We start from the raw sequence: 72,089 nt of genomic DNA, 5'->3' as shown, positions 1-72,089 counted from the left end.
TGGCAGCGTTTGATAAGAAATAAATGAAATAAATAATAATCCTTAGGCCACGTAAATTACAACCAGGTAGAACACAATTTTCTCAGATCAGGCCAGGGTTCACAGACATCTTGCTATCCATTGCCTGACGTCACTGAGATTTGCGTAGTGTATGTAAGGTGGAGGCGGAAAGAGGGAGGGGGAGGTCAAGGATGAGATGGAGGGATGGGGTGGAGAGGAATATGAGAGAGGGGTGTGTGAGCTGGGAGCAGGGCAGTGAAATGTCGGGGGACTGGGCGGCATGGAGGTGATTTGTTTGTGGCCACCCCTTAAGGAAGTAAGGCGTCTGGCAAAAGAAAGAAAAAAGGAGGGACATGAGGAGAAAAGTACTTTTATGTGTGTGTGTGATTCTTGTCTTTCCTACTAAAAACAATTCTAGGTTACAAATGAATCTTAGGACCGTTCTTTCGTTAGTCAAAGAAGTTCCCTAACACCTTTTCCTAGGCGACTGATTTTAAGGCACCTTACTGTCCTCCTCTTTATTACGTAAATCCTTCCAGAATCACCTTACTGTGTAAATAACGTACAAAAGGATATTAACCAACTATGTCAAAAAATAAAAAACTAAGGAAGAGGGAGGGGGTATCCAAAAATAAATCGCGAAGGAAGAGATGTCAGGGAGCTTCCTTAACCGACAAGATTGCCAGCCACCGTCTTAAGTATATGTATTTGGCCTCAAGATCTCAACCACTGTGCTGTCAAGGCGTCTGGCAGCAACAAGAAGGAGAAATAAAATACGAAGTGAAAAAGAAATAGCCCTGAAAATCAGTGGGTGGATCGCTGCTACTCCGTGTTCATCACAAAGAAGGGAAATACTTCGAGAAATTTACCGTGAATGAAAAGTGTAGCGGAACAGGTGCTGAGCAGCGTAGTTTCCGTGTGAGGCGTAGCGCTACCTGTGACCTTCACCCCGGAGTATACGAGCCTGGGGGAGAGAGAGAGAGAGAGAGAGAGAGAGAGAGAAAGAAAGAGAGAGAGAGAGAGAGAGAGAGAGAGAGAGAGAGAGAGAGATGCATAACACCCACCATCTTTCCTTAATATGTATCCCTGAGAGAGAGAGAGAGAGAGAGAGAGAGAGAGAGAGAAAGGGAGAGAGTTTGGCTGGTTTGTTGTCATATAAGGGAACTGGGCAAAACCTACTGTATAACTTCAACATAGAGCCATGATTGCATAAAACTCTCTAAGCTTTAGGTATGAAGTAGGGACAGTCGCCTTGGTTACTAGTTAAATCAACCTTCCAATCTGCCTACACCTGACCATCACCTGAGTTAAAAAGAGTTATGGATTTTTTTTCAATTAAAGACACTTCAGTAAAGTGGTAATAAACTTTACTTATATACAGTAAGGTCCTTGTCACAGTGAGGTTGGAGTCGAACTTACTGTCGTGTTCTAGATGGCACAAGAGGGTTCCTAACGTCTCTTCCTAGGTGATTTATTTTGCAGAGTGCACCTTAATTATCTCCTATATGTAGAGTAAGTGGCAGACAAAAGAATATTAAGGTTTATATCGTCTTAAGGTTTACATCGTCTTAATAACGACACCTGCGTTAATTATGTGCAAGAGGATACTGAGCTGTAGTGTCCAAAATAAATCGTTAAGGGAAAGTGTTACGTTCTATTCAAAGCCACTAAAATACGACTCTTTTCTTACGCAAATTTTCCGATTTCGTAAGTCAAGGCAAGAGCTGAACTATGAACGCCATTTTTAGTGACTCACACACTGGACTCATTTTTTTACTCACATACTGGACTCATTTTTTTACTCACATACTGGACTCATTTTTTTACTCACATACTGGACTCAGATATTAATTGACTCACATATCTGACACATATTTATTGACCCACATATCTGACTCACATTTTTAGTGACTCACATACCTGACTCATTTTTATTGACATATATCTGACTCATATTTACTGACTCACATATCTGACTCATATTTACTGACTCACATATCTGACTCATATTTACTGACTCACATATCCGCCTCATATTTACTGACTCACATATCTGACTCATATTTACTGACTCACATATCTGACTCATATTTACTGACTCACATATCTGACTCATATTTACTGACTCACATATCTGACTCATATTTACTGACTAACATATTTGACTCATATTTCTAGCGACTCACATATTGTCTCTTCCATTTCCCACTGTCACCTAAATTATATACGGAAGCGAGAGGCGATTTGTTTGTGGCCACCCTTTACAGGATTAAGGAGTCTGGCAATAGACAGATAGATAGATAGACAGAAGCCTTTTACCCAGAGCCTGGCCCAGTAAAAAGAGACGTATTTCTTTTTCCATTCTAAATTTTCACTGCCACGGTGGAAAAATTTGCGTCAGATTAGCGCCGTAATGCGATGCAGGAGACTCCGTAACAAATTTTTCCTAGCGATTTGTTATGAATATTACACCTGAATGTTCTCTCGTATTCTCTTTATGTCTCGTTTTCATGTCGACCTACTTTGTCTCATACTAAGGTGCAATAAGAAAATTAAGTCGCTGACGAGCAAGCATTACTAAGTCGCGAATGCCATCTAAAAATATCCAAAGTCAAGACAGATTGCAGTGTAAATGAGCTTTTTGGGTTTGGCTAAGTGGGGTCGTCTCGGGAAAGATGGCAGCAGCAAAGGTGAATTATCCTTCTCCCTGGAAAATTATTACTCAAATGGCTTATCCAGACATATCAAGCCAGACGAAAATAATGAAAATACTCTCCTCAACGTGATACATGTGTGTCTTTGTGATGGTGTGGTGTGTGGACGAGATGTGTGTTGGTATGGACGTTTCAGGGAGGTGTGGACAGGTGTGTGTTGGTATGGATGTGTAACGGAGGTGTGGACAGGTGCGTGTTGGTGTGACATTGGTGTGTCTGTGATGCGGAAGTTTTTGGAGAAATATCTATCAATACGAAGGTGTGGTTGTATGTGGAAATGGTTATCTAAGGCGTTTCGGTGGGGTTTGAGTTGATTTAACTGCGTGTCAGTGCCGTGGTGGACCTAGATATTATTATGTTGTTGTGACGGTAGTGTAGTAGTGTTTGGAGAGACGCCTAGTGTGTCGGTCTAACGGAGGTATGAGACAGCTGCCTATCGAGGTGGCAAAGGTGGGGTGATTGAAGTGTTGATGTTGCCGAGGTGTGGCGGTGTGGTGATGAGAGTGGCGAAGATAGGAGACAAGTGTGGTATAGTGGTGTATGTGAGTGATGTGGTGTGCGGCAGTAGTGTGATCTGACTGTGGCTGTGGTGCTAAGTGTGTGTTGTGTTGATGCTGTGATGGTGTATGAGGCTGTCTTATGCATGCGACGACTTCAGTCCTGCCCAGTCACGACTCCCCCTCCTCCCCCTACCACCACCACCCTCACAGCCAAGGTTACGACCCCCCCACACCGAGTTCACTGTCTTACCGTAACACAGGCAGCGAGGCCACACTGCGCCGCGCACCGTAACGCCTTGTTGTGCTCGCTAGGGTGATAGTTGTATTCATTTTTACTTTCCATTTTAAAATTCAGACGCACAGTTGTCTAGTGGTCAGAACACCCCAGTTGGAAAGATGATGGCTGCATTTTATATTCATTTATTTATTCATTTATCTATTTATTGTTATTCAGGTGGTTGATTATTTTGCGATTAGAACCCCTCGTTTAGGTTCGAACCCCAAGAGATGACTGGATGTTTCTCGATCTTATTATGTATTCAAGGATAACACACTAGCTCTCTACTCCTCAATATAAAAAATTACGAAAACCTAGCCACGGGTCTCTACGCCCGTACTGAGGGATAAGGTGCGTTCAGAGATACCTAACTGGTGCTTTGAGGGCTTCCTAACACCTCTTCCTTAACGATTTTCTTCCATATTAAACTTATATATTCTTCTCTATACTACCTATAGGTTTTAATACCAACATACATTAGTTTGCATTAATATCATACAAGATAATATTAACGTGCCATATGCAGAGAGAGAGAGAGAGAGAGAAGGAGAGAGAGAGATGGAAATACGAGGTGCTAGTAATACTCCTTGGCCTTTAAGACAATGGCGAATAGAATCACATGCTTGACCCTGAAATCGGAAAGTGGGATGCAGGCTCCAAAATTTTGACTACTATGATTTGTGAAGTACTAGACAATGCTGGACTGTATCTGGCCTTCCTGTATGGTTGCTAACTGCCTTCTGTGATATGGGATGCAGGCTAACCCTACCTAAAAACCACAGGGTCAAAAATTAGGGGTTTGAACTCCACTTTCTACTTTAATATCTAAGCATACGATCGCTTGAGACAGTGGCTTCTATGGACGGGCGCAGTTTGATGATTCTTGCTATAAAATTTACTGTAACATTCTAAAAATATATGTATCAGTAATTTAAGGATACTCAAGATGTTTTTAGCATTTCCGTAGCGATTTTTGTATGTCTTGGTAGGCAGCGGTATTCCAGCGTCTTGTGATTTACCTGTTGCTACGCTCCCTCGCTTCGACTGATACGGGCTTGGGAAGGAGGGGGCGTGTGTGGTGGTCTGTGTAATGATATAGTGGACGTCGTAACTCCTTCTCGCCTCCCCATCCGTCAGGCTAAGGGAAAGGTGAGTAGATACTGAGGAGGCGGTGGTTGCGTGGATTGAGTTGTTTTTCCAAAGTGTGTGTGTGTGTGTATGTGTGTGTTGAGAATCACTTATTCCTTATCCCAGTAGAGTTCAGAAAGCATAGGAGAGTGATAAGCACACGCGCACACACACACACACACACACACACACACACACACACACACACACACACACACACACACAACTGGAGAATTATGTACTATACCCTACTCATGGAAAGAAGTCTCTAAGGAGAAAAAAAAGACATTTTGATGATGATGATGATTGATGATGATGATGATGATGATGATGATTATAAATGTAAATGAGTGGACAGCGGACCCGGAACTGTGTACAGGAATGCGTTGTGATAAGTTAACAGCCGGGCGTGTTGGTGTGGCGTAAGAATGGCCAAGAAAACGGTGGTGGGGAGTGTGGAGAGGATGAAGAAGTGACGATGGGGAGGGGGAAGGAAGTGGAGGGGGACGGGGAGCTAGGGAGACGGGTAGAGGGGGACGTAGGGAAGGGGGTAGGTGAAACAGGGAGTGGGGAAGGGGGGAAGGTGGTGGAACATGGGCAAGGGAGGGATGATGGGAGGGGGCGTGGGGAAGGGGGATGGAGGGGGACATGGAGAGGGGGAAAGAGGGATATAGGGAGCGGCAGGACACTGGGGGATAAGGGAGAAGGGAGGGGTGCGAGGGGAGGTGTGAGGGTGAGGTATGAGGGAGGGTTGTCTCCTTGGTGTCGCTTGAGGGGCGTTCAGAAATACTCAGCCGTAACCAACATTTTTTTTTTACATAATAGATTACCTCACACTCACGAATTCTCAGCTATACTCACCATGCTCAGCCATACTCACCATGCTCAGCCATACTCACCATGCTCAGCCATACTCACCATGCTCAGCCATACTCACCATGCTCAGCCATACTCACCATGCTCAGCCATACTCACCATGCTCAGCCATACTCACCATGCTCAGCCATACTCACCATGCTCAGCCATACTCACCATGCTCAGCTATACTCACCATGCTCAGCCATACTCACCATGCTCAGCTGTACTCACCATGCTCAGCTATACTCACCATGCTCAGCCATACTCACCATGCTCAGCTATACTCACCATGCTCAGCCGTACTCACCATGCTCAACCGTACTCACCATGCTTAGCTATACTCACCATGCTCAGCCATACTCACCATGCTCAGCCATACTCACCATGCTCAGCCATACTCACCATGCTCAGCTATACTCACCATGCTCAGCTATACTCACCATGCTCAGCCATACTCACCATGCTCAGCCATACTCACCATGCTCAGCTATACTCACCATGCTCAGCCATACTCACCATGCTCAGCTATACTCACCATGCTCAGCTGTACTCACCATGCTCAGCTATACTCATCATGCTCAGCACATCTCAGTCATAACCAAAACACAATTTTTATATAACAAATAAAATACTCATCTTTCTTCTCACTCCTCCAGAACAACTGACATTTATCTATCTATCTATCCATCTATCTATCTATCTATCTATCGGGGGTTACAATAAATGGTCTTACCTCCATCTACACGGACTTGGCTTTAATTAATTGACCTTTTTCATTATAGATTGCCTCAACTAGCACCAAATGACTTTTCTTTAAGCATTGTCTTGCCCATCAAATTCTCTCTCTCTCTCTCTCTCTCTCTCTCTCTCTCTCTCTCTCTCTCTCTCTCTCTCTCTCTCTCTCTCTCTCTCATTCTTGCTTTCAACTCGCACCCTCTCTCTCTCTCGTGCCCCCTCGCTCTTATTCATTCACACTCTTATTAACTCACACTTTCACTCTTTCTTACTCACTTTCACATTTTCACACATTCCCCTGCTTATTCCATCACCCTCATTCCTTCACTCAGTCATACTTTCACTCTCTCTCGTCCTTCATTCGTCCGTCACACTCTCACTCTCTTCAACATACTATCACACGCACCCTTTTACTCTCACTCTCACTCTCTTTGCTTCACTTTTGAACTCACATTCTTATTTTCTAGGCCTTCATCTAAACCTTCTTCATCATCATCATCATCATCATCAACATCATCGTCATCAAGTTGCCCCTAAGGATGAGGTGAGGTACTGTAGGTTTCAGAAATCACGCAAACAGAAAACATGATTGAGGGAGAAGTAATCAAGAACATGGGCCACACACTCATTCACTCACCATTCAATCCCCTGGAATCCTCATTGTACACCTCACAGTCATTATCATCTGCACATAAATTTTCCCAGTTCCTCCCCCCCCTCCTCTCTCTCTCTCTCTCTCTCTCTCTCTCTCTCTCTCTCTCTCTCTCTCTCTCTCTGGAGGAGTGGGTATTTTTCTCTCGACTCAGTTCGACAACAATCAAGTAAAAAATTAAAAACGGAGTACCAGATTAATGTCACATATTCCTCCTAATATTATTCACCCAACCAACTCAATCCCCTGTCACTTCCCTTGCCTCATCTGCTGCTTGTCTCGCTTTCTCACAGTCACTAGACATCCAGAGACACAGAAATTGATATCTTTATTTTTTCTAACATTTCGGGATACACAGAACCCATCTTCAGAGAGACTGGTAGACGTAAGAGAAAATAAAGAAAGCTCTAACCTGTCTCTCTCTCTCTCACTCCACCTTTCCACATGTCACAGTGGTTCATCTGCATATCCACAGACCTGTTCCTTGGCCTACCTTACCTCCTCCTACCTTCAAACTCGCTTTACCTCACTTTATCTCACCTTATTAGTACTTCTATTCCCTCACCAAGCGTGGAGATTTGGTAGGGAAGTGGGTTGGGAAGTTGGATGGAATTGTTCTCATTTGCCTGCGTAGATGATGTGGTATTGTTAGCAGAAGAGGAGTGGCTGGCAGAGGAATTGGCTAGCGTGTGTGTGTGCGTGTGTGTGTGTGTGTGTGTGTGTGTGTGTGTGTGTGTGTGTGTGTGTGTGTGTGTGTGTGTGTGAAAGACGTAACTGAAAAGTGTGTGTAAGGAAGGGCAAATTGACAGTGTTTGAGTGTCACAAAGATGAACAGTTGGTCGTGAGTGAAATGAGGTTGAAAATGTGTGTGGGGAGAGAGAGAGAGAGAGAGAGAGAGAGAGACCAGAGTATGAGGTGAAACCTAAACTCATGAAAATGGTGTTGGGTTAACTAATAAAAAAAAAGACAAAAGAAAAAGAGAAGAGAAACTAAATCCAGGGTTGTATTCTACGTGTTTTTGTTATATTCCGTAACACCTCTTCCTTAGAGATTTATTCTACACACTACTTCAGCATTCTTTAGTATGTTATTGATGTTAAGTATGACGATAGTGTGTTCAGTTTCATACCTGACATTTTCTGATGCTTATATATATTTTAGGAGACATTTTTTGAGCTAGATGTGTGAGATGTCTTTTTTAACCACATTTCATTACCTGGGGGTTATCCTATTCTATCTATCTATCTGTCTATCTATCTGTTTATCTGTCTATCTATCTATCCATCTATATCTAACGACTGATAGGTGTCTTAATCCCATAAGGCGTGGCCACAGACAAATCGCCTCCACGTTGCCCTATCTCTGTCACTTGGCTGCCCTTCCTCCAACTTACATCCCTCTCTATTACATCTCTCCACTCCATACCTCCATCTCATCCCTGGTCTCCCTCTCCTTTTCTCTCCTCCACCTCACATACTCCTCTCTCATATGTCTCTCCACTGTATCCCTCCATCTCATCCTTGGCCTCCTCCTCCCTTTCTCCTCTCCACCTCAAACACATACACGTTTCTAGTCAGTCTCTCATTGTCCACCCTGTCCATATGACCAAAACATCTCAAAACCTTTCTCTTAACTCTTTCAGTCGCATCCACATCAGCACCACAACGCCTCTTGACTTCCTGTCTGTCAGCCTCTCCACCAAACTCCACATGCTCCTCTCCAGTAACTTCTTTCCGCTGCTCTCACTCCATCTTGTGTCCTTCTAGCAGGGTTTTCCTCAGCTGAGTAAAGTCGTCTGGCAGAAGAAAGAACAAAAATTACCCCCCTCCTCCCAGAAAAAAAAGTCACCGACCTGAAGAGGTAACGTGTGACCAGGTATGCTTATTTTTTGTGTAGTGAAGCATCTGAGTCTCGTGCTTTAAGAGGCTTTGGAGAATTCGTAACAAATTTTCCTGGCCAATCTATTCTGCACATTGTAATTTAGCATCCTCTTCTATGTTACTGATATTTTAATGATATAATAAACTACAAGATAATGCTGGGGTGTAAGATGGAAAATTAATCGGTAGGGAAGAACTGCTACGAAGCCTCCTATGGTACCTCGAACTCAGGATCCGAAGCTCCACTGATGACGTCACTTAGTCAGTGCTGGCCCTGCCGTCGAAGAGGAAGGGTGTGTGTGTTTTTCTCCTGTGTCTTTTCTTCAGTGGACTCACCCAGTAGCGGATCATCTATATTATGAAATCTGCCGTGTACGTGTGTGTCCGTCCGTCTGTCCGTCCGTCCGTGTTTGTGTGGGAAGTTTGTGAGTCATCGTCCTTCTGAGACGAACTACATGAGGTGAGGCTGTGGGTATGTGTGTGTGTGGGTGGATGGGTGAGTAATGTGAAAGCAGATCCATGGGGAGTAGGTGCACAGGTTCATGGTGGGATGGTCCATGGAGGAAATAGGCCCATGAGGATTATGCCCCCAGGGAGATGAGCCCAAGTTGGAAGAACGGTCCAGTGGGGAGAATAAGTTTATGGAAGAAATACATCCAAGGAAAAAGAAAATGGTCCACATGGAGATTTGGTGCTTCCCTGTGGTGAGAAAATTGTTCCATGAGGAAGATAGGTCCGTGAAAAGAAAAAAGGTCCGTGGTAGTATATAGGTCCATGGACTACATAGGTCCAAGGCCGACAATAGGTCCAAGGGGGAGTATAGGTCCAAGAGGAAAATACTCACAGGTCCACAGAGGAAATACGTCCAGGGAAGGAAAATATGTTGATGGGGGAAATCAGGACTATGGGGGGAAGTAGGTTCTTGGGGAAAATGGGTACATAGGGGAAAACAGATGCATGGGAGTGAGTAGGTCCAGGAGAGGAAAAGTTCATGGGAAAAACAGGTCCCTATGGAAATTATATTCATGAATGGCAATAGGTTAGTAAGGGAAAACAGGGCTATGGAGGATAATTTGTCAAAGCAGAAATATGTCCTTGGGAAAAAAAAAAAAAAAAAAAGACGGGAGGGGGATGGATACCCAGAAAGTGTATTTGGAGATGGGTTTGTGTGCGTGTATTAAAAGAAGACAAATGAAGGACCAATGAGTGACAGAGTTACATGTTGCCTGACACTGATTAACTACTTGATTTATGTAAATGATTGATAATAATAATAATAATAATAATAATAATAATAACAATAATAATAATGATAATTATAATAATAATAATAATAAAAATAATAATAATAATAATAATAATAATAATAATAAAAATAATCTATCTATCTATCTATTGCCAGACGCCTCAATCCCGTTTGGGGTGGCCACAAACAAATCGCCTCCAAGTCACCCTGTCCCCCGCCATTTCACTGCCCTGCTCCCAACTCACACACCCCTCTCTCATATACCTCTCCACCCGATCCCTCCATCTCATCCTCGGCCTTCCCCTCCCTCTTCCCCCCTCCACCTCACTCACATACACTCTCTTCGTCAGTCTTTCACCCTCCATCCTCTCCACATGGCCAAACCACCTCAGTGTGTTCCTCATAACGCTTCCTATCACATCCACATCAACACCACAACGCTCCTTTATATCCTCATTCGTCAGCCTGTCTCTCCACGTGACTCCACAGGCTCCTCTTAAATAACTCATTTCCACTGCTCTCACTCTTGACTTGAGTCCTTCCAACAACGTCCAAGCTTCACTTCCGTACGTTAGAGTTGGTATCACAATACTGTCATGTAGTAACTTTTTCACTTCCATGCTCACTTCCCTGTTTCTTATGACTGCTTTCAAAGAACCAGCAACCTTTCTTCCCTGCTGTACCCTTTCAAGCACTTAACCCTCCAAACCTCCATCCTTACTCATCACACGACCAAGTACTTAAATGTACTCACATTTTCCAATTCCTCACCATCCAACCTCGCTGTACATTCACTAACTTCACCTCTCTCAAAGACCATCACTTTACTCTTCCCTACATTCACCTTTAGGTTCCGTTTCTTACACATTCTCTCAAACTCATCCACCAAGCCTTGCAGCTCCCCTTCGTCTTCACTCAACAACACAGTATCATTTGCAAACAAAAGTACAGGGAGTTTCCAAACACTATCCTCTCTCACCAGGGCCACTCCAACATCCACTACCCTACCTTGTACCTCTTTTATTACCCCATCCATGTACAGATTGAACAACCATGGAGACATGACACATCCCTGTTTCAAACCAACTTTCAAAGAGAAAAATTCACTTAGTTCACCATCCACACGCACTGCAGCCTTCACACCATCGTACATACTCTTCACAGCAATCAACAACTTCCCATCTACTCCATATATTCTTAACACTTTCCACAATCCTTGTCTATCCACCCTGTCATATGCTTTCTCCAAATCCATGAAAGCCGCATACAACTTCTTTCCCTTCTCTAGAAACTTTTCCACTAAAGATCTAAGAGTGAATATCTGATCTACACAACCTCTTCCTTTCCTAAAGCCTCCCTGTTCTTCTCCAACTAATTTCTCTGTTCTCTCTCTAACTCTGTCTATAAGTATCCTACCATACACTTTTCCTATTATACTAAGAAGACAAATGCCCCTATGATTACCACACCTTCTTTTTCCCCTTTTCCTTTGTTCAAGGGAATAATTATACCTGACTTCCAATCCTCCGGGACTCTACCTTCCTCCCAGGCCAATCTGCACATCTTCCACATCCATTCTACTACTATCTCTCCCCCATGTTTCAGCATTTCACCACACACTCCATCAATTCCTGGGGCTTTCCCCGATTTAACTTTCTTCATTGCTTCCACAACTTCTATCCTACTGATTTCTTCCTGTCTTCTCACCTCCCTCCTTCTCCCAGCCATTCCCCAGCCACTTATACTCGCATTACTTCCATCCTCTACGTTCAACAATTCCTTAAAGTGTTCTCTCCATCTACACACTTTTTCTCCCTTCTCCACTAGTAATCTACCATTTTTTTCTTTCACTCCCCTGCTAACTTCACTTCCACCCTGTCTTACTCTTTTCACCTTTTTCCAGAACATTTTCTTACAGTCCCTCCACTTTACACTCAAATTCCTTCCAAATTCTTCATCCACTCTCTTCTTACTCTCTCTTACTAATCTTTTCACCTCTCTCTTTCTTTCCACATATAACTCTCTCTTCCGCCTCTCAACTTCTTCCACGCCCCTATTTCTCATCCATTCATTGTATGCTTTCTTCTTTTGTGCCACAGCCTGTTTCACCTCTTCAGTCCACCACGCTGTTCCTTGCATCCCCCTCCGTTTTCTCTTTCTTCCACACACCACATCACATGCTGCACATATTTCTTCGGTAAATATCTTACACACACCTTCCACGTCTCCCATCTGCTCCAATCCATATTTGCCCAATCGCTCCTCCACTTCTCTCTTATACTCTGCCTTTTTCTCATCCTCTTGTAACCTTTCCACTCTCTTTGCAACTACTCCTTCCTCTCGTCTTTCCCTTCTTCTATTCCTCCATCTTACTTGCAATCTAATTCTGGCCACCACCAAGTAGTGGTCAGAAAGTCCACTCCCCCAACCTCTATAAGCTCTTGCATCCATTACACATCTTCGCATCCTTTCATCCACACACACATAATCAATCATTGCCTTCCTTTCATTCAGTTCACCACCCACCCTTCTCATCACTCGCCATGTATACCTGTGGAATATTTTATGCCTGAAGAGGGTATTGGCTATCACCAACCCCCTCCCAGCACAAATGTCCACTAACGCACTGCCATTCTCATCTATCTCAGCAGGCACACCCCACTCACCAACTATTCCATCCACCTTCACATTCCCAACTTTACCATTCATATCACCAATCAAAAACACTCTCTCATTCCTTCCAAACTTTTCCATGCACACTTCTACATTTGTCCAGAACTCTTCTCTCACTCTTCTAGCACGATCTTGCGTTGGCGCATACACACACACAGTCGCCCACATTTGTATTCCAACTTTCAACTTTACCCACACAATCCTTGACCCAACTGATCCATACTGTCTTATGCTCTTCTTCCATCTTTTACTCACAACTATACATACTCCTTCCTTTGCCCTCTCATTCTCACCTACTCCTGCACATGTACCCCATCCATACTCCCATTCTCTCACACTTTCTCCTCTCCATTTTGTTTCAATTATTCCACATACATCCACTTTCGCACCCTCAAACACCTGGACAATCTCTCTCTCTTTCACCTCATCATTCGCTCCCCTTACATTCCACGTTCCAATTACAATGTCCTTTGTCCGGTCCTGGGTCGTCAACGTTTGGTCAGTCCTTGTCCGAGGCTTATTGTTTTTTTTTTTAGTTAGTTGTTTTCCAGGGAGGGGCACTAACCCTCCGCCAACCCTTTTAGTCGCCTTTTACGACAAGCAGGGATACTGGGGGAGTATTCTTGAAAAAAAACCCTACTTCCAGGGGGGGAAATAATAATAATAATAATAATAATAATAATAGTAATAATAATAATAGTAATAATAATAATAATAATAATAATAATAATAATAGTAATAATAATAATAATAATAACAATGATATCAATGACGATGATGATGATGATGATGATAATGATGATTTGTTTTGTCGACAGATAGGAGGACGGAACTGCAAGAAATCTTCCATCCATCCATCCATCCATCCTCTCCGTGATGTCAAGAGGTAAGTTATATTTCTCTCCGTAAGAATTATTATGCTTGTATCATATTTAGAAGGTTCACGAAAAAGATAGATAGATAGATAGACAGGTAGAAAGGTAAAAAATATTTGCTACAGTAAGAATATAAGAGAGAGAGAGAGAGAGAGAGAGAGCGGGGGGGAGGGGGAGAGGGATAGGGAGGAGGAAAAATAGGGATGAGGAAGAGAAAGGGACTGAGAAGAGAGAGAGAGAGAGAGAGAGAGAGAGAGAGAGAGAGAGGTGAAAAAACCTGGAAAATGGAAGGAAGGAGGAATGATAGAAGAATGAGAGAGGGAGAGGGATAGATAGATAGATAGACAGACAGATAGATAAATAGATAGACAGGCGGATAAGCAGAGAGAGAGGGAAGGAGGAAGAAGGGGGAAGAGTGTGTGGTTGCAGAAGAGAATGAGAGAGAGAGAGGTGATAGTGAGAGTGATGGAAGAGGGATGAAACTGAAGTTGAGAAGAGACTGAGTGAGAGAGAGAGAAGGAAAAAGAGAAAGAGAGAGCTGAAGAAAGATTTAGAAGAAGAAAGCGAGGAAAGGAAGAGGAATAAGGAAAAGACAGAAGAAATTAAAAATGAGTAATAATGAAGGTGAGGTAAAAGACGAAGGCTGAAAAGAATCTATGTGAAGACGTTGAGTGAAGAGGAAAAAAGATGCTTAGATTCTGGCTTCTGGTAGGTTAGAAGAACATCATAACTATCGCTCTGAGCTGAACTGACACACAATATACGCCAGTGATCTCAAAGGTTGTATAATTATGCCTTCGCCCACCTATGAAGGAAGAGGCATTAAGTGACTGGTCTGTCCGTCAGTGCGTGCATGGGTCCGTCCGTCCGTAACACTCTTTTAGGCTCGATATCTCCGGAAACTGTTGACGGATTTCCACCAAACTATTGTCACTGATGCTATATGAGGAGGTAATGAACTAAGTAGGTCAGCTAGGTCAAGAGGTCAAATGTCAAGGTCATACGGGGTCGACTAAGTTTAACCTTGTGGGTGCGATATCTCCTGAACCCCTTGATGGATTTAGACCAAACTTACTTCAATGATACAGTATGATGGGACGATGAACTAATAGGTCACCAAGGTGAGGGGGTCAAAGGTCAAGGTCAAATGAGTGTGGGCGCGATATCTCCTGAGCCCCTTGACGGATTTCGACCAAACTTAATGTCAGTGATGCAGTATGAAGGAACAATGAAGTGATTAGGTCACGAAGGTCAGGAGGTCAAAGGTCAAGGTCATACGGGATCGTCTTAGCTTATCTTTAATCTCATTTCAGCCCACAATGAACCCTGTCATGGAGGTTGTATGGCGAGTCTGGCCACAAGGCTTAGAGAAGGCATACCGAGCGACCCTTTAAGTCTATATAGCTCAGGGCCCAAGTTTTCGATTTTCATTTAGATGTTACTGTAAAAGATAAAGTCGATGGTCGAAAAACTCATTGGAATTAATCAGATTTTTGTGTGCAAGTTAAGCAAAGGGTATTTTAGTTTATTATTATTATCATTATTATTATTATACACTGTATATACAATGTATATGGCTAGTGAGGGAGTGATCGCCCTCTACCTACACAGATCAAAAGCCCTCGGGAGCAGGGGGCTGGTTGTTTCTCAGGCAGAGGAACTCCTTGAGAGTGAAATGGCTGGGAAGCATGCCGGCACGTGACTGGCTACAGCATAGCTGGGTCTTTCTGGTGTGGGCAATCAGGCAAGTTAGCTGCCTACTGCGACTGCAACACAATGGCGAGGTGTTCAGGAAGTTAGCCAAAGAAACCTTGATGGACTCTGAAAGAACAATAATGGCCCCCAGTCCCGTGCAGCCCTTAAATGGGCAGGGGGTGCTAAGAATCTCACGGTTGCCTCAATTACAATCTAATTCCTTTGTTAATGCAAAAAATACAATTAAAATTGGTAACTGGAATGTGAGAACGCTAAATCATGACGGTAAAATCGATGAGTTAGTGAAGGTTTTCCAAAATTACGGACTTGATATTTGTGATCTGACAGAAACTACTTTGTAGATTGACTGGAGTCGATAAGTTGGATTTGGAGGATGGTATACGTTTATTGATATCTGGCCGACAGGACGGAATGCATTATCAGGGAGTAGGATTGTTGCTGGGTTGTAAGGCAAATAAGGCTTTATGTGAGTGGGATCCTATAGATGAGCGATTGTTATACGCACGGTTTAAATCAAATCATGGCAACATCAGTCTGTTTGTGTGTTATGCACCTACTAATGATGCACTCGATGAAAGGAAAGACACGTTTTATGAAAAGTTGCAAGAAGGAGTAGGAAGGGTACCTAGACATGATGTTTTGATCTGCGTTGGAGACTTTAATGCAGTAATAGGCTGTTCAAATGAGGGATTTGAGGCATGTATGGGTAAGATGGGAGTTGGTAGTAGGATGAGTGAAAACGGAGTGAGGTTTGGAAGCTTCTGTTTAGCAAATGACTTAGTCATCGGGGGCACACTCTTTCAGCATTGCAATATACACAAGACAACTTGGGTGTCGCCGTGTGGAAAATATAAAAATCAGATTGATCACATCGCTATCAGTAGGAGGCATAGAAGTTCTCTGCTAGATGTTCATGTTAAACGGGGAGCGGATATTGGTAGTGACCATCAACTCAGCATTGCAAAAATAAGGTTTAAACTTAAAAATCAGAAGAAGGAAAAATCTGGTGTTGGTAGATACGATATTGTTAAGCTTAGAAGGGAAGGAGAAGAAAAGGAGGAATTCAGATTAGAATGCAGAAATAGGTTTTTGGTGTTGGAAACGTTGGAAGAGGGGGAGAGAAGTGTAGATGAGATGTGGGAGGATGTGAACAAAGTTTTGCATGAGACTGCTGAATGTACGATTGGAAGGAGACATAGATTCAGGAGAAAGAAATGGATATCAGAGGAAACGTGGGATATGATAAAAAAGAGAGGTGAGGCTAAATTGAGGAGTGAGATGCAATGCGTTGATGAACGAGAGATTGAATTAGCAAGAGCTGCGTACTGGAGTTTGAATTCAGAAGTAAGAAGGTTAGCTAGGAGAGATAAAAGAAGATGTGTGGATGAAAAGGTTGCAGAGACTGAAATCTTAATAAACAAAAATGATGGACAGAGTCAAAGAATAGCATATGAATCGATTAGAGAACTGAGTGGTAATGCAGGTAGACGCAAGGAAATACCAGTTAGAGACAGGGAAGGAAATTTATTGACCAAAGATGGAGATATTAAAAATAGATGGAAAGAGCATTTTGAGACAGTTCTTAATAGACCAATACCACCAGAAGAGGATATACCGTCTGCTCAGGAAGATTTAAATATAGAAACAGAAGAGTTGAGGCTTGCTGAAGTGGAGAAAGCAGTAAAACAGTTAAAGAATAATAAGGCACCAGGGGAGGATGGTTTATTTCCGGAAATGTTTAAAGTGGAGGGGGATAGATTAATAATGATCTTGACCAAGCTATTCAATAAGATATGGGTGACGGGGTTACTACCATCAGTTTGGAAGAATGGTGTAATTGTTAAAGTTCCGAAGAAGGGAGACCTGAGTGAATGTGGTAATTGGAGGGGAATCTCTTTGTCACCGATAGCTTTGAAAGTTTTCAGTAGAGTGTTGTTAAATAGGTTGGAGCCGGTGGTTGAGGGTATTCTGAGGGATGAACAGGCTGGTTTTAGAAAGGGACGTGGTTGCAATGATCAGATCTTTATAGTTAGGCATCTGATGCAGCAAGTTAATGAAATGAGAGTACCGTTAAGTCTTTGTTTTGTTGATTTTGAAAAGGCTTTTGATAGTGTTTCGAGAGGGACTATGGGGAAGATCATGAGACATTATGGAATACCAGAGAAGTGTGTGAGGGTCATTATGAACATGCATGAGGACACATTTTGTAAAGTGATGGTTGATGGTTGTCTGAGTGATTCGTTTGAAGTCAAGTCCGGAGTAATTCAAGGTGGTGTTCTATCGCCTTTACTATTTATATTGGTCATTGATTACCTTATGAAACGCGTTGGAACAGAAACCGGTGCAGGTATACTTTGGGGAGAGAACAGGAAACTTTTGGATTTAGATTAGGCAGATGATATAGTTCTGATTTGTGATGGGCCAGAAGAGATGCAGAGAGTGTTGGACTGTTTGGTGAGTGAAGGTCGCAAGGTGGGTTTGGTTATTCTATCTATCTATCTATTGCCAGACACCATAATCCCTTAAGGGGTGGCCATTTGACTTTGAGTTATTTGTTTTAAGGGGAGGGGCACCAACCCTCCACCAACCCACTTGTTCACACGTAGGGAGCACGTATGGTTTGGTTATATGGTTACCACCCATCGCAAGGTGGGTTTGGTTATTAATTGTGGAAAAACTGAAATAATCAATATGAATATGGAAAATGCGCAGGAATGTGTAATTGGAGGTATGGTTGTAAAGCAAGTTGATAGGTTTAAATATTTAGGTACTTATTTAGCCAAGGATGGTTCTTTGAACTTTGAATTCGAGGAAAGGTTAAAGAAGGCTAATCAGGCAATGGGAATGCTTAAAAATATTTGGAATAATAATTTTTCTGTGCATACAAAAATCAAACTTTATAAGGTAATGGTTAGGAGTATCTTAATTTATGGACACGAGTCTTGGTACAGCACAGTGACTATGGAAAATAAATTTTTGGTGTTTGAAAACAAAGCACTTAGAAGAATATTAGGAGTTAAGTGGTGGGAAAGGATACCAAATAGTAGAATTAGAGAAATAACGGGAGTGCAGCCGATCGATGAATATGTTAGATTCTCACGATGAAAGTGGCTAGGACATGTGTATAGGAGACAGGGAATAGTACGAGGTACACCAGGGTGGGTGGCACTTGGTAGAAGAGGTAGAGGAAGGCCAAAAGAGACGTGGGTGAGGACAATGAGACAGGAAGCTGGAGATGAGTGTTGGGGAGATCTTGAGGAGTTGGCACAAGATAGGATGTGGTGGTGTGAGTTCATCGAGGCCCTATGCATCCCCGAGGGTGCCACAGGAAATGATTGATTGATTGATTTTTATTATTATTATTATTATTATTATTATTATTGTTCACGGTGAAGCCTGTCCAGATTTTCACATTAAAGAAAATTCCTAGAGTCCCTTTTTTTTTTTTTTTTTTCGAGGGAAAAAAGACTTACAGGGTGATAAAAAGAAGCTGTATATGACCTGCGCGTTTAGTACTGGTACCTACACTCCAACCTAAATTTCCCCTACCTTACCTTACCCTACCCTACCCTACCCTACCTTACCTTACCTTACCTTACCTTACCCTACCCTACCCTACCTTACCTTACCTTACCTTACCCTACCCTACCCTACCCTACCTTACCTTACCTTACCTTACCTTACCTTACCCTACCCTACCCTACCCTACCCTACCTTACCTTACCTTACCTTACCTTACCTTACCCTACCCTACCCTACCTTACCTTACCTTACCTTACCTTACCCTACCCTACCCTACCCTACCCTACCTTACCTTACCTTACCTTACCCTACCCTACCCTACCCTACCTTACCTTACCTTACCTTACCTTACCCTACCCTACCCTACCTTACCTTACCTTACCTTACCTTACCCTACCCTACCCTACCCTACCTTACCTTACCTTACCTTACCTTACCCTACCCTACCCTACCCTACCTTACCTTACCTTGCCCTACCCTACCCTACCCCACCTTACCTTACCCTACCCTACCCTACCTTACCTTACCCTACCTTACCTTACCCTACCGTACCCTACCTTACCGTACCCTACCCTACCCTACCCTACCTTACTTTACTCAACCCTCCGCATAGCCCTGTTTGGCAATTACAGAGACAGACAAACAGACAGGCAGACAGACAAAACGACAAACAGACAGAACGACAGACAGAGAGACTATGTATTAATATAGCATAAGCAGCATACAAGACAGCGTTAAGATGTAAATAAACAAAATAAATGTCTACAGAAAAAGTGCTAAGGAACGTTCAGTCCGACTTAAGAAACAGCCTTTGACTCCCTGAATTCGGTGCTGATATTTTTGTAGTTATTCTTACTGTTTCTTGACGATATTTATTAACATAGGAACCATCTCTTGTCAGGAAGGGATTAATGAAGGATTTACCTCAATCCCCCAGTTTGAAAAGGCTCTCGCAGTCCGAATAAAATCCTCTGAAGGTAGGCGGGAAATATGAGAAACGAGGGGAAAATAACATGATGCGGAAACTTCAGGGCCCCGAATTTTGCTAGGAAAGTATGGTGATAAACAGCAGCTTCATTTTTCCAGACCTTTCGCTGACACAATCTCCATCATCAGTGATTACGCCTTTCAGAAAATTTGGTCCTTTTCCACCTTCTTGACCTAAAATGCCGTCTTCTCAATGCTCCTGTACGGTTTCAGTTCGGGTTGGCCATATCTTGTTCGTAAAATCTCCACAAATGTGCTAAAATACCCATAAAAGTGTACGCATACGAAATCACTTGTGTATTACCAGTACTTATTTATGTAACACTTCACACTACTAGTCTCACCAACAAAGCCAACGCTGCTGAAATCACGAAATAAGTGTGAGAATTTTGCACTCGGATGACGTTTGCTGTGGCGTTCCTGAGAATGTAGGTGTGGTGGGGTGTGGTGGAGTGAGGTGTGGTGGGATTGGGTGGGGTGAGATTGGGTTGTGTGGTGTTGGGTTAGGTGGGTTGGGGTAGGACGGAGTTAAGAAAGGTGGGTTGGGTGGTGTGTGGTTGGGTGGGGTTGGGTGGGTGGTGTGGAGTGGGGTGGGGTTGAGTGAATTGTGTGAGGTTGGATTAGGTGGAGTGGGATGGGGTGAGGTGGTGTGGGGTTGGGTGGGTAGTGTGGAGTGGGATGCGGTTGAGTGGGTGGCGTGGGGTTGGGTGGGGTGTGATGGGGTGGTGTGGTGTGGGGTGGTGTGGGGTTGAGTGGGTGGCGTGAGGTTGCGTTGGGTGGTGTGGGGTTCGGTGTATGGGGTGGGACAGGGTTAGGTAGGCCGGGTCGGGAATTTAACAATTAGATCCATCTCAAAACTTACATCCATCATTGGATAATGTTACTGTACAGATTTATCTCTGGTAATTATGGAGAGTAAGTATATTATTAACTACTGAGGCTGCAATAATCAGTCACTTTTTTATGCAGAGAAGAAGGAACCTAAGGCCAGAAGCTTGCAATGTTTTTCCCATAAGAAACAATTCAAGATTCGTTCATTATGCGATGCCTGGACACATTGCATTTCATGGACTAGAGGTCATAGGCAGAGGGAAATACAGGCTGAGGAGGAGAGTTCCAGAGGTGATCTGTTGCCACTACAGTTCTTAAAAGTTGAGGTATAATTAAGGCTGACTCGAAACATTGCCAAGAAGTAAATAAATATAGATATACAAATAGGGAGGTAGGTAAAGAAAGACAGACAGTTGATGGACAAAGAAAATGTCTCCTCTCTGTTCAGGATCTTTAGAAGAGAAAAGCTTTGCAAATTCTTAAGCTTAGGTTCCATTTTTATTTGCTTGAAAGTGTGTGTGTGTGTGTGTGTGTGTGTGTGTGTGTGTGTGAAAGAGAGAGAGAGAGAGAGAGAGAGAGAGAGAGAGAGAGAGAGAGAGAGTGAGTGACAGTGAGAGAAAGGATTCGCTTTATGGCCACAAATTCTCTAAGATTTGCCTGGTGACACATACCTAACTGTGTGTGTGACGTATTGCAATGCTTTCACCAATATTATGTGTTGCATAGCCCTGTTTGGCAATTGCAGAGACAGATAGGCAGACAGACAGAACGACAAAACAACAAACAGACAGACAGAACGACAGACAGACAGGCATGCAGACAAACAGACAGAGAATGGGCAGTCACCACACTCATTAGCCAACACAGACACTGGACCAGCAAAATGTCAGCCGCCATAATCAGCTTTTGGCATTACCGTCAGCCGGGATAATCGTCAGCCAGAAAAACCGTCACATGGAGTAACCATCAACCAGAAAAATCGTCAACTTAGGAGGTTGTCTAGCGCCTGATCCTAAGCGATTTATGCAAATTAACTTTAACATTCTCTGCGTTGCTTACATCGTTTGAGTATCGACTTACTTTCCAGCAATAATGTGCAAGAGGATACTGAGGTGTAATGTACGGGATAAATCGCTAAGGAAGAGGTGTTAGGAAATCCTCGAAGTAAAATATACATGCTTCATTTCACAACGCCGTGGTAGTAGTTACAGATCCACGCCCATCCGAAATGTGAACCCAGTGGACTGCAGGATGAAGTTACTCTCATCCTGCAGCCCACCATCCTCCTTTTGAGAGATAGGGAAGTGTCTGAAGGATGTTTGTTAGCCAGGTAGTTCAACCGACCAGTTATATCTGTGCCATCACGTGAAGGCGTCCCTCTCAGCTCCCATAATGCCTATATTTAGAAGCTGAAGACTTAAGCTCACAGACCTACATAACAGAAATTTCTTTATCTTCACAGTAACCTCTACTTTAGGATATGGAGGAGTGGTGATTAAGTGGTCAGAGGAGTGACCTGCTGTCTGAAAGGATGCAGGTTCGATCCTAGGCAGTGACAGGGTTCAATTCGACGATTTGAGGTTCGTTAAAACAGACACAACTGATCTACAAGACCCATCGACCTGTTATAAAAGTATCCATGCCAATACCATCACACCAGCCGAAAATGAGACAGCCCTGGCATATTCATTATAAACAGTGGGTATTAGCGCAGGAGTGGTGACATGTGAAGGTGTGTGATACGTAGGAGGGCTTCTGAGTCTCAACTGTACCCTGTGTTTAAAGTCGGATGCATAAATTAAAAAAAAAATCATAAACGAGATGTATTTTCTGTAATGCTGCCGTCCCTCCATCTTGAGTGCCGAACTGGACCAATAGATTATTCTTAAAATATAGTGCTAGTCGCGAAGAAGTGTTATGGAAAGAATAGAGAGCCAGAGTATATGCCTTCTTGTACCACTGAATTTCAAGGAACAAGGTGCAAAAGGAGGAAAATCTCCGCCTAGTTAAAATGAGTGCACGCTGGTTTGCAATGAAGGAAGTAAGCTGAGTGGCGGGGCGTGAGTGAGGGTGGGAACACTTGCACCGGATAACAAGGTCGCGTCCTCTACAGCGAGCATATATATTACCAAAGACATATTTTTCCCCGGCGTGGTGGCTCTGTCTTATATTCGATGGTGACTCTGCAGACTAAGAGAATATAGTCCATCAGGCTGGACACACAAGGCCGTATAAGAAATCCCAAGACCTAGATAGACGCAATGAAATCTAGGATGAATTCTATTAGTTTTACACCTCTCTCGATCAATCAGCCTCCTCACTTCGGCGATGACACTCAGGGACTTCATGCTTGTTGATGCCAAACACATTAATCCCCTGAAGAATAAACTTATGACCCAGAGGATTTAATATTTGTGTTTTTGTCTGTTCCAGGAGTTTGAATCGTGAATGAATGAGTGTGTGGCCCACTTCATAAGGCATTTTGTTGATTAGTTTCTCCCGGCATATTATTCTTTGCTTTTCCAGGCATTTTTGTTCCCTACCTCATCCCACTTCCAGGTAATAAAAAGAGACTGGATGATGATGATGACTGATTGATTGATTGATGACTGATGATATGATGGTGATCGATGATGACTGATGGTGACTGATGATGATGATGAACTTTATCCGTGTCGTGAGATGCTAGGCTTACAAGACCGCTGCATACGTTCTCATTCTTGTAGCTCTCCTCTAAGAAACTTTTGATCTAAGCCACCTCCACGTCTATACTTGCCAATCTCTTACGTTTATTATCAGAGTGTGTGTGTTAATCCCTCCTGACCCACCATATACTTCCAGCTTCGTGTTTTCGTCCTTCCTACCCACCTTTTTTCATTTTTTTCCATTGTTTTCTTCTCACCTTTGACTTGCACCTTACCAACCCACCTACGGCACACACCTCCACAGCCCACATTTCCCCTGATCTACTCCACTTCTCACCCAAATCCCAGCCCATCCTGCTCACTCATCTTCCTACACTTCCCCTGATATACCCCACTTCTCATCCATATCCCAGCCCATCTTGCACACTCCCCTGCCTGCACTTCCCCCGAGATGCTGTACTCCACTTCTCACCCCCAACCCAGCCCATCCTGCTCACTCCTTTGCCTACACTTCTCCTGATATACCCCACTTCTCACTCCCATCCCAGCCCATCCCACTCACTCCTTTCCTCACTCCACTCATCACGATTCTAATGGGGTGAATATCCTCAAAATTACTGCCTTGACTACTGGCAGATCAACACACGCACTCCACGGTATGCTTCCTTCGTCATGGCGTGCCACCAACCAATTATCCCTGCCTATCCTGCCCACCTTACTGAAGCCAGAAATACCTGAATCGACACGGGGGCGATTTGTTTGTGGCCACCCCTTACTGGATTAAGGCGTCTGGCAATAGATAGATAGATAGATAGATAGACAGACACATAGATAGAGACATTTCTAAACTATATAATTGATAAACTTTTTTGTTCTTTCTCGTTTCTTTTTTATTCTTTTTCTCACACGCTGCATGACCTGCCTTTTTTATTTTCTTATTTTTTTTTTCATCGCTTACATGGGCGTGTCCTGCCTGAAATGATCTGTATTACCCTGAAGGGGAGCTGAAGGGACCTGAAGGAACCTGAAAGACTCATATCCTGAAACTTACTGTATCGATAAGACTGATTTCTGACACACCTTAAGGTTTGTAATATTGCCTGGAGAGAGAGAGAGAGAGAGAGATGGATAGATAGATTGATAGATAAATAAAAGATTGGTTGATTGATAGACTGATTGACTTAAAAAATGGATAGACAAACTGACAGACTGACAGATAAATAAGCAGGTAAATATAAACAAATCTAACCAATTACTTAAACAATAAACATAATACATCACTTAAAAATCCACACTAACATCCCATCGGTAAACATCATGCACTCCACAATCCGATTTTGGGGAGGGTCAGTATTGCAACAAAGTGCAGAATCCGCTACGCATGATGACTTGTTGCAGTAATCTTGCATACCGTTACTAGAGCGTGACGGACTGACAGCAAGGAAAGACAAAAAAAAAAAATCGAATATTCTCAGAGTCATACTGCAAGCTGGAGTGAGGGAAAAATTAGGTTATTGTTCTGTGAGGCTCTGTGTGAGACTACGATACTTATATTAACAGAGATCGTAAGATTGTGTTGCGTGATGATATTTACAAGGCAAGGACGCCCCAAACACTCCTTTTTTGCGTCTGTGAATTTAAAACTGTGTGTGTGTGTGTGTGTGTGTGTGTGTGTGTGTGTGTGTGTGTGTGTGTGTGTGTGTGTGTGTGTGTTATTGTTTTATTTTCGGAGAGAGTTTGGAAAAATGATAATAAAATGTGTCTCTAATTTGGTAAATAAACTTTGCTAGTGTTTTTACAGTAAGAAAAAAAGTCGCATCTTCCACAAAGTAAATGTATTAATGATGATGATGATGATGATAATGATGATGATCATGATGAGGATGAGGAGGATGAGGTTGAGGAGGATGAGGATGAGGATGAGGAGGAGGAGTATTAAAATGATGATGATGATGATGATGATGATGATGATGATGAAAATGATGACTATGAAAATGATGATGATTCTGGGTCCTACCACACCCCTGTCTTACGTAGAAATGAAAGTTGGGATGATGACGGAAATGACAGGGGGGGGGGGAGAAGTGACGCTAGCTACAGTAACACCTTCAACCGCAACTACAATTTTTTCATTGCAAACCACTACCTGCTTCTCCTTCACTATACTCCACTCACTCCAACCTGGCCCAAAAGTGCCATCCCTCTTACATATTTAGCTGTTTCAAGGAATTAACACTAGAACATGATGCGCTAGTCACGAAGAAGTGCTGTGGAAAGGATGAAGAAATCGTTTGGTGTAATATCAACCCACTTCAGCCCCTTGGATCTTTAAAGTTATTTCTAGTGAGCTAAAAATACGTAACACCTTTTCCTGAGCTATTTATTTTGAGTGGGTTTCCTTCATAGCCTCGTCTGTCTTCATTATACCAGCTGTGTCGATATAAACGCCTGGTGACCAAACGGATTTAGACTCTCTATCAGGAGTTTGCCCGTAAGATATTAATGTTTACAGAATACCCGCTTAGGAAACATCTGATCACTCTCACCTTATACTTCCGAATTACATAGCCTAACCCCGAGTTCCTACGCTTCCTGGTGGTGCAACAAATGAGTGGATGGTACAGTATCGATCTTAACCCTCTGACTACGAAGAAATACTTAAGTTTGCTACCGTCACAAAGTTTATTTAGGCTATACTCCTTTTACTCTGACTTGGCCGAAAATTCCCATCTCACCATCTTGAAAGCTGAGTTGTAACGGTAGATTAGTACCATAACACAAGGATAGTCACGAAGAAGTGCTATGGAAAGGATATAGAGCCACGGCATTGTTTTTTTCTGTCACTGGGCTACGTGAAATAAGCTCAAAAAGGATGAAAGTCTGGGCCAAGTTAAGGTGAAAGGAGTACAGCAGTGGATTTTTGTCTGTCCTAAATTTGAATATTATCGCCACAGATAAGATTTTAAAAGATTGATTGATAAAAAGCAAAAGAGATATATCAGTGTCAGATATAAATGCGTGGCTATAAAAATAAATCGATTAGGAAGAGGTGTCAAGAGAGCCTCCAAACCTCATGAGAATCTGCATGTCCAGGTTTCGTAATTTCGTCGGGTATGGAAGCTCCCAAACACTTGTTCCTTAGCGATTTATCTTTGGAAATGGCTGGTTAATTTTCTCTTGTATCTTACCTCTGCCGCCGATATTGGACGGATTTATACGACACAGGTAGGGCAGTAAGATGTAATAAGCAAAATAAATCGCCTAGGAAAAGGTGTTAGGGAGCGTCCATAGCCAACAACACCTGCCTGAAGTACCAGCATATCGTGGGGAGTATAATTTTTTTTTTGCGTGCTGTGGGGACGGCTAATTCAGGGTTATCAATGTCGCTGTTTCATCTACTCATTTTCCACTGCCACTCCCACGCCCACACCAGCAGACTGAGCCGTCCTAGGAACACACACGATACTCTCTGGTGAATTTCCAGTGAGTCGTTACTTACTCACTACCCTGCCTATGTGACATCATCGGGCTGAAGGGGTTAAGAGGAGAAGACCGAGTATGAGGGTCCTGATTTCGATCCCACGACAAGGAAAACACCCAACATTTTTCCCAGTACTGCAATACACAACCGTCTATTTATCATCCACGTCCCTATTTTGAGTTTTAAATAGTGAACAGACTAACATACAGAAGACCCTGGTTCATGATTTGGTCCTTTATTCCTTACCTACAGCCGAGAATAGGGACCTGCATCGTAAATTGATGGTTGGTGTTTGGGTGTTTTTTCAGGTTATTCATGCTTATGTACATCGATACCGTTATATGCAAAAATCTTTATATTTTCCTTGACTGGTTCGCCTTTGAACGATTGAGGTGTGTGTGTGTGTGTGTGTGTGTGTGTGTGTGTGTGTGTGTAGTTATATATTCTGTACTTTTATATATTCTCCACGTACCATTTATATTTAAAAATAAGTAAAAGAAGTGTGAATTATCTCTCTATATATTTTTGGGATCCAGTATAAGTCTTTTTCTGTTTAACTTTTTTCTGTCCATTTTCTCTACATGAATATATTTTTTGCATACGTGATTTTTGTGGCAAGGATGAGGGTAACAAAGACACAGGGAATGATAATGGCAGAGTCAGGCCAGGCCCTCATGGTCACGCCTTCAACACACCTTTGTCACATTCACCCCACCCCACCTTGTTATCCCCCTCCACCCACCACCACACCCCTCTCTCTTGTCACCTCCCTCCGCCCACCTTCTTGTCACCCCCCTCCACCCACCACCCACCCCTCTCTCTTGTCACTCCCTCCACTCACCTTCTTGCCACCCCCTTCACCTATTGTTAGTGCCCCTTCCATCTCACACACTCATCCCCATCCCACACCCTCACACACTCCTCTTCTTAAGGTTCCCACCCACATTCACCTTTTGTCACAGTCCACCCACTCACACCCCACCTACCTGCTTGTTACAACGACCCTCTCAACCCGCCCTACAAGCCAACCACCTCTTCTTCCCACCCCCTCCCACCCCACTAACCCCTTTGTCACCTCATCTCCTGCCCTCCCCACTCCCTTACCTCACACCCAACCCCTCACCACCCATCCACCCTCCCACCCAACCGATCCCTTTTGTTACTATCCCCACCCAACCCTCCCCTTCCTCATCTTTTCTCACACCCTCACCCTCTTCCTTGCCACCCCACCCCCTCTACTACCACACCCATACCCCCAACCTTAACCCACCCTCTCAACCCCCTCCCACTTCTCTACACTTCGCCACAAAAAGCTCAGTCTGCTGGTATGGGCTTGGGTATGGGTGACTAAGATATGAAAAATTATACAGGTTAGGCATTGATAATTGAGCCACTGTACCAACAAACAAGAACTGCTTCCTAACACCTCTTCCAAAGCGATTTATTTTTGGAGATGGCTGGTTAATATCCTCTTGTACAGTTTCTATGCAGCGTATGGCGATATTAGAAGGATTTGTATGACACAAAAAAGGGCAGTAAGGTGTAATAAGCAAAATAAATCGGTTAGGAGGAGGTGTTAGGGAGCTTCGTTATCAGACAAGCTATGGACCCTCCTCTGCGTTAACCACATGAGTACAAAAGGCCTCTCCTAAGCTAAATTAAATCGCTTGTTGTCAGGAATTAAGAAGCACTGCAATATCTCAAGTCACTCTTAACGGGAGACTGTTTCTACGTTAACCCTTTCAGTACGATTGGTGTTAGAGAGAAGAATTAAATCGCTTGTTGTCAGTAATTAAGAAGCACTACAGTATCTAAAGTCACTGTTAACCCACATCTCGACCTGAAGGGGTTGAATAGTACACATTAACTCCACTATTTCCTCTACTATTTTCCTTTCTGCCTTCAAACGCTGTAATTCTGCTCTCTAACACCAATCGTACTGAAAGGGTTAACGTAAAGACATTCCCCCTTAACAGTGCCTTGAGATATTGCAGTGCTTCTTAATTACTGACAACAAGCGATTTAATTCTGCTATCTAACACCAATGGCACTGAAAGGGTTAACGTAAAAACAATTCCTCTTAACAGTGACTTGAGGTACTGCAGTGCTTCTTAATTCCTGACAACAAGCGATTTAATTCTCCTCACCAACACCAATCGTACTGAAAGTGTTAACGTAAGAACAGGTCCCGTTAAAGCTTATTATAATCGTAAGGAAGGGGAAAAATACATGCTCTTGCTGAAGAGGTTGAAGTGTAATGGGTGTCCTCGTACTGAAAGGGTGGGGCGACTTAACAGGGTGTATTGATGATGATGATGATGATGATGATGGTGATGGTGATGGTTGACTGATGGTGGCTGATTGATGATGATGGTGAATGATGGTGATTGATTGATGATGATAATGATGATGATAATGATGGTGAATGATGGTGATTGATTGATGATGATGATGATGATGATAATGATGGTGAATGATGGTGATTGATTGATGATGATGATGATGATGATGATGATAATGATGGTGATGATGATGATGATGATGATGATGGTGACTGATGATGACTGATTGATTGATGATGATGACAATGATGATGCAAGGGCGACATCAATTCTCAGTTATGGGTTGATGTCTTGATGAAGGACAGGATTACGTGCAAAAAAATATCAGACAGGTAATTCTAAGAGAGAGAGAGAGAGAGAGAGAGAATGACTAATTGAACTAAGGAAAAAAGAGAGAAATAACTTAGAGGAAATTAAGCAAAAAAAAGATGCAGTTTCCCCCCAAAAATCTCACCTTAAATCACTACCTGGAAAGAATATTAAATCTCACCTGAAGGAAGTCAATATTCTCCAAACCATACTCCTTTTACTCTAACTTGGCCTAAAAGTACCCTCTCCTCACCTTGAATGCCGAGTAGCAATAGCAGATTAACCCTGGGATATGATGCTAGTCACGAAGAAGTGCTATGGGGAAAGATGTAGAGTCATAGTATTGTCTTTTCCGCTAGTAACCAAGGGGAAATAAGCAGCAAAAGGACGAAAATCAAGGCCAATATAGAGTGAAGAAATTATACACGCCTTCCAAGCTTAGGCAAGTCTTTTAATCTTCAAAAAAACATCTATAAGGAGAAAGAAAACAGCTTAAAATTCGTCCTAGGTATTAAGCAACATTCTATAGTCCTTTTGTCTTAACTTGGCCCAGATTTGTGTCTTTTTGCTTGTACTGTGTCAAAATTGGCTGTCTTTATCTGGTTCTGTGTGTGTGTGTGTGTGTGTGTGTGTGTGTGTGTGTGTGTGTGTGTGTGTGTGTGTGTGTGTGTGTGTACCGTTCAGGTGTGAGAACTAGGGGTGACTGAAACAGGAAGGTAACACAAAGACACTTCTGGAATTCCACGATGATAGCTTATGTATGTGTGTGTACGTATATATGTATATATGTATGTATGTACGTAACGGCTAATCTTCACACACCTGACGATAGAGCTGTACTACACACATTTAAGCCGCGTATTTCCGGCCCTAACAGACAACTAACTCGTAAGACGGAAGAAAACCACTTCCTGTAATTCGGGAAGTGACACCCCCCCACCCAATGTTGCATGCACGGGTGTAGGCGTGGAGGAATTTTGGAATGGAGGGTGGGAGGTGAGAGTGGAAACTTGTGCAGTTGTTCTGGCTGTGTTTGTCAGTAAGGAAGTCTGTATATGCCATCTTTGGAATCTCGAGAGGGTGAGGGAAAGTGCAAATGCATGGAAAGACATTAGGCCTCGGCAAAAATTATATATCTGAATGATCCACGTGTAGTTGATAGGCATAAACCTAACTCCATCTTTTCTGGTAGTACCTAGAATTGAATTAGGGACCTGGCATTTCAAGGTGATGGTTGCATTTCGTAGTTGGAAGGAATGTGTTGGTGCGTTCCTTCTCAGTCAAGGTTGTATGTGTTTGTGACTATCTCCTTACCCACAAAACAGAGTCTGGGTATGTTTGGTTAAGTTCCATCACTTTTTCCAACCATTCTGACATTCACTTCCTTATTAACTAATCCTTCGTCTGCCTCCTTCCTTCACTAATTCTACCTCTTTTGCCTTTCAGCTCGGTAATAAGCCCCATATTTCTTTTTCCTTTGGGGGGACGGTTTCTTTGTCACTCACGCGTATTTTCTTGGAGTGTCTTAGAGTGTGTCCTGCGGGGGAGGAAGAGGAGGGACGCAGGACAGTGAAGGACCACTATCATCACCTACAGGGAGCCACGAATCACCTGTCAGCCAGAGTACCATATTTTCTCATTAATGACACACCTATATGATATCCGTTGCCTTGATTCTGTGTAAAAATGACATTACGTAAGCAGTTACTCATTTATTTATCTATTTATTTATTTATTTTAAAGCTAGTGTGAATATGTAACAATAAACATACAATTCCGCAATAAAACCGTCTGTTCACTTACCACACATCTCGTTCCCTGTGCCTATCTCTCCCTGTGTTTTTCCTTTTTTCATGTAACCAGCTCATCTTAGTTCACATAAACACCAAGGCAACTAACCACACGACTTCCTCCTTCAACATTAGTTCCATTGCTATACATCAAGTGAACTCGGTGGACTGAAGGCTGAAGTTGCCCTCCTCTCGCAGCTCACCATCCTCCTTTCGGGGGATAGGGAAGCAGTTGAAGGACGTTTATATAACCAGGCAGCTCCACCGCCTGGCCATATGTGCCACGACGTGAAGGAGTCCCTCTCTAGCAACACTTCAAAAAATATGCATAAATAACGATATGATGATGATATTAAAGCATTTACTGATGACCACATAAAATACAAGACGAATGTCCAAGAGAGAGAGAGAGAGAGAGTAAAAAAAAAAAATAAATAAATAACTAGTCTTCTGATGGTGGACGAGATGGAGAACAATGATGATATAAAATTCAGAGATGTGCTGGGATTGGATGGAACAAGATAACAGCCAATGGTTCAGATTGGCTGAAGATGAGAAAGGCTTTTTTCCTGCAGCGTACTATCCCAGGTTGATGATGATGATGATGATGATGATAAGAAGGACGATGATGGTGATGATGATGATGATGATGATAGTGCTGGTGGTGATGATGATGATGACGATGATGTTGATGATGTTTGGTGAATACCGTGATGAGAAATCCATCCATCCTAGACACGCATTTCCAGTTAAGATTTTCGTTGCGTTTCGTTAGTTTCAAATAATTAGACGAAACTGATTAACTGCTTCTACTGCCTCCAATTCTTTTCAGTCTTTCGCCATCCATTAACCCCCCCCCCTCTCTCTCTCTCTCTCTCTCTCTCTCTCTCTCTCTCTCTCTCTTGTAACCCCTTTCAGCTCAGTTCGAAGTCAAGTGTAATCAGACTGGAGAGTTGATTTGACTAGTAACAAAGGAGATTCATACCCACCTCATAACAGAGGCTTATAACATTTCAAGCAACCACCAGATACCGCTTAAGTTTCGGAAGTGGCCTAGTTCCGTCAGATGAAAATAAATCGAATATTATTGACTTCTTCACTGGATTCCTTCACATCTCACTCACACAAGGTATCACGTCCCACCGGCGCTTCTCCACGTCCTACGAACACATTACCAGCCACATCAGCGTGACAGATGCCTTCACACACACACACACACACACACACACACACACACACACACACACACACACACACACACACACACACACACACACACATCTTTACTGTCCTTCTATAGGCTCTGAATCTAGTAGCGTAGCCAGGTCTTTACAGGGAGGAGGGGGGGCAAGATGGGACGAAATTCTAGTTTTGGGGTTTGGAAGGAGGGGGGAAGGAGCGCTGTATAGTATGCACACCTTAAATAATCCAAAATTTCAAATGGGAGGCCAGTAGGGGGCAAGGGTGTGACTTGGGGGGGAGCGTGCCCCTTCATGCCCTCCTAGAGCTACGTCACTTCTTGAGTCGCTGCTGTGTTAGTCTGCGTGTGAGGGAATTCTTAAAGCATACTCTAGTACTGTAAACGTGGGTGGCAGAGGAAAGATAATATGCTAGCACAGGGTAGGAGAAGTACTGGAAAGAACTTGGTTTATGTATGTCCCTAAATCGCTAAGGAAGAGGTGTTACGAAGCTACTTACGTCATCTAAAATACGACTCACAGTTACGTCGCTGCACGGTGAGGTACACTGGGCAGCATATAAACCTGGGAGAGCAAAAGTGTGTAGCAGAGGTGTAGGTTTGGTACACTTGGCAACACTGACATAAATCACATAGTCGTTGGTGGTACTGACATGAGTGAAGGAAGGTGTCAAATATGAGTTGAAATGACCAGATAACCGTGATGCATGAACGTCGGAAATTACACAATACCAGGATGAAGGAGGTAAAACTGGTTGTGTGTGTGTGTGTGTGTGTGTGTGTGTGTGTGTGTGTGTGTGTGTGTGTGTGTGTGTGTGTGTGTGTGTGTGTGTGTGTGTGTGTGTGTGTGTGTGTGTGTGTGTGTGTGTGTGTGTGTGTGTGTGTGTGTGTGTGTGTGTGTAACAAGATCTCCACTTCACACAGACACTGTCTCAGGTTTATGTGTGTCCAACTGCAAATTATATGAAGTCTTGGAGGCATATATCATCCTGTTTTAGAAATTTACAAGTGCTCGTAGGCCCTTCTGGCCCCTCACACTTGCTCCTGCGGAGGGCTCTGGCGTTTATGTGGTGTTCTAGTGTAACGTTGTCACTTTGATTTTCTGCAGCTAACCAACTGATCGTGTTTTTTGCAGCTTCGGGAATGGAACCCAAGTTGTCCGAACGCAAGTCCGAAATACTTTAGTTGTACCTGTGGCCAAAAAATTCTAAGGAGTTCTTATGCCGGGCGCCAGGAGCGGCGTTTTTTGGTCAAAATGTGATAGCTCATTAAATATAGTAAAAGTTTTGCAATCGTGATGGGACCGAGTTTTTTCACATCAGCGAATTTTTTGCGATTTCTGCGACAGTTTTGGTGCGATTTGAATGTGTAGTATCGGCTGCCCAAAATACACACACACACACACGGCTACTGCTATAGTATATTAGATGAACGTAGTGCTAAATCCCTGAATCTCCCAGACGTACACCCGAAAGCACTAATCTCTCCCCCCTGTTAGCCGGAGTCGCGGCCAGTGAGCGACCAGGCGATCGAACACCCCACATCCACCGTCCCTACCCCAACCCCAAAGCGTTGTTGGATATATGTGGGACGGCCAGAGCTGGTGATGTTACAATGTGTCATGACTGTTTTTATATACAATCAGAACCAGTGCAGGTAAGTATATAAAGGCAATTAATGTGTAATACTATGCTGGTATCCACAACATACGAGAAAGGCACGAAAATGAAAGAAGACATACGACGTATTATGTGTTATTGACTATATACTTACATACTATATTATAATGTAACTACAGATAAATATAGTATAGCATCTGATGAAAGATGTGATGTCGTTTCTTATACATTCTCACTCCCACCTCCACCACCCTTCTCTCTGATTTGCTGTCTCCACCAAACGCCTCTCATACCCTGTCATCCCCCATCCCCATCCATTGTTAACCAACATAATGATAAAATAATCTGTAAAGTATTAATCATATTGTATTATCACACGCTTCTGCATTATCACCAACAAATATAAAACATACAATACTCCGGTATACCTGCCAACCATTTCATCCTGTTGTAAGATGTTACATGACATACACACTGCAAGTTGGACCTTGTGTTACAATGACATACGGTTGTTTATCGTTAACACAGGTTGTGTGGCTTTGGACGTCCATTAATCCATATGAGCGTGGTAATTTAAGCCTTACATTATAAACTCGTTAGAATTATGTTCCTGTCATTATTGGATGAACGAAACGTATCAGGGATCGGCTCTGACGAACCACGAACTCTGCTTTAACAAAAATATTCCGACCACTTGTCACAATAGTGACACAGTGTCATTATGTATATGACTGAATGTGGGTCAATCGTATACATAACGACATTGTGTCACTGTTGTGTTAAAGCAGAGTTCGTGGTTCGTCAGAGCCGATCCCTGATACGTTTCGTTCATCCAATAATGACAGGAACATAATTCTAACGAGTTTATAATGTAAGGCTTAAATTACCACGCTCATATGGATTAATGGACGTCCAAAGCCACACAACCTGTGTTAACGATAAACAACCGTATGTCATTGTAACACAAGGTCCAACTTGCAGTGTGTATGTCATGTAACATCTTACAACAGGATGAAATGGTTGGCAGGTATACCGGAGTATTGTATGTTTTATATTTGTTGGTGATAATGCAGAAGCGTGTGATAATACAATATGATTAATACTTTACAGATTATTTTATCATTATGTTGGTTAACAATGGATGGGGATGGGGGATGACAGGGTATGAGAGGCGTTTGGTGGAGACAGCAAATCAGAGAGAAGGGTGGTGGAGGTGGGAGTGAGAATGTATAAGAAACGACATCACATCTTTCATCAGATGCTATACTATATTTATCTGTAGTTACATTATAATATAGTATGTAAGTATATAGTCAATAACACATAATACGTCGTATGTCTTCTTTCATTTTCGTGCCATTTTCGTATGTTGTGGATACCAGCATAGTATTACACATTAATTGCCTTTATATACTTACCTGCACTGGTTCTGATTGTATATAAAAACAGTCATGACACATTGTAACATCACCAGCTCTGGCCGTCCCACATATATCCAACAACGCTTTGGGGTTGGGGTAGGGACGGTGGATGTGGGGTGTTCGATCGCCTGGTCGCTCACTGGCCGCGACTCCGGCTAACAGGGGGGAGAGATTAGTGCTTTCGGGTGTACAGCCACGAAATAAAGTCACACGACCCCAACTTAACCTTGAAGTGACTGACGAGCGACACGTAACTGTAAACCTAAAAACAGTAACTTTTATCACCAACGATTTTTACTAACAAATCATTTATCTCCATTATGAAAGATCCACGTTGGTCATTCCCCTCCTTATCTGACCTGACATGACCTGCTGGAAAATGTCAAGCAACGTGTCTTTAACCTAACGCAAACGAGGTCGGTATTTCAGCCACGTCAATTCCTGCTTCATGCTATAGAATTGGAAAAGGTCTGGAATTAATGCCTATGATTTCACGAAGATCATTAAAACAGACCATAAATATGCGAGTCTAAATCCAGTATACGAGCCACAATAGTCTATGTTCCAGCCAGGTCCCTAATTGCAATACGGTAGTTTATTCAGTTTAACTAGGTGGAGATTTTCGTCCTTTTGCAGCTTGTTTCCCGGATGTCAGAGGCAAAATGAGACAATGCTACTGTTCGCGTCCTATCAATAGCACTTCTTCGTGACCAGCATCATATTCTAGTGTAGAGAGATGGCAGTTCTAGTCCTAATTAGAGTGAACAGGTAAGGTCTGCAGGTAAACAGAGAGTAAGGAGGGAAAACAAACTTTGTCTAAAAGTCTAATAGGTTACGTCAGGTCTGGGGGGAGGTATGATAATCCTCCCCTCCTCCCCCTCCGTCTACTCCCCTCTCCCCCACTTTCTTCCCAGTCACGTGATCTTGGAGTGTGTACCTGCCCGTGACGTCACCAGCCACACCTCCTGACTCCGGAAATGAGAGGTAGCGGATCAACACACCTGTCATATCGATCTTGCTATCATCGGACAGAACTGAGCTACTACCACAGCTTGAATCTTAACCCCTCCTGTTCCGTGATGCATTTTCGTAGTTTATTGTAGCTATTTCGAAACGATTTTTCTTTTTAACATCTGGATAGACACTTCAAAAAGAGAAGGTGCCAATTATAGCCTCCCTCAACCCCTTCACTACGAGAAATCCCTCCCAATCTGAAGGAAATCGTCTGGGAATAGAAAAAATAAAATGAAGAGTATTTGACAGAAGGAGTTATGTAGTTGTTCATAATGTCGATAAATGTGAATTATGAAATATGAGGCTCCTTGGTTACTAGTCATAGCAAGCTCAAGTCTACGAAATACAATACATTATACCACACTGCACTATACTACACTACACCGAACTACACCACACCACACCACACCGCACCACATTATACCACCCTACGTACAACACACAGCAGCCGACCCCCTCCCACCTCACCCTCCTCCACGCACCACACCACACCACACCACACCACACCACACCAGCGACCCAGCCAGCGCATCATTAAGCACCACAACACCTACACGTCACCACAAACACCGACACACAGAAATACTCCATGAAATGCAAGTTACTGAGTTCTGAGTAGGATGATGCTTGTGAGTCTACGTAACATATTCACTGCTATAATAGAACTACCTGTACTACTACTACTACTACTACTACTACTATTATCACCACCATCATCGTGCCACTACGACTACTGTTTCTACTACTACTACCACCACCACCACCACCACCACCACCAATACTACTACGACTACAACTTCTATAATCACCAGCACCACCACCACTTCTTCTACTACTACTACTACTAATAATAATAATAACACTGACATCAACTAGACGTGTATAAACGCAAATTTAACGCTAATAATAAATTGGAATTCCCTGCCAATTAAGGAGCTATTAAATCAGTGCTATCTGGAAATAGGTAAAGCAAATTAAGATTATATTTGGGTACTCTTACCATTATCATTATATTATTATTATTATTATTATTATTATTATTATCATTATGATTATCATCATCATTATTATTATTATTATTATTATTATTATTATCATTATGATTATCATCATCATCATAATCATCATTATTATTATTATTATTATTATTACAAAAAACCAGTGTGAATAGAGCCATCATAATAAAATGCAGAGTATCATTACTGCGGAAAACACATCAGAAAATAGATGAAAAACATGACGCGACCTTGCAGGAGAGAAAGAGAGAGAGAGAGAGAGAGAGAGAGAGAGAGAGATCCATATTTCAGGAACATAATTTTACAAACCAATTTCACACATTAGACACGCAAAGGGCTATTCTACAGACAGACAAACAGACAGACAGGAAGCAGGTAGAAGGATGGAAGATACAAAGAATATTTCTGTGTGTGTGTGTGTGTGTGTGTGTGTGTGTGTGTGTGTGTGTGTGTGTGTGTGTGTGTGTGTGTGTGTGTGTGTGTGTGTGTGTGTGTGTGTGTGTGTGTGTGTGTGTGTGTGTGTGTGTGTGAGAGAGAGAGGGAGAGAGAGAGAGAGAGAGAGCATGACATACCGTATTACACTTCCCACAATAATCATAAAGCGCACACACACACACACACACACACACACACACACACACACACACACACACACACAATGAAACATTATTCAAAATTCTTCTTCAGTTTCATTACCCAAGCTATTCTCTGAGTCCTTGTACCATATTCATAAAATTCCCTAAGTTAAATTTGTTAAGATGGCTTGTTTTTAATTCTGTCTTAAGTCCTTCATCTAAGAAATACTTCAAAAAATAACCAGACGATGTAAACACCTTTTCTTTTTTCTTATTGTCATTATCTCTAAGCTATTTTATTCAGCTTAGGAGAGACGTTTTAAAGTTAGAGATAGAGATAGCTTTCACTCACTCTCTTTACCATGAGGGGTGAAGGATCGAACCCATGCAAGGCCATCGATCCATCTGGAGCGCCCGAACCACTTGACCACCTGGCGCCTTCTTTGATTTGGGTCTCAGTAACATCCCTGGCTCGACCAAAACATTTATCATCTTTCTGGGCCATCAAAAACGTGAACCCAGTGGACTACAGGATGAGACTGCCCCCTTCTCCTGCAGCCCACCATCCTCCTTTCGCGGGATAGGGAGGGAGTTGAGGAACGCCTGTACAACCAGGCACTTCATCCGCCTGGTTCTATAAGTGCCACCACATGAAGGCGTCCCTCTACTCCAACGAAGCACCTTTGGACACGCGTCAGTAAGAAATGATATTTGACACGGAACATTGACAAAGCTGCGGGAATTCCATCTGGCTTGCGTTCTCTTCTCCCGGCATAAATAATTGCGTGAGTGTGTGTGTGTGTGTGTGTGTGTGTGTGTGTGTGTGTGTGTGTGTGTGTGTGTGTGTGTGTGTGTGTGTGTGTGTGAGGAATGACTGTGAGAAAATTGCATGCATGACTCTCTTATTACTCGCGTGTTATACTAATACCAAAATTATTCTCATAGCTCGCTTGTTTGCCACAGTAAAATCATAATAAGAGGGATTTGTGTGTGTGTGTGTGTGTGTGTGTGTGTGTAAAATAAACCAGTGTAAACTAATATGGTCTGTGTGTACTGTATATTACGTAATGGCATCCTTTGTTTATAAGAAGATTTATATGGATCTGATGAGACACTGAAGAAAAGAAATAGATATGAGTGTATGTATATGAATCAAAATATAGATAAATGTCAACAGAAGGCATATAAATTAATGTTTATTAAAAATGTGTATATTAATTATTTCATATGTTAAGAGAGATACATAAACTGATGTGTAGGCAGCGGTATGTATGTGCGTGCAGTAGGTAGCATTATGTGTGTGTAAAGTATGTGTGTGTGTAGGACTGTGTGTATGCAGAACAGACTTATGCACACATGTATGTAAATAATGAGTGTTTTGTAAATATAATACTGTCTCTTCGTATAAATAAATAAATATAATGTGTGTAGATAAATAACTACAATTTAATATACAAGTCCTTTTATTCCTTCAAGGGCCAGTGTCGTTAACCCCTTCAGTACGAGGGTGTATCTCAATTCTCCCCACCGCCTAACAGTTTTATACAAGACGTCTATTGTTATCCGACGGAACTGGGTCATTCCCGCGGCTAAAATGCTATGCTGTGGTTTACTTGATGTTCGATGGGCATCCGATATGAGTAGTGAATCTCCTTGGTTACTAGTTAAAAAGATCCTCCAATTCGCCCCCATCTGGCCATCAGTCGAGCTGAGAGAGAGAGAGAGAAAGAGAGAGAGAGAGAGAGAGAGAGAGAGAGAGAGAGACTGGAATTTGTCAGCTATAGAATATGAGACACACAAAAAAAATCCGTTAATCACAGATACGATTAACTTCTTGAATATATATTTTTCTCTTTACGTAGCCAACATTAACTCAAAATTCCGTTTATGATTTTTTTTTTTTTTTGGCTGGGATATCAAAATAGTGAAAAATACATGAAGAAAAAAAGGTCCTATTGCGCTAAAAATGAATGGAGACTTTTCCAGACTCACATTTCGTTTCTATAGTGCGCTTACTCTAACCTGGTAAAGAGCGCAAACCCTTATACAGCTCGGGTGACATCCAGCACTAACTCTAACTAAACACATATCTAAACCCAACAGCCATAATTTTCATCCCAGAACTAAACACACACTGCCTAGGATGAATGAACAAATATAATGGCGATATAATTACATAATGAAGAATACATTTTGTTTTCAGTTTGTTAAGAAAAATAGATCTGGCTACCGTTTGCATAATCACTAAAAAGACATAAAATCATCGAGGGTTTAATATCTGAGCCACAACGACCACCCTCCTGAAGCATATAATGACGTAGCTAAAGGCGGTAACGTAACTATAAATATTATGGTGCACGCTCCACTGAGAACAAAGGAGCGGTGCATCCCTCAGGGGCATAGAGGACAGAGGCTAGGCTACGTCAGTACAGAGCAACAATATTAAGGGAAGGAGCCTGATAGAAAAACCTTGAGCCATCCCTTGGACTTGAACCATATCGTGCAAGCCACAGCGCGTTCTTACTCCACCTCCCTTCCTTATCGCCAGACATGAGTACTATTATTTTCACTGTTATTTAATACTGTAATATTCATAAGATGCATCTGATATGTGAAGTAGTGAGTTAAAGACATAAGCTTCCCTTCGCTTGCAGTCCACCATCGTCCTTTCAGGAGATGAGGAGCTGAGGGACGTTTGTATAACCAGGCAATGAAGCCGCCCGGTTATATGGTGCCCTAATCTCCCCCCTACCCTCTCCCTCAATGTGACCCTGACCCCCACCAGCACCGTCACCCAGCCATGCCTCACTCACACACACACACACACACACACACACACACACACATAGCAACCTCACCCCTACTTTCACAACCAAAGCCCACAGACCTACCTCACAGTCCTTCCAATATGTAAAGCCACACTCATAGACCTATCCCACACACCTATCCCCTCGAAGTAGTAGTAGTAGTAGCAACAAGAAGAAGAAGAAGTAGTAGTAGTTGTAATAGTAGTAGTAGTAATAGTAGTTGCAGTGGTAGTAGTTGCAATCCTTTGCCCATTTGGACGTGAACCCAGTGGACTGCAGGTTGAAGTAGCCCTTTTCTTACCGTTTATCCTCCTCCTTTCCATGGATAGAGAGGGGACTAAGAGACGTTTGTATAGCCGGGCAGCTCCACTGCCTGGCTATAACAGTACCACCACGTGAAGGCGTCCCACCCAGCATCCCTGTCCCATGGTCGTTCCTAATCAAGTTTCCCATTTAGGGGTTGGCGTGGAATAAATCAAGTAAATATTTAAAGGGGTAGCCTTGTTTACCAGACGCTGTGTTATGGGAGTAGTGGTGATGACAAACAGTGCCATAGTGATTGATGTAGCCTTGATCTGGCATCGTCTGTGGAACTAATAGCCCACTCCCCCTCTCAACCCTCTCTCCCTCTCCTCTCCACACCTTCCCTTATCTCCCTCCACTTCGCCTTTCAACTTCTCTCATCTCTTTTATGTCATATCATCATCATCCCTCATCTCGTAGACTCTCACGTCATATCTTACCATAGTACTTAATCTCATCTCATTTCTTCTCCTTTCCCCTCCCTTCCCCCCACTCCACCCCATCCTCTCCCATCCCTGTCCTTCCCACCCCAACCTACACATTTCCTTTCATCCTGTCCCACCCCACCCCAATTACCTTCGCCCTTCCATTTTCCCTTCGCTTCTCTGCCCTTCCCGTCCTATCTCCCTCCACCCTGCGTCACACCTCACCACACCAAACCCCTTCCCTTCCCTTCCTCTCCCCTCCCTTCCTATTTCTCTCCACCCTGTTCTGTTACATCCCACACTCCACCACACTTCACTATCCCTTCCCTCTCCTCTCCTCCCGTTCCCACATCTATCTCTGTTATATATTTCTTCTCCCTCAATCTCTCTCTTTTTTTGCCATTTCATATCTCTGTATTCCCTAGTTTCCTTCCCAATCTTTTCTTCTCCTTTATTTTATGTCTGTTGTCTTTCCTTTCCATCCGTCCTCGTGGCAATATCTGCTTTCTTTGTCTTTACTTTCTGTTTCCTTTCCGGTTCAGTAGTTTCCTGCCTTCCTTTCACCTTCTTTCTGTTCCGTTCACTTCCTTCTCTCCACTTCCTTGGTTATTCACCTTTTACTCTTTCTCTCTTTTCCCTTTCAGTTCACTTACTTTCCTTTCCTTGTGCTTAAAGTCCTACCTCTCTCTTTGATCCTGAAGAGGGACGCCTACACGTGGTGGCACCGATATAACTACTCTCTTGCCTGGTCATATCAACGTCCCTCATCTTCCTCCCTATCCCCGAAAAGGAGGATGGCGGGTTGGTAGAACAGGACAACATCAGCCTGCAGTCCACTGGGTTCACGTTTTGGGTGAACCCGTGGCCACAACAACAACAACGAAAACAGTAACCCAAAACAACAACACTAGATTTCACAAGCAAATTCTCACAAACAATTTCCCACACTCACACCTACCTCACAGTCACCCCCACAAACCCCACATCAACTCACAAACAAACCCTCACACCCACACACCTACCTCCTACTCGCTCCCACAGTCTCTTCCAAACCCACAAACCCACAAACCCAAGCCATTGCCAAGGTGTCTTTCTTGTATTTTATTCAGGTTGTCCCCACACGATTTTTTTCAGTTCAAGGAGCCGGACCCCAGCCAAGCCACACCCAATCTGAGAGAGAGAGAGAGAGAGAGAGAGAGAGAGAGAGTGTGTGTGTGTGTGTGTGTGTGTGTGTGTGTGTGTGTGTGTGTGTGTGAGAGAGAGAGAGAGAGAGAGGGGGGGGGCAGACAAAATGCAATCGTGGGGCGTAAAACATTTAGCATACTCTACTACTACTCATATCTTTCCCAGGTGCCTGCGTGTTAGGGGCGGGTCGGGAGCGAGAATGGATCCTGAGTTGAAGGGTTGCAAGGGAGGAAGTTGCAGGCACCCCGAGGCAATTGCAAGTGACATTGAGAACGGCGTCATTGGAGCAAATATTGAGGTGGAAGACTGCAGAGTCGTTGAGTCACTGGTAGGGGGTTCCGCGTGAAGGGGAATGAGAGGGAGAATGACTGAGTGGCTGAGGGAGAGAGAGAGAGAGAGAGAGAGAGAGAGAGAGAGAGAGAGACGAGGAAAGACACACACACACACACACACACACACACACACACACATACAAAGAGGGGGAGAGAGAGAGAGAGAGAGAGAGAGAGACACACACACACACACACACACACACACACACACACACACACACACACACACACACACACACACACACACACACACACACACACACAGGCAGACAGACAGACGGAGATAGGGTGGCAAACAGAAAGACACACACACACACACACACACACACACACACACACACACACACACACACACACACACACACACACACACACACACACACACACACACACACACACACACACACACGCACACACACTGGTACAGAGAGAGAGAGAGAGAGAGAGAGAGAGTTCACTGTACAGCAGAACACTAATCAAATATCAACTGAACAAAGTCAGAGAGTGAACCAGAGAACAGAGAACCAGCTGAGAGAGAGAGAGAGAGAGAGAGAGAGAGAGAGTGAGAGTGTGAATCTAACTGTGAACTAAGAAGAAAGGGAGAGTGTGAGAGAGGAAGTGGTTGAGAGAGAGCGAGAGGGACAGTGTGTTGAGGAACGGGAAATGTGAGCGAGAGTGACAGTGTGAGGGAGATGGAGTGAGTGAGGAAGAGAGTGAGAGTGAAGGAACAACAAATAGTGGGACTCCCAGACCAAGGAGGGGAGAGAGAGAGGGAGGGAGGGGAGAAGACAGAGTGAGAAAAGATAGAGACAGAGTGAGTAAACAAGAGAGTGAGAGTGTAGGCGTGAACAATGCAGCTACACCCACACCAGCAGGAGGCGCACAGAGGGAGGTGGGGTGTGTAGAGGAAGTGACACATTACCTTCAGTCCCACGGTAGCACAACAAGGCAACAGCTTTCCTTGTATGGGAGTAAGAGATTATTTGTCACGTAGATTGAAGTGCTTATTCTTCTCGACTTAAACTGCTTATAAATCAATTTGTTTTCACCCGATGGAACTGGACAAATTACCACACCTTGAAGACTGTCGTGAGTGCATGAAATTTGACAAGACTTAGCTATAAGGTGAGAATGAGTCTCCTTGGTTACTAGGCAAATCGATCCTCCAGTCTGACCATATCCACAGCTTTGATACTTAGTTGTGATTGCATGAAATTCGACGAGGCTTAGTTATGAGGAAGCAGTGAGTCTCCTTGGTTACTAGTCAAATTAATCCTCCAAGCACTGATAGGGAGGGGTATTAAGTTAGAACAAATACACTACAACACGTCTTCCTTTCTTCTTTTTCTCTCTTTCTCTCTTTTCTGCATTTGCCCCGTTTATAATCTTTCCATTCGGCCCTGTGGAGCGAACTGAGAGTGAGAAACTGACTAGGAGAGTGTCTGCGAGTGAGATTTTTTGAAGACAAAGAATAAGGTGGGTAGAAAGGTGAGAAATCATGTAAGGGACTTGGAGTGTGGTGCTGACAGAGATCGTTAATGAGTGGGGACAGAACTGCCTGGAGGTCCCTTTACAGAGGCCACTACTCACAGGATGCAGAGTCAGGCAATAGACGGATAGATAGATGAACGTTATTAATTGAATCTTTTCATTATAAAAATATGTAAGAAGCAAAAAAAAAAAAGGATGTAGCAAGCGAAACTCTCTCTCTCTCTCTCTTACACACACACACACACACACACACACACACACACACACACACACACACACACCAGACACAGCCTCCTAAGTCCAAGAGAGAGAGAGAGAGAGAGAGAGAGAGAGAGACAGGGGAAACGAAAACACTGAGCTTTGACGGGTGAGTGAAATAGGTCTGGTTATTGAGGGTGAGAGTGAGAGCGAGTGTGGCTTGAAGTGTGACTGAGAGCAACTGTGAGAGAGTGGGAGTGAGTGTGAGAGTAACTGTGAGAAAGTGAGTGAGAATCAGAGTGTAAAAATGAGTGGGAGTCAGTGTGATGAAGTAAGTGGGTGTGAGAGTGAGGTTGTAAAAGTGAGTGACAGAGAAAATTACTGTGAGAAAGTGAGAGAGAGTGAGGATGTGAAACCGAATGAGTGAGTTTGAAAAAGTGAGTGAGTGTGTCAGACTGAAAATGAGAGTGATGGTGGGGAACTGAATGAGAGAGAGAGAGAGAGAGAGAGAGAGAGAGAGAGGAGGGGATCATTGCGTATACAAGAGCGGGGTGCAAAATGTTCAGGCAAAGGAGTATTCACAAAGGATCTTAAGTAATATTCACGACACACAAACCCCAAGAATATCATTACCTTAAGATATTTTGAGTATCCCTACGACGATAGTAATAATAAAATAGTTTGGTGATAGTGAAGATGTAATAGTTAAGATTTCTATTGTCTTGAGATAGAGTGTGGGATCTTTTTTAACCCTTAGGGGACGAGAGGACACTTTTATCTATCTATCTATCTATTACCAGACAAACAAATCGCCTCCATGTCGTCCTGTCCCCATCCATTTCACTGCCCTGCTCCCAGCTCACACCCCTCTCTCTCATATACCTCTTCATCATGAATAAAATCGTCTAAAATATAAATACTATAGTTCTTTCACCTAAACTTGGCCCAGATTTTCGTCCTTTTGCAGCTTATTCCACGTAGCTCAGTGGCAGACAAATCTATGGCTCGACATCCTTTCCATGGCACTTCTTCGTGACTAGCATCATATTCTAGTGTTAATCTCTTATTATAACTCAACATTCAAGATGGCGAGAGGGCAATTTTAGGCCAAGTCATAGTGAAAGAAGTAGTCTAGATTTTTTAGAGGCAAGAGGGGGACCTAAACCATTAAAATTTCTGTCTTCAAAATTTAAGTACACAGTGTTTTTATGAGGATTTTCTTTCTTTTCTTTTCTTTTTTCTTTTTCTTTTTTTTTCTGACGACGAGAGGTCACCCCGAAGACGAATAATATTTTTTGGTCGTTGCAAAAGAATAGGAAAAATTAAAAAAAAAGAGAGAAAAAGAAAAATGCAAAAAAAAAAAGAAAAAAAAGAAAAAAAGAGAAAAAAGAGAAAAAGGAGAAAAGAAGAGAAAGAGAAAAGAAAAAAGAAAGAAAAAAAGAAAAAAAAAGAGAAAAAAAAGAGAAAAAAGAGAAAAAAAGAGAAAAAAAGAGAAAAAAAAGAGAAAAAAGAGAAAAAAAGAGAAAAAAGAGAAAAAAAGAGAAAAAAAAGAGAAAAAAGAGAAAAAAAGAGAAAAAAAAGAGAAAAAAAAGAAAAAAAGAGAAAAAAAGAGAAAAAAAAAGAGAAAAAAGAGAAGGAAAAAGAGAAATAAATCAGAATCAGCAGAATCGTCAGTCTGCAGCAAGAAATACGTCCATATATTCGCGAGGATGAGAGAGATGGAGGTCAAAGTCTCGCCGTGACCTTGGAACCCCGATAAGGAAAGGAAAGGTCAAGTGTAAGAAATAGGGTCAATACCGTGACGTGGATCCGGCGCTGTTACGCATGGTCTATGGGTGCACAGGATGGATCTCAGTTTCCCTCCGAGATTGACAAAAAAATCATTATATATTCCTCGATTATATTTTATTTTTTTATTTTTTTAGGCGCCTTTTATTCCCTCGTGTTCTAAGCTTACGCAGTTTTTCGTATTCTTTCATACTTACGCACTGTTCTCGTCCTGTTTTATGCGTACGTACAATTTTTCTTTCCCTGCTTTACACTTACGCACATTTTCTCACTGCGGTGTAAACTTACGCATCTTTAAATCACTGTTTGCGTCTAAGAGCCTTTTGTCGTGTGTGTGTGTGTGTGTGTGTGTGTGTGTGTGTGTGTGTGTGTGTGTGTGTGTGTGTGTGTGTGTGTGTGTGTGTGTGTGTGTGTGTGTGTGTGTGTGTGTGTGTGTGTGTGTGTGTGTGTGTGTGTGTGTTATACTCACTAAGTTTATCTCAAATTTTCACATGTTCCCTTTTCTCTTTTATTTTATACTCATGTAATTACATATTTCAATTTTTCATACTTTTTTCATTTTCTTTCGAGTTAGGGCCAGAGAGAGAGAGAGAGAGAGAGAGAGAGAGAGAGAGAGAGAGAGGTCTAAGTCTCCCTTGACCTCAAATACCCACCCGTGAATAAAGAAGCAGAAAGGTCAAGAGTAAGAGAAAGGTCATCAAAGGTGTGTCTGGCTAAACACAATGGCGCTAGGGAGGTTTCGTAACAATTTTTTCTTGGCGACTTATTTTGCACCTCAGTATCCTCTAGTGTGCTGTTAATGCAAATTGTGTTAATAAAAAGATGACATAATTAGCCTACAAAACAGTGCTAAGGTGTAATATGTAAAATAAATCGCTGTGGAAGAGGTGTTATGGTAACTCCTTTGTACAACACGGGTCTATGTTTCACCACAACTGGAAGCCTCTCTCTCTCTCTCTCTCTCTCTCTCTCTCTCTCTCTCTCTCTCTCCAATATATTCTCAACGCATTTAGGTCATTTTATTCACATTTTCGTCTTGTTTCATTTTTTTTTATTTTTATGCTCACAATAATAATCTTGTCATGTATCAACCGTGCACTTATATTTTCCTCTTGTCATGTTTACGCACTTTTTATTGCACTTTGTTCCACTTACGCACTTTTCTCAGTTTTTCTCACGCGCACACTTTTCTTGTCTTTTCTCACACTTACGCATTTCTCCGCATTTCTCACACTTACTCACTTTCCTCCAATTTTCTCACATTTTCTTTATGCAAGGAAGAAAGAACCTAAGGCCAGGAGCCCGCAAACAGTTCCTTCCAAGAAAAAAACAAAACAATTCAAAAGAGAGCGAAATTCAAGATCCGTTCATTACGCACTTCCCTCCAGTTTTCTCACACTTACGCACTTTTTCCCCATTTCTCACACTTACGCACTTTTTCCCCATTTCTCACACGCACTTTTTCCCCATTTCTCACACTTACGCACTTTTCTCTGCATTTTTCATCCTTACGCACTTTTTCCCCATTTCTCACACGTACGTATTTCTCTCCCCTTATCTCACACTTACGCACTTTTCTCAGCTTTCCTCACTCTTACGCACTTTTTCCTACCCTTTTATGCTTACGATCTTTTTCTCACACTTTTCGGGGTTTCAGACTTTCTTTTTCTCACGTTCGTTCATTTTTTCTGAATTTACACGCTGGCACAAAAAAAGAATCTCACTTTTTTTCCTACTTCCGTCTGGCTTACACAATATTAATTCCTTTCTCTCTCTCTCTCTCTCTCTCTCTCTCTCTCTCTTGCTCTTAACAAAAATTTAAATGCTCTCTCTTCGCGCCTACTAAAAATTTCTTCCATTTTTAGGCCTAGGCAAACTTTTTAACTCATTCTCAAAACAGAAAGGGTGAGGGAGTAAGCAAGTTCCTAATTCTATCAGTCATTTAAGGAGCATTTATGAGCATTTAGCCTGCATGCCACTTCACAAGGCGCATAAAACGCCGGGAGAAAGAACACACACGCTCTACTTTGATCATGGAGCAGATGTATTGCGTGAGGTTAGCCTGCATGCCGCGTGTCAGAGCGCATTCAGCAGCGAGGTGGAGAAAGGAAGCCATTATATTTTTCACAGTCGTCTACATTTAACATTGTGTGAACTGTTTAAACTGTAGGAAGTATACCCACGCTTGCAGTTTGTGTTTATTGATAAGATACAACACTCCCGGCCCTACTTGGACCCTCACGATATATATATTACCTAAAAAGAGGCAATGTAGGCCAGAAACTGTATTTCCTTTATAATAAAATACGAATCCATGTCTTAAACAATGATCTGCCTAACAACTGTGATCTAATTAACCTCTTCATCTCTCTTAATTAATTCAAGGTAATATCACACTGCTACATAATTCCAAGAGCCAGGTAGCAGTGAAGAGGTTAAAGAATGCTATATAGAATTCCACCTGCCCAAATCGTCTTCTAAGGTACGTAAAATCACCAGGTGGTAACGTGATGGAAAAAATTACTGTAGAAGTGGTCAGATAGAGCGCCCGATATTAAATTTTTGATGTTGATCCGTGTCAGTACACATTTAATTGATCTTAAAAATAAATCACTTCCTTCCATCACCAAAATATATGGAACAAGTTTGGTTGAAATTGGATCAGGTATTTATGAGATATTTTGTTAACCTACATACCTGTCTACTTACCTACCAACCTACTTACCTGTCTACCTACTTACCTACCTACCTACACACCTACCTGTCTGCCTACCTACCTACCTACCTACTTACCTACCTACCTGTCTGCCTACCTACCTACCTACCTGTCTACTTACCTACCTACCTACTAACCTATCTACCTACCTATCTACCTACCAGTCTCGCTCCTTACACACACACACACACACACACACACACACACACACACACACACACACACAGATTCATACATACACGGGAAATAACCTCAATAGCTACGCATTCGATCTGGCTAATCATAACTTCTCTTTGTAAGGATTAAAAACAATCTTGCTTATAATCTGAGCTAGAATTAAGAGAGTCGCATTATCCAGCTGACATCAGATCACCTCATTCAGCTCTTACGAGACAGCGTGGCGCCACAAAGGTAAACACAGGTGCGTGGGTGCTTTAATTAGTGTCGCCGTCTTGGGTGTCCTTGACTGTCGTGCTGCTTGCGTCTTGAAATTTTGTGTTGATATGGCTCTCGACACTTGCTATTAATTCTGAACGCATTTTATTTGTGTGTGTGTGTGTGTGTGTGTGTGTGTGTGTGTGTGTGTGTGTGTGTGTGTTTTATGAAGTATGATGATGCTTAACTCTCTCTCTCTCTCTCTCCCTCTCTCTCTCGTTTTTCTACACACACACACACACACACACACACACACACACACCGTCACATGTCACCACTCAGGCTCTGATGTTTTGATGAGATGACGATTTGCCTTGCGGTCGATCAGTTAACCCTTTCATACCGAAAACTAAAAAAAAAAAAAGCGCAAAAAATGTCCTCGTGCCGAAAGGGTTGAGAAAATGCTGAGGATAATTTGATAATCAGGATCGTATTATAAGTAGTAAGTTTAGGCTTCGTAGTTCCATTTCCCTAGCGATTTATCCTTATCGCTACTCAGCTTCTCTTGCACGGTATTTATTTCGCTTCAGTATCGACACAGTTTGCATTAATAATATACAAAAAGATATAGAAGTGTAATATGCAGAGTAAATCGCTAAGGAAGAGGTTTTACGAAGTCCCGAGAAAGACTTTAAATCCCACCCTCAAACTCTTCTATACGGTCTGGAAATGATCTCGCTTTCTTTAAAATGCAATTGACTTCACTATAGTTGTTTCCATCTGACAAAGATCCCAAACACTTTTCAGCCCAGTTGATGGCCAAGTGTAATCAGAATGAAAGGTAAATTTGGCTAGTAATCAAGGAGACGCATCTCTAATTGACAACAAAAGCTCATCTACTTTCACCCATCCATGGCTTAATGTTTTGTTTATAGTCTCTCCCGTTCACACCTTCCATATACCTATAGTTTGTTTACTTTAACTTGGCCTAAAGTTGCCACCTCCCCATCTTCAGTGCCGAGTTGTGAAAGTAGATTAAGAGTGGAAGATGATGCTCGTCACGAAGAAGCGTCACGAAGAAAGATGTAGAGCCGTAGCATTTTCTTTTTCTGCTATTGCGTTGGGTGAAAAAAGCCACAAAAGGAAGAAAAACTGGAACCAAGCTAAGATGAAAGGAGCATAGTTTTCTTGCACATTCCTGCCATTAGTTCCCTCTCTTACTTTCACCTTCCATATTCCTGGTTTTCACACACACAGACACACACAGACACACACACACACACACACACACACACACACACACACACACACACACACACTCAGCCTAGCGTTTCGTGTTACCTTCTCCTCGGCCTTGGTGCGGCGCAGGTATGTTAATTTATCACCTGCATCACACCTACCTTTCCTTGGACCAGATATTGTCATGACGTCTCTGAACCCCCTCATGGTCGTGTCTTCTGTAGCTAAAGTGCGTCCATACCGAAAGCTTGCTGGTGTAGGAGGGTGCAGGAGTGAACTTCTAAAGGTTACAGTGATGCAGAACTCCCGCCCACACCCACTAGCCCACGCCAGCAAGCACGCGGTGAAGATGCATCCTAACTCTCTCACCTCAGTAAAATCATCTCTAGGTAACACTTAAGATTTCATTCAGGTGAGAGTGAGCATAGGAACCCGAGTGATAGTATGTTACCTTAGCATAGTGTTCCTTGTAGTATGACTTGACTTTCTCCTACTTGTACCTTCTGAAGTATGATTTTCACCTGACCACAGACGATTTCATTCATCTTGGGGCAAATATGAGATCCTGAGACGGTTAATACGTCACCTGATTCATACTTGCTGTTCCTTTCAGTATGACTTAACCCTCTCGTAGCCTCCTCCTCTTCATTTACACTTCAGCGAGCTAATACCAGACGATTTTATTCTGCTGAGAGTGAAAATAGGAGCCTGAGTGTGTCAATACTGTCATCATTAACCATCTCATAGTCGGGACAACTCTAGCATTTTATTCCCATTAAAGCCAGGCGGATTAATTAACCTGATACTTCCCTTTTTATATACATTCGAATTAGCCATAAGATTAACCATCCATTGCCCAAGGCCCGGTAGTCCTACGTACCACACACCTCCACATGTCACCACTTCGGCGCTAACACCCACCGTCCATACTGACATCATGCTAGGGCTGTCTCATGCAGGACTGGTGTATTGGTATTAGCGAGGGAGTTTTTTCGTGTCGGAGGGTCTTGTGGCAAATCAGTAATGCCTGTTTTTATGAGATTCAGATCCATAACGCTAATTCAGTCCTTTAAATGAGCATAGTAGCCTGAGAATGTTAAGAATATATTACTAGACTCATACTCATCGTTACTGTAGCGTAGAGCATCACCGTAACGCAGGATATCACCGTTGTAACAGGGTCTTGCTTATTTACCTGTCCTTATTTACATGTCCTTAACCCTTTCCACTCGAGCACGTCTTTTGCGTATCACCATTACCATCTTCAGACAATTATATTCGACTGAAGATTTAGCTTTGGTCTTTATTAACCCCTTCACTACCAGGGTGCCATCCGAAACACGGCAAGAAACAAAGAAGGCCTAAACTCATGGGGATTCACACGGTTCACCACCAAAGAGAACCACCAACTGGGGGTTCGCTGGAATGAAGCCCCGTGTCTGTGGAACCCTTTGGAATCTCTGTTTAAACACTATAGAGCTTGAGTGTGAAAATCGTTAAGGTGCGACTGACTGACCGGGCCTCTAGATAACTGACCCGCATCGAACCCGCCAGGGGAGGGGGGTCCAGGGGGGCAGCCTCACCCATTTTTTATCCGCGCAAAAGTGGCAATTTTATATATATATATATATATATATATATATATATATATATATATATATATATATATATATATATATATACAGTATATATATATTGTTACATAGCCTATGATTTCATCATCCTTTGTGTAATTTTAACGCTCAGTTTGCTGCGTGTTTGATCACGAGCGTGTTCTGCCTCAGTCCCCCCCTTCTACCGTTATAGTAGAGTAAGTCGTTCTCTCTGTTGTCCAGAGCGGGATTGTCAACTCTATGTCCCCATGGCTTCATTTGCGCGTCCTTATTACAAGTTGTATCAAGCTCTCCTGGCTCCTATATAATGAGCTCAGTCTCTGCATCATTGCCACTTAGATCTGCTCCTCATTTTGTTCACATCTCTGTCCTCCCCTGCACAGATATTATTATTGTGAGTGCTCAAGAAGTCTCCAACCATCTAGCAGCTGTGTGTAATTTGAGTATAACTGTTGTTGCATTTTTTCTTGTACTGTATAGCATAAGTTTAATTTGTAGGCCTAGTGAAGTTTTTGTAATTCGTGTGGGGTTCTTTATGTCAGTCATTTTTGATAATAGTTTGTATCTGTAATTATTTATCTGGCATTCACCGAGTATTATCTGGTATCTCATTTTATCAGGGCTGACTTAGATAAATTTATTCTTGCTAATTTCGTGTTAATAGAGGCTATTGCAGTTAACCATATATTTAACCTGTTTTTGCCATTACATTATCCTTATGAGTTCTGAATGTTTTGTTGTTAGTTTGTGCATTAAACTTTAACTTGTAATTTTACCTAACTCTTTTGTTTTGAACCTGGAACTTTACGGGACAGTAGTGACTCTTCGTATTCTCACTTAAGGTGTACATTATCTTTCTCTGTTCCGTAACATAAATTTGGCGACCTCATATCAGGATATTCAGGATATTATCATAAGGATATTGTTTGATATTTTGTGACTGTGATATATTCATGATGGCTACTATTTCTACACTTGATGAAGCCAAAGATTTTTTGTCAAATGTGCAAACAGTGTGTGATATAGAAAACAGAACAAAGAATGAACTTAAGCTTGTTGCTCAACAATTAGGAATTGCTGTTCGCTCTCATCATTCTAAAGATCAAATTGTTGACATGATTAATGAAAGCTTGTTTAATGTAACTCCTCCAAATGAGCAAACGCAGATTGAATTAGCTAAGTTACAGCTAGCCCTGCAGGAGGCTCGTGTGAAGGAAGCTGAATTTCAAGCACGTGCTAAGGAGGCTGATGTTAAGGAGGCAAATGCTCGTATTGAAGAGGCACATGTACAGGCTCAGGCACAAATTGAACTTGCCAGGATTCAGGCAGACCATGAGTATCGCATGAAACAAGGTGGAACTGGATCATCTTGCTCTGATGATTTTGATGTGGCTAAAAATGTTAAACTTGTCCCTCCTTTTAATGAATCTGATTTAACAAAGTATTTTCAGTTGTTTGAGAGGGTAGCTACAGGTTTTAATTGGCCTAAGGAGTATTGGCCAGTACTCCTTCAAACTGTTCTCACCGGTAAAGCTCAAGTAACTTATGCATCTTTGCCTCAGGATCAGTCTGATAATTATGATGTAGTTAAGAGCTTGATTCTTAAGGCCTATGAGCTTGTTCCTGAAGCCTATAGAGTAAAATTTAGGACAACTTACAAGCAAGATAAGCAATCCCATGTTGAGTATGCAAAAATCAAAGAAGATCTGTTAGAGCAGTGGTTAAATTCTAAGAATGTGGATTCTGATTTTGGTAAATTTAAGCAGATGATTTTGCTGGAGGATTTCAAAAGGTGTATTAGTAAAGATGTAAGCCTATATCTTGATGAGAAAAGAATAGATAATTTGTCTGATGCTGCAGTTTTAGCTGATGAATATGTTCTCACTCACAAGAGATATTCTAGAGAAAAAAGGAAAGCTGCGAGTCAGTACGTTGCCTCTACTCAGAGTACAGGTAACAGGAAAGAGAATAAGGATGATGTTTCTCAGGAAGTAAATACCAGCTTCACCTCTAGATTTCAGAAAAGTAAATGTACTTATTATAGTAAGCTTGGTCATACTACGGAGAGATGTTTCAGGAGACAGCGTGATGTGAACAAAAAGGAGTCTTTAAATATTCAGTCAATTGGTCTAGTGTCCACTCTTGAGAGTTCCCAGAATTCTTTAACTGAGTTAACTGAACCTGCTTTGAGGGGTAACTTAAATTCTCATGATGGAGCTCCTCTTTTGAGCAGTAACGTGGGTGACACTCTCAAGAGTTCATGTGCTAATTTCCTGTCTGATGGTTTTGTCAGTCCACTGGACAGTAATGACAGGAAATCAGTTAAAATATATCGTGATACAGGTGCTTGAAAATCCCTTATGCTGACCAGTGTTATAGGCTCTAATGTTTATGCCTCTGATGAAACTGTAATCTTACTAGGTGTAGGAATAATTACTTCTCTGTCCCTCTGTGCAGAGTGAATTTAGAGTCTGGTTTTGTTAATGGTTCCGTTATGGTTGGGTTGGTTGAGACACTCCCAATGTCAGGTGTAACTTTCTTACTTGGAAATGATATTGGTGGAAGTCAAGTGTGTCCAGCTCCTCAGTTGTCTAGTGAGCCAGTGGCTGTGTCCAGGGATTGTGATGTCCCTGATGTGTTCCCTGCATGTGCTGTCACTAGGGCTAAGTCTAAAGTTACTGGTGATTTAGAGGATAATGATGATGATGATGTTATCCTAGCTGACACTTTTCTTGCTAATTTGGACCACTCACCAGATGAGGCAGTACCCCGTAGTGTTGATAATTTGTCTCGTCAAGAGTTGGTTGAGTTGCAGGTTGCTGACCCTGAGTTGAAAGGTCTAGCTAACTCTGCTTACAGTGAAGAAGAGTCAGCCGGTGCTTCTACTTGTTATTATGTAAAGTCAGGAGTACTTATGAGGAAGTGGAGACCCCCAACAGCATCAGCCGACTGTGAATGGGAGGTTGTACATCAAGTTGTCATCCTCGTGTTTGTAGGCAGGATATCATTCGAGTGGCTCATGATTCCAGTTTGGCAGGACACCTTGGAGTGAGGAAGACTGTGGCACGCATTTTGAAACACTTCTACTGGCCAGGTATCTTCAGGGATGTTTCCTGGTATTGTAAGTCTTGTCACACCTGTCAAGTTGTGGGAAAGTGTAATCAGACCGAAAAGGTTGCACCTCTAGTTCCCATTCCTCCTTTTGAGGCGCCTTTCACCCGTGTGTTGGTGGATATTGTGGGCCCTCTTCCTAAGACTTCTTCAGGATTTTCTTACGTGTTGACCATGATTGATATGGCTACTCGTTATCCTGAAGCCATTCCACTTAGAAACATCTCAGCAAAGAACGTGGTTAAGGAAATGCTAGGGTTCTTCACAAAGTTTGGTCTGCCCAAGGAGGTACAGTCAGACCGAGGAAGTAATTTCATGTCAAATGTTTTCAAGCAGTCTCTGAAAGAGTTGGGCATCTCCCAGATCACGTCTTCAGCTTACCATCCCCAGACCCAAGGAGCGGTGGAGAGATATCATCAAACACTCAAATCGATGCTCAAGAAATACTGTTTGGAACATCAGAAAGACTGGGATAAAGGTCTTCCATTCGTTGTGTTTGCTGCAAGAGAATCTCCAAATGAATCACTGGGCTTCTCACCTTTTGAACTACTGTTTGGCCATGAAGTAAGAGGACCCCTTGAGCTACTCAAGGAGTGCTGGCTGTCGGAGGAAGATGATGTCAACCTGCTGGAGTATGTGATGAATTTCAAAGAACGGCTGTCCACTGCTTTACAGCTGGCGAGAGAGAATTTAGGAGCTGCTCAGGAGAAGATGAAGACTTGGTATGATAAGAAGTCCAGGTTACGCCACTTTCAGCCAGGAGATCAGGTTTTGATTCTGTTACCAGTTCATGGGCAACCTCTTCAAGCCAAGTTTAGTGGCCCTTATTTCGTGGAGAAGAAACTCAGTGATGTCAACTATGTCATCGCCACACCAGATCGTAGAAAGAACAAGCAACTATGTCACATCAACATGCTAAAGTTATATCACAGGCGGGACGAAAATAATCCAGTCTGCACTGTAGTTGTTCCACCCGAGTCTGCAAGTGAAGCTCTCCCATGCAGTATGAGCCTGAGTGATAGTTTGGGGAAGAATCCTGATATCATGAATGATCTCCAGACTAAACTTTCTCATCTACCTCCCAAGGAAAGGCAGGAGTTTTCGGCATTACTGCAGGAGTACCCGCAAGTGTTCCGTGCTACTCCAGGAAGAACCACTGTGTTGATGCATGATGTCGATGTTGGAGACGCAAAGCCAATTAAATTGCCTCCTTACCGTGTGAACCCAGTGAAAGTTCCTCTCATCCAGAAGGAGCTTGGCTACCTGTTGGACCACAAGATGATTGAGCCCTGTCAGAGCGAGTGGAGTTCTCCTGTCACTCTAGTCCCTAAGCCAGGTGGGTCACAGAGGCTTTGCATCGACTACAGACGTGTTAATCAGATAACCAAAACAGACACTTACCCTCTCCCTCGTGTGGAAGATTGCATAGACAAGATCGGAAAGGCTAGGTACATAAGTAAGTTTGATTTGTTAAAGGGATACTGGCAAGTACCTATGACTGAACGTGCTAGGGAGATCTCATGTTTTGTAACATTAGGAAAGGCTTTTGCATGTTCAGTAATGCCGTATGGTATGAAGAATGCACCAGCCACATTTCAGAAGCTCATGAATGTTGTAACAGAGGGTTTGGCAGGGTGTGTTGTTTATATTGATGATGTATTAATCTTCAGTGACAACTGGAAAGATCACCTATGCCATGTCAGTAAATTTCTTGACCGTTTAGTTCATGCTAATCTTGTAGCTAATTTATCAAAATGTGAGTTTGGTCAAGCTAAAGTTCAGTACCTTGGGTATGTAATTGGTGATGGACATGTTGCACCACCAGGAGCTAAGGTTCAGGTTATAAGTGATCTTCCCAGACCTAAAAGTAGGAAAGAGCTACAAAGATTTTTGGGAATGGTAGGTTATTACAGGAGATTTGTTCTTAACTTTTCTATTCTTGTATCACCACTTACAGACCTACTGAAAAAGGGAGTTGAATTTGTCTGGACCGATAACTGTGAATCCTATTTCAACAAACTTAAAGCTATTCTATTAAGTCAGCCAGTGCTCGCTACTCCAAATTTTGCTAAGCCTTTTAAGATGGCTGTTGATGCAAGTGATACAGGAGCTGGGGCTGTTTTGCTGCAAGAGGATGATCAGGGTATTGAACATCCTGTATCTTATTACAGTAAGAAGTTCACTCCACCTCAAAAGAACTACTCAACTATTGAGAAAGAGCTTTTGGCCTTGATTTTGGGTTTACAGCATTTTTCATTTTATTTGTGTTCTGGTTTTGACCCCATAGTCATTTATACCGATCATAACCCACTGAAATTCCTTAGTAAGTTTAAAGATAAAAATCAGAGATTGACAAGATGGAGTCTACTTCTTCAGGAGTATTCATTAGACATACAACATGTCAAGGGGAAAGAAAATGTTATTGCAGATTGCTTATCTAGACTTTAGACAGATTGTTTTAGAGTAATAAGAAATTTCCTTTGTAAATTTCTTTTTCTTTGTGGGGAGGTGTTACATAGCCTATGATTTCATCATCCTTTGTGTAATTTTAACGCTCAGTATGCTGCGTGTTTGATCACGAGCGTGTTCTGCCTCAGTCCCCCCCTTCTACCGTTATAGTAGAGTAAGTCGTTCTCTCTGTTGTCCAGAGCGGGATTGTCAAATCTATGTCCCCATGGCTTCATTTGCGCGTCCTTATTGCAAGTTGTATCAAGCTCTCCTGGCTCCTATATAATGAGCTCAGTCTCTGCATCATTGCCACTTAGATCTGCTCCTCATTTTGTTCACATCTCTGTCCTCCCCTGTACAGATATTATTATTGTGAGTGCTCAAGAAGTCTCCAACCATCTAGCAGCTGTGTGTAATTTGAGTATAACTGTTGTTGCATTTTTTTCTTGTACTGTATAGCATAAGTTTAATTTGTAGGCCTAGTGAAGTTTTTGTAATTCGTGTGGGGTTCATTATGTCAGTCATTTTTGATAATAGTTTGTATCTGTAATTATTTATCTGGCATTCACCGAGTATTATCTGGTATCTCATTTTATCAGGGCTGACTTAGATAAATTTATTCTTGCTAATTTCGTGTTAATAGAGGCTATTGCAGTTAACCATATATTTAACCTGTTTTTGCCATTACATTATCCTTATGAGTTCTGAATGTTTTGTTGTTAGTTTGTGCATTAAACTTTAACTTGTAATTTTACCTAACTCTTTTGTTTTGAACCTGGAACTTTACGGGACAGTAGTGACTCTTCGTATTCTCACTTAAAGTGTACATTATCTTTCTCTGTTCCGTAACAATATATATATATATATATATATATATATATATATATATATATATATATATATGTATATATATATATATGCGCGCGCGCTTGTGTGTGTGTGTGTGTGTGTGTGTGTGTGTGTGTAATAGAATACCACATATATAATATTATACTCCTACCTGATATAATCTTCGTGACGACCTTGAATTTAAAAAATTGTCAGTAATTCCCAGGCTTTACTGAAGGTTGTGATGAAGTACCGTAGAAGAGAGAGAGGTAGTAGTGCTCTCTCTCTCTCTCTCTCTCTCTCTCTCTCTCTGGCAGGAAAACTCAAACAAAATGCTTCCCAGGATTGAAAGACTTATACAGGTGCACCATGAGTTAATTGCCCGTCCTGCAGATGTGATTGCATGCAGGTGATGGATGTTGCAGGTAAGGTCAAGAAGCGTGAAAGGGACTACACGACAAGGCATTCATTTTTCAGCTCATTTTTGTGGTAAGAGTAAACTGCGTGCACGTAACTAGGCCACAGAAATATTCGTTTTCCATCACTTACTGTATAGATGGCAACGAAGAAGAGGAGGAGGAGGAGGAGGTGGTGGAGAAAGAAGAAGACGAAAAAATTATAAAGATGATGAAGAGACATAATGAGAAAGAGGAGGAGGAGGAGGAGGAGGAAGAGGAGGAGGAGGAGGAGGAGGAGGAGAAGAAGAAGAAGAAGAAGAAGAAGAAGAAAAAGAAGAAGAAGAAGAAAAGGAAGAGGAGGAAGAGGAGGAGGAGGAGGAGATGGAGGAAGAAAAAGGAAATTAAGATGAAGGAGAAATTTAAGAAGAAGATGATGATGATGATTATGATGATGATGATGATAATAATGATGATGATAATGATGGTGAAGATGGTGATAATGAAGAGGAAGGAAAGGAAAAATTCGGCTCTCACGGGTTCGACGGATATAAAAAATGGCCAAAGATTTTCCATACAGGTAAATCAATCAAGGTGTTACAGGTATGAGCAAAAGTTTACCCACACGTCTTTGCCAGCTGTAGCAGTGGATGGATGTTGCTTGAATCATTATTATTTTTATTATTGTTATTATTATTATTATTATTATTATTATTATTATTATTATTATTGTTGTTGTTGTTGTTGTTGTTGTTGTTGTTGGTGGTGGTGGTGGTGGTGGTGGTGGTGGTGGTGATGGTGGTGGTGTTGCTGTTGCTATTATTATTATTATTATTATTATTATTATTATTATCATTATCATTATCTTTATTACATTTTATTATTATTATTATTATTATTATTATCATTATTATTACTATTATTATTACTGATGTGACTGCAATATGAAGGAAGCAAGTCACATATCCATCCAGCGTCTTAGCACAGTACTGCACATCGCCATTCATTAATCATATATCACATTCTTTAATCATCACTCAGCAGACTAACAGAGGGAGGCGTCAGGGTAAATAAACAGCCGCTTGAAACAGCCAGGCACACCGAAACAAACAGAAAAATATCGTTCACGTCCAATTTCATCTGATACGAATGTCTAAAAATTTCGTTCTTATATGTAAAGCCATGAGTAAGATTTAACATTTTTCTGGGAGTTATTTTTATGTAATTCTAAATCCTTAACACGTTCCAAGCATTGAAAATCTGTGCATATGATAAAAATTAAAAGCAGAGAATAAAATGAGAGGATTAGGAGGATGGGGAGGAGAGGTGTATGAGAGAGGGGGCTTGAGTTGGAGGGAGAGCAGTCAGATGGCATGGAGGGGATCTGATTGTGCCCATACTGATTGATGAGTCTGGAGAGAGAGAGAGAGAGAGAGAGAGAGAGAGAGAGAGAGAGAGAGAGTGAGAGCCAGCAGCATGATGTACAAAAATCTATTTCTTTCTTCATGTGTGTATGTATGTATGTATGTATGTATGTATGTATGTATGTACGCATCCCTGATATTTTGAAGCCAGCGTGTATACTTCTTTTACTTTAACTTGGCCTAAAATTGACGTCTCTCCATTCTGACTGTTGAGCTGTAGCGATGAGTTAGCACTAGAAAATTATGCTAGTCACAAGGAAGTGCTAGATGAGGTGTAGCAATCGGTTAGCACTCGAATATGATGCTAGTCACGAAGAGGTGCTATAAAAGGATGTGTATTGTCTTTTTCTGCCACTGAGCTACGTGAAATAAGCTGCAAAAAGGACGAAAATCTGGGTCATGTTGGGGTGAAAGGCGTATATAGAAAGCTGTGTTGTGTCACCAAAATGGCGCTCGTTTGTAGCACTCCTTAAGTACCATGACTTGTTGCTTCCTCCTTCCATTCCACCCCCCCCCCTGCCCTCTTATGACCACTCAAAATAATAGTGGTAGTAGTAGTAGTTGTAGTAGGAGGAGGAGGAGGAGGAGGAGTTGTTGTCGCTGTTGCTCTTCAGATCACTATCCTTCTTTTGAGAGAAAGAGGGGAGGTAAGGGAAAATTGTATAACCGGGCAGTAGAGCCTCCCGTTTGATCGGTGCCACCACATGAAGGCGTCCCTCTCCACCCCGGCATAAACAAAGCCATTACAACATTTTCTCGCCTCACTCCCACTACCAACACTCCCCACATGAAAAAAGGTTCACTGGCACTTTCCCTCTGTGGAGTAGAACCGGTCCAGCTGCGAACCTCACGTGGAATGTCAATGTCCGTCCACACAAAAAGCTTCCTGGTGCGGGTGGGTGTGAACGGTGGTTTTGCATCAGTGTCACCCATACAAGCGGTTTCACTGGACGCGGGCGGGTGTGAGCAAGAGCTTCTATGGGCTACAATGACGCAAGACTCCCTCCCTCACCAGCAAGCATATGGTATGGAAGCGCCCTTACACTTACATCACAGCCACAGTCTCCAACCAAAGAGGTGAGATACAACATTCATTTACGCATTTCCTACGAGATATCTCCCATGAGTAGAGACAGATTCTGAAGGTCTCAAAAACGGAATACAAAAGACGTCATAGTGGTGGTCGTGGTGGCAGGCTCATCTCGACGCACACGCGGTGGACTGTAGGCTGCTTTTGACCTACTAATGCAGTCCACCGTCTTCTTTTCGGAGGGTAGGGAGGGAACTGGGGAACGTTTGCATAATCAGGAGCCCAGTAATGTTGGTGTTGCCGTGTGAAGGCGTCCGTGTCCAACACCAAAACAGACATAAAAAATAAAAACAAAAAATGGTATGGATGGTGAAAGGGAAAGAGTTGTTGCCAGAGAGAGAGAGAGAGAGAGAGAGGGAAAGAGAGACAAATAGTTCTGAAAGTACACCCAATGACCTCGGCGTGACCCAAGTAGCAGCAATTACTGTTTAGGGTCCGGTCATCTTGAAAGTATTAATCACCTGCTTTTAAGAAGGTAGGAAGTGAGGCCAAGGTTAACGAATCCTGTCACCTGAGATTTATACCCGTTTGCTAGACATCAGTAGCAGTAGTAGTAGTAGTAGTAGCAGTAGTAGTAGTGGTAGTAGTAGTAGTAGAAGTAGTAATTCCAACCCCAGGCTCAGTTGAATGTGAACCTTGTGAACTGCAGAATTAAACTTCCTCTTCCATCCTCATTTTGGGGGATATGGAAGTAAATGAGGGACGTTTATACAACCAACTTAAATCAGTGCCACCACATGAAGGCTTCCCCCTCCACCACCATACGCCATTCCTAAGCTTAATACGTATACGGTAGGAAAATGAAATGAAATCGTCCTTTGCACTACATGGGTGAAAAACATATTCCTATCGAGATGTTTTATACGGAAGGGGAAGTGAAAGGAGCCAAGGTTGGTGTAGATTCTTACCTTATACAGTACTCCTATTTGTGGGTCATCATTTCAAAGGTTGATAGAATGATGGTACAGAGAATGAAATCAAGAAATAGTGACGTAATATTAGGAAAAGAAGATTTACCTACGGGAGAACACCACTAAGATGAATAACATTGTCTTGGGGCAGAAAGAAGAAAAGCCTCGTTTCTTAGAAGGATGTGTGAAGCAGAAAGAATATTAATAGTATCGAAGAGGTGAAAATATCATTCTTATTGCGTGAGACGATTTTCTAGACTAAAGGAAGAGAGGTCAAAGTAGATGATGACCTTCAGCTGAGAATGTCACCTATTTACCAGGCATCTCTCTGTCTCTTCGTTGCAATGTTGCCTTATAGTACATAGTTCTTTCACCTTTCAATGACCCAAATTTTAGTCCTTGTGTGTCTTAATTTACGTTGTTCTGTGGCCGAAAAAGACAGTGCTATGGATCTAATCGTTTCCACAGCACTTCTTCGTGACTAACATCCGACTGTAACCTTCATGATTTTTTTTATAACTTTCTATATCCCGAAATAAATCACTAAGGAAGAGGTGTTACGAAGCTTCCTTACCCGAAGAAAATACGGGCCAAAGTCTCGTCTTAAGCTGAATAAAACCGTCTTAAGGTGACAGGAATACAATGTAGAAAAGAGTCATGGTACTGAAGGGGTTGAAAGGAAATATGTGTGTGTGTGTGTGTGTGTGTGTGTGTGTGTGTGTGTGTGTGTGTGTGTGTGTGTGTGTGTGAGAGAGAGAGAGAGAGAGAGAGAAACATTACCAGGTGACCTCTTTCCTGAGCTAAATAAAGCGCTTGGCGGAAGAAGGAACTAAGAGAGAAAGAATAATTGGCGTCATCGTACTGAAAGGGCGGAAGGAGTTCATCATTAACTATTGGGACGATTCTTCTTGTTTATTTTTATTTTTTATTTATTTACTTTTTTTGAGGATGAAAGGAAGCCAAGGTTATCAAAGTGTGTTACCTTTCAGCTCTCTCTCCCTCTCTCTCTCTCTGTCTCTTAAGGTTATCAGAGATTGCCACCTTTCATCTCTCTCTTTCTTTCTCTCTCTCTCTCTTAAGGTTATCAAAGACTGCCACCTTTCATCTCTCTCTCTCTCTCTCTCTCTCTCTCTCTCACTGTAAGTCTGACAAGCCTCTCTTACAGCTGAATGAAACCTTGATATTAACCTGTCAGACTGAAGACATTAAAAACAGTGTCCATTAATGCCCTTCAAGCCGATGACATCTTTCATTACTGTACTCTCTTCACATTAAGTAGGCGTAAAATTTGTTTCTCCATCTTGAAGGCTGAGCTATAATAAGAAATTAACACTACACTATGTACTGAGACTATGTACTAATGTGCTATGGGAAGGTGCTCTGCTGTAGTACTTTCTTTTTATGCCACTGAGCTACGTGAAATAAGCTACAAAAGGACGAAAATCTGCGCCTATGCTGATTTCACGCTGACTTGGCTCATATTCTCGTCCTTTTGCAGCTTATTTCACGTAGCAGAGTTGCAGAAAAGACAGTACTATGGGTATAACACCCTTCCCACAGCACTTCTTTGTGACTAGCATCATATTCTAGTGTTAATCTATTGTTAAACTCAGGTTTGAAGAGGGGGAGGTGACAATTTTAGGCCAAGTTAGAGTAAAATGAGTATATGTAGTTTAAAGTGACTGAACTAACTGCTGGGTACTGTTACATAGCCTATGATTTCATCATCCTTTGTGTAATTCTAACGTACAGTGTGCTGCCTGTTTGATCAGGCGTGTTCTACCTCACTCCCCCTCTTCTACCGTTATAGTAGAGTAAGTCGTTCTTTCTGTTGTTCAGAGCGGGATTGTCAACTCTTTGTCCCCATGGCTTCATTTGCGCGTCCTTCTTACAAGTTGTATCAAGCTCTGCCGGCCCCTATATAATGAGCTCAGTCTCTACATTATTGCCACTTAGATCTACTCCTCATTTTGTTCACATCTCTGTCCTCCCCTGTACAGTTATTATTGTGAGTGCTCGGGAGGTCTCCAACCATCTGGCAGCTGTGTGGTTTGAGTATGGGTGTTATTGCATTTTGTTCTTGTACTGTATAGCATAGGTTGTTAATTTGTAGGACTAGTGAGGTTTTTGTAATTCATGTATGGTTCTTATTGTTAGCCATTGTTCTTAATAGTTTGTATGTGTAATAATTTATCTTACATTAACTGAGCATTACCCAGTGTATTTTCATTTTATCAGGGCTGACTTAGGTAAATTTACTCTTGCTAATTTCGTGTTAATAGAGGCTATTGCAGTTAACCATATATTTAACCTGTTTTTTTTTTTTTTTTGCCATTACATTATCCTTATGAGTCCTGAATGTTTTGTTGTTAGTTTGAGCATTAAACTTTAACTTGTAATTTTACCTAACTCTTTTGTTTTGAACCTGGAACTTAACGGGACAGTAGTGATTTTTAGTATTCTCACTTAAAGTGTACATTATCTTTCGCTGTTCCGTAACATAAATTTGGCGACCTCATATCAGGATAATCAGGATATTATCATAAGGATATTGCTTGATATTTTGTGATTGTGATTTATTCATGATGTCTACTATTACTACGCTTGATGAAGCCAAAGATTTTTTGTCAAATGTGCAAACAGTGTGTGATGTAGAAAACAGAACAAAGAATGAACTTAAGCTTGTTGCTCAACAATTGGGAATTGTTGTTCGCTCTCATCATTCTAAAGATCAAATTGTTGGCATGATTAATAAAAGCTTGTTTAATGTAACTCCTCCAAATGAGCAAACGCAGATTGAAATAGCTAAGTTACAGCTAGCCCTGCAGGAGGCTCGTGTGAAGGAAGCTGAGTTTCAAGCACGTGCTAAGGAGGCTGAGTCTCAGGCTAAGGAGGCGGAGTCTCATGCTAAGGAGGCTGAGTTTCAGGCTCGTGCTAAGGAGGCTGAGGCACAAGTTGAAATTGCTGGATTCAGGCAGACCATGAGTATCGCATGAAACAAGGTGGAACTGGATCATCTAGCTCTGATAATTTTGATGTGGCTAAAAATGTTAAACTTGTCCCTCCTTTTAATGAATCTGATTTAACAAAATATTTTCAGTTGTTTGAGAGGGTAGCTACAGGTTTTAATTGGCCCAAAAAGTATTGGCCAGTATTCCTTCAAACTGTTCTCACCGGTAAAGCTCAAGTAACTTATGCATCTTTGCCTCAGGATCAATCTGATAATTATGATGTCGTTAAGAGCTTGATTCTTAAGGCCTATGAACTTGTTCCTGAAGCCTATAGAGTAAAATTTAGGACAACTTACAAGCAAGATAAGCAATCCCATGTTGAGTATGCAAAAATCAAAGATCTGTTAGAGCAGTGGTTAAATTCTAAGAATGTGGATTCTGATTTTGGTAAATTTAAGCAGATGATTTTGCTGGAAGACTTCAAAAGGTGTATTTATAAAGATGTAAGCCTATATCTTGATGAGAAAAGAATAGATAATTTGTCTGATGCTGCAGTTTTTGCTGATGAATATGTTCTCACTTACAAGAGATATTCTAAAGAAAAAGGGAAAGCTGAGAGTAAGTACGTTGCCTCTACTCAGAGTACAGGTAACAGGAAAGAGAATAAAGATGATGTTTCTCAGGAAGTAAATACCAGCTTTACCTCTAGATTTCAGAAAAGTAAATGTACTTATTGTAGTAAGCTTGGTCATACTACGGAGAAATGTTTCAGGAGACAGCGTGATGTGAACAAAAAGGAGTCTTTAAATATTCAGTCAATTGGTCTAGTGTCCACCCTTGAGAGTTCCCAGAATTCTTTAACTGAGTTAACTGAACCTGCTTTGAGGGGTAACTTAAATTATCATGATGGAGCTCCTCTTTTGAGCAGTAACGTGGGTGACACTCTCAAGAGTTCATGTGCTAATTTCCTGTCTGATGGTTTTGTCAGTCCTCTGGACAATAATGACAGGAAATCAGTTAAAATACATCGTGATACAGGTGCTTGCCAATCCCTTATGCTGACCAGTGTTCTAGGCTCTAATGTTAATTCCTCTGATGAAACTGTAATCTTACAAGGTGTAGGGAATAATTACTTCTCTGTCCCTCTGTGCAGAGTGAATTTAGAGTCTGGTTTTGTTAATGGTTCCGTTATGGTTGGGTTGGTTGAGACACTCCCAATGTCAGGTGTAACTTTCTTACTTGGAAATGATATTGGTGGAAGTCAAGTGTGTCCAGCTCCTAAGTTGTCTAGTGAGCCAGTGGCTGCGTCCCAGGATTGTGATGTCCCTGATGTGTTCCCTGCATGTGCTGTCACTAGGGCTAAGTCTAAAGTTACTGGTGACTTAGAGGATAATGATGATGTTGATGTTATCCTAGCTGACACTTTTCTTGCTAATTTGGACCACTCACCAGATGAGGCAGTACCCCGTAGTGTTGATAATTTGTTTCGTCAAGAGTTGGTTGAGTTGCAGGTTGCTGACCCTGAGTTGAAAGGTCTAGCTAACTCTGCTTGCAGTGAGGAAGAGTCAGCTGGTGCTTCTACTTGTTATTATGTAAAGTCAGGAGTACTTATGAGGAAGTGGAGACCCCCAACAGTATCAGCCGACTGTGAATGGGAGGTTGTACATCAAGTTGTCATCCCTCGTGTTTGTAGGCAGGATATCATTAGAGTGGCTCATGATTCCAGTTTGGCAGGACACCTTGGAGTGAGGAAGACTGTGGCACGCATTTTGAAACACTTCTACTGGCCAGGTATCTTCACGGATGTTTCCTGGTATTGTAAGTCTTGTCACACCTGTCAAGCTGTGGGGAAGTGTAATCAGACCGAAAAGGTTGCACCTCTAGTTCCCATTCCTCCTTTTGAGGCGCCTTTCACCCGTGTGTTGGTGGATATTGTGGGCCCTCTTCCTAAGACTTCTTCAGGATTTTCTTATGTGTTGACCCTGATTGATATGGCTACTCGTTATCCTGAAGCCATTCCACTTAGAAATATCTCAGCAAAGAACGTGGTTAAGGAAATGCTAGGGTTCTTCACAAAGTTTGGTCTGCCCAAGGAGGTACAGTCAGACCGGGGAAGTAATTTCATGTCAAATGTTTTCAAGCAGTCTCTGAAAAAGTTGGGCATCACCCAGATCACGTCTTCAGCTTACCATCCCCAGACCCAAGGAGCGTTGGAGAGATATCATCAAACACTCAAATCGATGCTTCGATGCTCAAGAAATACTGTTTGGAACATCAGAAAGACTGGGATAAAGGTCTTCCATTCGTTGTGTTTGCCGCAAGAGAATCTCCAAATGAATCACTGGGCTTCTCACCTTTTGAACTACTGTTTGGCCATGAAGTAAGAGGACCCCTTAAGCTACTCAAGGAATGCTGGCTGTCGGAGGAAGATGACGTCAACCTGCTGGAGTATGTGATGAAGTTCAAAGAACGGCTTTACAGCTGGCGAGAGAGAATTTAGGAGCTGCTCAGGAGAAGATGAAGACTTGGTATGATAAGAAGTCCAGGTTACGCCACTTTCAGCCAGGAGATCACGTTTTGATTCTGCTACCGGTTCATGGGCAACCTCTTCAAGCCAAGTTTAGTGGTCCTTAGTTCGTGGAGAAGAAACTCAGTGATGTCAACTATGTCGTCGCCACACCAGATCGTAGAAAGAACAAGCAACTTTGTCACATCAACATGCTAAAGTTATATCACAGGCGGGACGAAAATAATCCAGTCTGCACTGTAGCTGTTCCACCCGAGTCTGCAAGTGAAGCTCTCCCATGCAGCATGAGCCTGAGTGATAGTTTGGGGAAGAATCCTGATATCATGAATGATCTCCAGACTAAGCTTTCTCATCTACCTCCCGAGGAAAGGCAGGAGTTTTCGGCATTACTGCAGGAGTACCCGCAAGTGTTCCGTGCCACTCCAGGAAGAACTACTGTGTTGATGCATGATGTCGATGTTGGAGACGCAAAGCCAATTAAACTGCCTCCTTACCGTGTGAACCCAGTGAAAGTTCCTCTCATCCAGAAGGAGCTTGGCTACCTGTTGGACCACAAGATGATTGAGCCCTGTCAGAGCGAGTGGAGTTCTCCTGTCACTCTGGTCCCTAAGCCAGGTGGGTCACAGCGGCTTTGCATCGACTACAAACGTGTTAATCAGATAACCAAAACAGACACTTACCCTCTCCCTCGTGTGGAAGATTGCATAGACAAGATTGGAAAGGCTAGGTACATAAGTAAGTTTGATTTGTTAAAGGGATACTGGCAAGTACCTATGACTGAACGTGCTAGGGAGATCTCATGTTTTGTAACACTAGGAAAGACTTTTGCATGTTCTGTAATGCCATATGGTATGAAGAATGCACCAGCCACATTTCAGAAGCTCATGAATGTTGTAACAGAGGGTTTGGCAGGATGTGTTGTTTATATTGATGATGTATTAATCTTCAGTGACAACTGCAAAGATCACCTATGCCATGTCAGTAAATTTCTTGAGCGTTTGGTTCAGGCTAATCTTGTAGCTAATTTATCAAAGTGTGAGTTTGGTCAAGCTAAAGTTCAGTACCTTGGGTACGCAATTGGGGATGGACATGTTGCACCACCAGGAGCTAAGGTTCAGGTTATAAGTGATCTTCCCAGCCCTAAAAGTAGGAAAGAGCTACAAAGATTTTTGGGAATGGTAGGTTATTACCCGAGATTTGTTCTTAACTTTTCAATTCTTGTGTCACCACTTACAGACCTACTGAAAAAGGGAGTTAAATTTGTCTGGACCGATAACTGTGAATCCTCTTTCAACAAACTTAAAGCTATCCTATTAAGTCAGCCAGTGCTCGCTACTCCAAATTTTGCTAAGCCTTTTAAGATGGCTGTTGACGCAAGTGATACAGGAGCTGGGGCTGTTTTGCTGCAAGAGGATGATCAGGGTATTGAACATCCTGTATCTTATTACAGTAAGAAGTTCACTCCACCTCAAAAGAACTACTCAACTATTGAGAAAGAGCTTTTGGCCTTGATTTTGGGTTTACAGCATTTTTCATTTTATTTGTGTTCTGGTTTTGACCCCATAGTCATTTATACCGATCATAACCCACTGAAATTCCTTAGTAAGTTTAAAAATAAAAATAAGAGATGGACAAGATGGAGTCTACTTCTTCAGGAGTATTCATTAGACATACAACATGTCAAGGGGAAAGAAAATGTTATTGCAGATTGCTTATCTAGACTTTAGACAGATTGTTTTAGAGTAATAAGAAGTTTCCTTTGTAAATTTCTTTTTCCTTTGTGGGGAGGTGTTACATAGCCTATGATTTCATCATCCTTTGTGTAATTCTAACGTACAGTGTGCTGCCTGTTTGATCACGAGCGTGTTCTACCTCACTCCCCCCCTTCTACCGTTATAGTAGAGTAAGTCGTTCTTTCTGTTGTTCAGAGCGGGATTGTCAACTCTTTGTCCCCATGGCTTCATTTGCGCGTCCTTCTTACAAGTTGTATCAAGCTCTGCCGGCCCCTATATAATGAGCTCAGTCTCTACATTATTGCCACTTAGATCTACTCCTCATTTTGTTCACATCTCTGTCCTCCCCTGTACAGTTATTATTGTGAGTGCTCGGGAGGTCTCCAACCATCTGGCAGCTGTGTGGTTTGAGTATGGGTGTTATTGCATTTTGTTCTTGTACTGTATAGCATAGGTTGTTAATTTGTAGGACTAGTGAGGTTTTTGTAATTCATGTATGGTTCTTATTGTTAGCCATTGTTCTTAATAGTTTGTATGTGTAATAATTTATCTTACATTAACTGAGCATTACCCAGTGTATTTTCATTTTATCAGGGCTGACTTAGGTAAATTTACTCTTGCTAATTTCGTGTTAATAGAGGCTATTGCAGTTAACCATATATTTAACCTGTTTTTTTTTTTTTTTGCCATTACATTATCCTTATGAGTCCTGAATGTTTTGTTGTTAGTTTGAGCATTAAACTTTAACTTGTAATTTTACCTAACTCTTTTGTTTTGAACCTGGAACTTTACGGGACAGTAGTGATTTTTAGTATTCTCACTTAAAGTGTACATTATCTTTCGCTGTTCCGTAACAGTACCTACAGTTTTTTTCATCAAAGAAGGAAGGACCTCTAGTAGTGAAGGGGTTATAGTCCATTTGTTTTCATCTGACGGAACTGGGTCACTGTCACAGCCTAAAGGAAGCTCCCTACCATCTTTTCCTCAGCAACTTCTTGTACTTATTACACCTTACTCTCTTACTCAGTCTTATATAAATCCTACTTGATATCGCCATACTTCGCATAAACGTACAAAAGGATATTAAGTAGCCATATCCAAAAATAAATCGCTAAAGAAGATGTGTTAGGGAGCCTCCTTACTCAACGAGAATACGGACATGAATCGTGGTTTCATGAAATTTGACAAGCCTGATTGATGAGGTAGGAATGAGTCTCCTTGGTTACTAGTCAAATCAACTTTCCACTCTGACTACATTTGGCCTTCACCTAAATCATGTGAAATCCCATATATAAGGCTTTGACGGGATTTCGGAACGGTGTAAAGGAACTATTGACAGCGGTCTGAGTGGATGGGTTGGTGGGTGGGTGAGGGAGGTTGTGGATAGGTGGGAGAGGGAGGTGGTAGGCAGGCGGGTGAGGGAGGTGGTGGGTAGGTGGGTGAGGGGGATGGTAGGTAGGTGGGTGAGGGAGGTGGTGGGTAGGTGGGTAAGGGAAGTCATGAGTAGGGGTGATTAGAAGGACGAGGGGGAAGGTGGGCAGGTAAGCAGGTGGGTAGATTGACAGGTGGATGGGCAAAGTGGATGGGCGTGGAAGACTTGTGGATGGACGGATGGCGAAATGAATGTGGGGACGAGTACGTGGATAGGTGGGAGGGTTGGTCAGTGGGTGCAGGAAGTGGATGAGTGGGTAGGATGGGTAAATGGGTAGTGTAGGTAGGTGGACAAGTGGATCAGTGGGTATGGTAGGTAGGTGGGTCAGCAGGTGGGCAGGGTGAGTCAGCAGTTGGTGTCTCAGGGAACCGCCTTGTCACCAGTCGAGACTGTAACACTGAAAACTTTTGACCCTTCACGGCGATGACCTCCTCGTTGTGATTTTATTTCTTTTTTATTTATGTATCCGATTCAGTCCATTTCCTGTAGTTCAGAATTTGGTTCATGTGACCCCCCCCTCCCATCAGACCCTTGGCCCCCACTGCCCCCACCCTTCTAAGACATCCACTAAGTTAATCTGTGTATGCTTTAAACACTCCCCACCCCAGTCTAGGGCTTGGTCCCCCCCACTGTCCCCTCCCCCACTGGACACTTGGTACACATGCGACACCAGACCCTCACAGTCACACCCTTGGCCCAGTCCCCACTATTTAAAACTTGCGATTAGTTAATACATAAACACTGCAGAAATGTCCCCTACCCC

The sequence above is a fragment of the Coenobita brevimanus genome, chromosome 108, assembly GCF_032717465.1.
Source record: "Coenobita brevimanus isolate Jiangsu-jjx chromosome 108, ASM3271746v2, whole genome shotgun sequence".
NCBI classification, from domain to species: domain Eukaryota; kingdom Metazoa; phylum Arthropoda; class Malacostraca; order Decapoda; family Coenobitidae; genus Coenobita; species Coenobita brevimanus.
The sequence above is the reverse complement of the archived record's forward strand: the minus strand, read 5'-3'. Positions refer to the sequence as shown.